At 34.9% G+C, this 72,089-nt stretch overlaps 3 protein-coding genes across 3 annotated transcripts; 1 reads left to right on the plus strand and 2 right to left on the minus strand.

Annotated features, from left to right (window-relative positions):
• Positions 1-8,411: 8,411 nt before the first annotated feature.
• On the minus strand, positions 8,412-11,324 carry LOC133797637 (axial regulator YABBY 1). The gene is made up of 7 exons (XM_062235612.1): positions 10,885-11,324; positions 10,606-10,761; positions 10,396-10,516; positions 9,494-9,542; positions 9,123-9,198; positions 8,832-8,903; positions 8,412-8,708 (listed from the first exon to the last, which is right to left on the minus strand). The coding sequence occupies exons 1-7, from the start codon at positions 10,978-10,980 to the stop codon at positions 8,631-8,633; spliced, it is 648 nt and encodes a 215-aa protein (XP_062091596.1). The 5' UTR covers positions 10,981-11,324; the 3' UTR covers positions 8,412-8,630.
• A 20,488-nt stretch (positions 11,325-31,812) lies between these two features.
• On the minus strand, positions 31,813-36,903 carry LOC133797638 (Golgi SNAP receptor complex member 1-2). Its single transcript, XM_062235613.1, has 6 exons — positions 36,551-36,903; positions 35,780-35,976; positions 34,865-34,954; positions 34,688-34,759; positions 32,203-32,332; positions 31,813-32,094 (listed from the first exon to the last, which is right to left on the minus strand). The coding sequence occupies exons 1-6, from the start codon at positions 36,681-36,683 to the stop codon at positions 31,997-31,999; spliced, it is 720 nt and encodes a 239-aa protein (XP_062091597.1). The 5' UTR covers positions 36,684-36,903; the 3' UTR covers positions 31,813-31,996.
• Positions 36,904-67,314: 30,411 nt separating this feature from the next.
• On the plus strand, positions 67,315-68,603 carry LOC133797639 (auxin-responsive protein SAUR36-like). Its single transcript, XM_062235614.1, has one exon. It carries the CDS (start codon positions 67,893-67,895, stop codon positions 68,394-68,396), a length of 504 nt encoding a protein of 167 aa, XP_062091598.1. The 5' UTR covers positions 67,315-67,892; the 3' UTR covers positions 68,397-68,603.
• Positions 68,604-72,089: the final 3,486 nt, after the last annotated feature.

Below are 72,089 nucleotides of genomic sequence, written 5' to 3' on the forward strand. Positions count from 1 at the left end.
TACAGAGCTTATAGCCCTGATCAGACGAGTGAATATCACTTGAGGTTCTAGTAAACCATACTGAGTGACTGACAACCAAGTCACTAGGGGCCCAGTGTCCATTTCCCGCAATGGCTCTACATGGATAGCCCTTGGCTAGATAAATGCTTGTTTATATTCATCGAACTTAAGGTCGGTCCTGCATTAATGCTCTTTGAGTCATTCAATGCAGAGGGTCGATTAGGTCCAATCGACATAGCTTGCACTACACACTAGGGTTGTCATGACTAGTGAGTTAGCACAATGTGACCAGTGCCCAGTACCACTGCCGAACCTGACTAGTGAGTCACGGCTTCACAGTTGATACTCACACCTTTGCCAAATCTGACTAATTAGTCAGTGTGTGACCAGTGCCCAACATCACTGCCGAACCTGACTAGTGAGTCACGGCTTCACAGTTGATACTAGCACCTTTGCCAAATCTGACTAATTAGTCAGTGCGTGACCAGTGCTTAGCACCACTGCCGAACCTGACTAGTGAGTCACGGCTTCACAGTTGGTACTAGCACCTTTGCCAAATCTGACTAATTAGTCAGTACCATGCACAAGTAAGCAATGCTATCAATGTGTATCATATGCCAATTATCCAAGAATAGGGCATTCAGCATGCTTACTAAACAATTGCTAGCATAATTATGATCATGCACAAACTCAGAGACTCAAGCCCTGATCAATCTCATATTCATCAATCATGGCATGCCCTAATCACATGTTTCTCGTGCATCACATGCATCACACTTAATCATCCAACATGCCTCAGTAATAATCATATGCAAATGGGCAAGATTGCCAAGCATTCATTATGCTATCAATGTTTACATTTAAACATCCAACATGCATCAATCATAGCCACGCATGTCACATATGGGGTGCAGTTTTCTTACCTTGGGTCCAAGCACAGGTTACCAACAAACGAGCCACAAGAACGATCCTGATTCCAAGCCTCTAGTGATAACCTAGTCACAACCATAATATAAAACCTCATCAAAATGAGCAAATAAATACTTCCAAACCCAACCCAAGCCTCCGAGACATCGAATCCCACTCAACTAGGTAGTAGGATCGATCCCAGGCCCTTAGAGCTAAGTTTCCATCACAAAAACACACTTTTGGGCAATTTTTCCCTTAAGGGTCGCGGCCCTACATGGCCGTGCCGCGGCCCGCCCCCCTGGCAGAGCCTCCCCAATCTTCTTCAAGCTAGGGCCGCGGCGCCCAAGAACAGGGCCGCGGCCCAACCTCGCATCAGCCACTTTTCTTTGTTTTTTCTATTTTAAAACCTTCCAAAAACCCATCCAAACATTTCCAAATAATCAAATCAAAGTTCCCAAACTCCCCAATGGTCCAGAACCACCAAAACCCAAGGCTTAAACAAACTAAAAACTCAACGATTCACAAAATCCAATTCAAGCTTAAAAACTTTCAAAAACTTAAAACTTAAACTTGAATTACCTCCAATTGAGTTGTTTCCAACTAAATCCTCCGGTTAATAAGCTTCTAATTCTCCTTAGGATTGCTATGCCTAGATCCTTGCTTGATTCCGAATCCTAGAACTTAAGTTATCTTCGAAAATGCGATCGGGAGACGAAAAGGGAACTTTTAGGGAGAGAGAACGTACAGAATGTTCTTTTTATTTTCTTAAAAGGTTACTTCAAGCTTAAGTAGCTTCCAATAAAACCTAATGCTTGGGGTCCCGAAAACACCCCTGGGGACATTTGTTGGTTTTTATTGATCAAATCAGAGATTATGCGCAGCGGAACAACAATCAAATTGTCGGATTAATCCCATAAGATTTCTAGATCTACTTCTTCACACTCATATATATATTGAATCAAGGACAAGAATAGAAACATTACCTCAGGTCCTTCCTTGCTGCTATCTTTTCGTATGGCTGAATCCTTGAGATCTCACACCAAGATCTTCCAAAATGTTCTCAGTCACCCAAAGAACGAGTGTGGGCTCGCTATACAAATAATAGGCAATAACTATTTATCAGATATTCTCAACACATGAGACCTGATAAAGTTTGGACCTAGGTTTTGTGAAGAACAATGACCTTTGATTTTGTCACTGATCTTTTTCTCTGAGAGAATCCTAGATATTTTTCTATCCCTGAAAAACTTACGTTCTGTGAAAACTGATATCCAATATTTAATAATATCAAATATATTAAAATATTTGTTATTTTAAACAAATTCAAAATAACTGATCAGTTATCAGATTTTTGTTTAAATAATAATATTTAAATCAAATCAAAATATCTCATTATTTATTTAATATTTAAATAACTAAAATTGTGGAATCAAAAGACCAAGTCTATCTCTTATGCATGTAGCACAGTGCATGTGCACTGTGCCACACGTGTACCACATGCATTTGCATGCATGTGATTTTTCCCAATTTTTATTATTATTTAAATACCAAAAATCCCAAAAATAAATTAATTCAAAATTAATTATATTTTTGTTAAATCAAATAATTAATTAATTCTTAATTAATTAATTACACATAATTAAACAATAATTATGTTTGATACATAGAAAAATATTTTACTTATCACATAAGTCCTTTTTGCCCATTTTTGTATTTGCCTTTGACAGTGATTGTTTGAGCCATTCTGGGGACCATAGACCTATAACATTAAGCTCCAATAAATTGAAACTAAATAATTAAACTCTTTAATTATAATAGTTAATTTATTAATTCTGATATTACTCCACTATAAATTCAGAATTGCACTCTTTATGTTATAGATATACTTTTACAGAAATCTTTTTCTTAAGTCGTCCATTGATATAACCATCTTACAATAGTTCAACCCTCTAATTAATTAGTTCATAAATTAGAATGGGAGAATTACCATTTAACCTTTCTAATTTATTTCTTATTCCTTAAGTACCATTAATTCACTAGTGAATAATTAATCTATAATCTAATTATAGATTTGAGCTCAAAATCATTCAGTTCTAGAATTAACCCTTAAGGGAACTAATATACGATCCGTTAGGAAAGATTAGATTCCGTGTTGTTGATACATGTTCCCAGCCATCCATGATATTAAATCTCCAAAACAAAAGTCATTAGCCTCATTCTTTGAAGAGACCTTAACGAGTGAATCAAAAGATTTAATAAACATGAACAGGAGTTCATGAACACTCAGGATTTAGGTTGATCTATAAATGATCATCAGTTATGATATGAATTACAAATCGTTATTGTTAAATGGTTTTTGGATAAAGACTTTAATTCACATCGATCCATGTCATATATAATCATATTATATAAAGCACCTTTACCGAGATGTCTTACCACATCAATAATCCGAATCTAGATTATTTGTATCATTATGATACTCAGTAAACCGTACTTACAACTCCAATTAAAGAATTCCATAACTTTAATTTGTCGTTGTTGACCATTTTTTATTCATTCATGTGATCTTAATTCTCTCGTACTAATACAAGATCACATCCTCAATAATGAATATGGAATTTTTCTGATATTTACAAAATTATTCAAACAATAATTTAACAATCTAAATATGACAATAATAATAAACCATTGTATTTATTTATTCACAGAAAAAACAAATGTCTTTACATGCTTTTAGGACACACTCCTAACAATCTCCCACTTGTACTTAAAGCAAGTGAGGCATTTCTCTTAATCCCATATTACGTACATGACCCTCGAATTGCTTTGCTGGAAGCGTCTTCGTGAATGGGTCCGCCAGGTTGTGTTCTGATGCGATTTTCAGAATGGTCACATCTCCTCTATGTACGATTTCTCTGACTAAGTGGTATTTGCGCTCTATATGCTTTCCCCTCTTGTGGCTTCTTGGTTCTTTAGAATTGGCCACTGCTCCACTGTTATCACAGTATAGAACAAGTGGTTTCTCCACTTCTGGAACTACTTCCAAATCTGTGTAGAACTTTTTCAGCCAAACTGCTTCCTTAGCTGCTTCACAAGCTGCTATGTATTCAGCTTCCATGGTTGAATCAGCTATACTGGATTGCTTAATGCTTCTCCAGACAACTGCTCCACCACCAAGAGTGAATACTGACCCAGAAGTAGATTTTCTACTATCCTTGTCAGATTGAAAATCTGAGTCAGTGTATCCAGTAGGTTCGAGGTCACTACCCGAATATACTAGCATATAGTCTCTCGTTCTCCTGAGATACTTGAGAATATGTTTCACCGCAATCCAGTGTTCTAAACCTGGATTTGATTGATAACGACTGACAATTCCTACTGCATAACATATGTCAGGTCTAGTACATAACATTGCATACATTAGGCTCCCTACAGCTGATGCATAGGGATACTTTCTCATGTCCTCTTGCTCTTGTAGTGTCTTTGGACACTGATCTTTGCAAAGAGAAATTCCATGTCTGGTTGGTAATTGACCCTTTTTGGAATTCTCCATAGAGAATCTTTCAAGCACTTTATCTATATAATTTGCTTGTGAAAGTGCTAGGAGCTTGTTCTTTCTATCTCTTAGAATTTTAATGCCTAGAACATAGCTCGCTTCTCCCAAATCTTTCATTTGGAATTTGTCAGCCAACCATTTCTTTACATTTGATAATGTCTCTACATCATTCCCAATGAGTAGGATATCATCAACGTAAAGAACTAAGAAAACCATAATTTTTCCTTTGATGTATTTATAAACACATGCTTCGTCAACATTTTGTTCGAAACCATATGTTTTAATAGTTTCATCAAATGTTAAGTTCCAAGATCTTGATGCTTGTTTCAATCCATATATGGATTTCAACAATTTGCATACCTTTTTATCTTGATCCTTCTTTATGAACCCTTCTGGTTGTTCCATATAAATGGTTTCATCAAGGTGGCCATTCAGAAAAGCTGTCTTGACGTCCATTTGCCATATCTCATAATTATAAATGGCAGCTATGGATAAGAGTATGCGAATGGACTTAAGCATGGCCACAGGAGAAAATGTTTCTTCATAGTCCACACCCTCTCTTTGTGTGTAGCCTTTGGCCACAAGCCTTGCTTTATAGGTTTCTACCTTTCCATCTGCACCCCTTTTCTTCTTGTAGATCCATTTGCATCCAATGGCATTAACATTGTCAGGCAGATCTACAAGTTCCCAGATTGCATTGGAATACATTGATTCCATTTCTTGACTCATGGCTTCTTGCCACTTATCAACATCAGGGTCTTCCATTGCTTCTTTAAAAGTCAATGGATCGTCCTTTTCAGTATCTGATACAAGAACGTGTGCCTCATGTTCGTAGCGAATAGGTTGTCTCACAAACCTCCCACTACGACGTTGCACTGGTTTTTCCTTTTCAGGAATTGTGGTTTCTTTGGTTGTTTTATCATTAACTGTTGAAGAGGATGGATATGAAATATTATCTGTCATTAGTTCCTGTAAAACTACTTTGCTCCGAGATTTAAAATCATTCATATAGTCCTGTTCTAAAAATGTTGCATTTGTCGAAACAAATACCTTTTGATCACTTGGGCTATAGAAATATCCACCTCTTGTTTCTGGAGCATAGCCCACGAATATACACACTTCAGACCTAGAATCCAGTTTTCCAGATTTAGGTCTTAGCACATGAGCTAACAAGGATCAGATAAAGACTAAAATCTGTTACAACAGATTAGTTACAAGGTTGTTAAAATAACTAATTAATACAACTATGATTATAACTCTAAAAATCTACTATGAATAATTTGGTTCTATTAAGAAATTTATGACATTTATTCTTACATCTTTATATATTTTATTTGTTCTCAGTAAATTATCAACTCATTATTATTTTTTTATTCTAATGAAGATAAAGAAATAGACATCCACTTTAGTTTCTTGTGATTGTGAAGATATGTGACGATGGCCAAAGGTGCAGATAAAGCTGCTATCTTTATACGATAAAAGTACCTGACGTATAAATGCTTCTTTCTTCTCATCCAACCGAACCGAATAAATTTATAAGTAAGGTTTAGTTTATTGACTCTTTCACTTCATGATCTTCTCTTCTATACGTAAAAGCAAGAGATTTAAAAGGCTTCAACATCATAATGAATTAATACTTATATGGTTCTTCTAACTTCAAGTCGTTTATTAACTATATATTTGTATACATATGTACAATTACTTAATTACTTAATTATCCTATCACTGCAACACTACTGTTTAGTGAAAAAAAATCTGCTGTCTCAAATTTCTTGTCCCCTCCATGCCCCATAAATTATTTTAAGACACTTTTTTTATTTATAATGTTAATATAGTTGAGAAAAGAAAAAATTGTAAATAATTTAATTATATATTAAATAAATTAATGAAGTGTCTTAAAATAATTGGTGGGACATAAAATTTGGGTACATGTGATTTTTTTTCCTGTTTAGTTAGTTCCTTTATCCCTTTCAAGGTTTCATGAAACACGTGTCCAGCTGAAGTTGCCCCATATCTCTTCTATATAATAAGTGTGTAGATAATAAATTTTTTTTGTTAACAGTTTTTTTTAACAGAATATTCTTATATTTAACAGTAGATTATAAATATGACTTAAACTTAAATAAATAAATAACTAAACAAATTAAAATATGATATTTTTTAGATATTTTACATTGATAATTATTTAAAAATAATAAATCATATATTTTATAACTTAAATAAAATTTAATTAAACTTAAACTTAATACTATATTAAACATATAATATATAATCTTTTGTTGTCACTGCCAAATACAAAAACTAAAACAAACATAAACTTAAATAAAAATTAATTAATTAATTAATTAAAATATGATATTTTAAAGATATTTTATGATAATTTAAATAATTAAATCATATTTATTTAAAATAATAAATGCATACATATCATTTTTTATCTTATAAATTTGTGTGATATTTTGTTTTTTATCAAGTGATTAGAACTCTTTTTCTTCACCAAATGTATTGTGAGATACATTAGAAACTAAAAATATAGTTGATGCAAGTATACTACTGTCTACAGTACTATGACTTTTTCTATTTTTATTATTAATTTCTTTTTAAATATTATTGTATTTTATATATATGTCATGTAGCCTTATAAATATATATTTATGTCAACGTTATGTTTAAATATTATATATATATAAAGAAAGATTATTGATATAAATATTTATATATACTATAGAACTATAATTCATTCTATGATATATATTTTTTTAAAACAATGAAGAAGTTTTTATTAAAATCATAAACAATGTTTATAACTTTAAAACTAAACACACCGATCATTTGAAGCCTTTTAAATTTGATATATATGTATATATATCGTTATTAGTTTTATGTAAAATTTGATATATATATAAATATATATTTATATTCAGATCATTTGTTAAGGTCGTTTATAGCATTTTTACACTACTCTTAATTTATACATTTGTATGAATGAACAAAATTTATTTATCAAACTCGTATGAAAATGAGCAACGTAAGCCAAATAACAAAAATAATTTTATCTAAAATTTGCATGTTTTTTCTTAAAAAAAGTTTGGAAAAATCATTAATAGACCTTGCCATTAAGATATGTACACGGATTATCTTACCTCTTTCCTAATTAATACTTCAAGGGTATATTTAAAAGGTAATAGCTATCTAATTTTCTTAAAAAACACAGCCATTCCTTCCTTTGTGTTGGGTAAATAAAGCTCACACAACGATGACTAGCTAGCTATTAGTATGTACCATATATGATTCTATGGGTACGTGTAGTAGTGAGGCAGTGATCTGAATTTTGAAAACTAAAAATGATTTGTGTTTGCTCTTTATATTTGTCTAAAGTAAATAATAAAATAAATAACCACTTTTGATAGTTATTTGTGGATTTTATTTATTTAATTATTTATTTTTAGAGCCCAGAGCTTGCCTTGAAATTATCCGTTTACGTATGACTAATCCAAGAAAAATAGAAAATAGAAACTCTGATTCACAGTTCTGAAATCTAACTTAATTGTTTTGAATCACTGACACACTAATCGAATAACTATTTTTTAAAAACTCACTTTGAAAAATACCAAATTTTCAATAAACCCCACGTATTGTATTAATTTCAAGGGTAGATCTCGATCCTAAAAAAGTATATCGATGAGGAATTGCATTTACTTTTAAACTTAATTTTTTTATTGGTAGACATTAATTATAGCATATATATATATATTGCATTATTTTAGATATATATGGGTGTGGGGCATGCATGTGCATGGCTAAACATGCAATAATAAGATCAACTAGGTAGGTGGTATCGATATATATATACAAATGTTATCATCTGATTTATGGACTTACAACTAGATAAATACATACATATATATACTATATAATAAGGTGATAATAAGTAGTGAAAATTAAATGGTAAAAAAAGGTGTGCCTCAAACATATTGCTGATCATTAATGTAACAGTGTTGTAACTAGTACTGAAATTACCGGTTAATATTAATTATAACATAGCAAGCAAAGACAATAGTTGTAATCAGTACAAGTTCCTAACAGTACTACTAGTACTTTATAGTTAATAAATAGCATAAGAAAGCCCTAAGGTTTGATTTGAAACTTAAAGAAATGCACATGATTAGTAGGGAGAGACGCCAACATTGGCAGCTGGAGCAGTACTGAAAAATCCATCTTTCATAAGCATGTCGTCAGCATCCTGAAAAATCTCCATACTTGTTCATATCAAACAACACTCATCTAAATATATATTTACGTTTTGATTATATAGTTACATAAAAAAAATATATATATATGTACTACTTTAGGGTTTTCTAAGTACCTGGCGTATAACTGGTTTCTTCACGGGTTGATCAGGCATTAGTCCGAGGTGGATGTGAGGATAATGGGCCCACTGTTTCAATCAAACAAGAATATAAATAATCCAGCTATATATAGAGAGACTGATTCAACACATACAAGAATGAAAAACGATCCTTTGAAAACAAAATGCAAATGTGTTTCATAAAAAATGTTTATATTGATAAGTATGCATGCATATATAAATATATATATATATCTACAATATCATAGCCATTAAAGTATATTATAATTAAGGATTCTGGTGTCTCACATTCTTTGCAGCAGCACTAAAGGCCTCTCTGTGGCTTATATCTGGATTTCCAGCTTTGATACGTTGGATCTCATCCCTGCAGAATTATATTCTCAGATGTCTCATATATATCTATATATATATATATTTATCAATATACATGATATGATCACGTATTGTATTAGATTCTCAGATTTCTAGCATATTCGTATTGCATGACCCTTTCTTTTATCTCTGATGAACAAATAACTTTCGAGAGCAATAGCAATAATAATATTGTTAAGCAAGTTAAAACCCTTTAGTTCTTGTTCTCATTATTTGTTGAAATAAATAGAGGAGATCGATCGAGTTAGCTTTGTAATTATATATATATTATTAGTTACTGTACTTACTTAATGAAGCGGTTGTAAGCAGATGGTACTCTCTGTCTCTTCTCCGGAGCTGAAGATGGAACATGTATACATGTGTTATATATATATATACATCACAAAAAGCAATCAAATATAGACACAAATTTTGTGGTTAATTATATATAATTTGCTATAGTACATCGTTTTTTTTCCTCATCTTTAGCTACCAATGAATTCAACATGATATTTTCGAAGTATATATATATATAGAGTTAATTAAGCAGCCATTTCCAGGGGTAAGTATAACTAAGTATATTCTCTAATAGAAAGTTATTCTAGTTTTTTCTTATATAGATAGCTTTTCCAGAGGGGTAGATTGTTTTCAACCTTAAATATCTTTTGACATTAATAACAATAATCATGAAACCGAGAGAGACTTGCAGAGTTTAAGCGGGTGCTTGTAACGGTATGCATGCGATGCAACAAACTTAACAACAACAACAAAAATTAGAAAAATGTATATAAGGGTATAAATGTGATAAAGGATTCTCTTTTGCTTTTGACAGTTGACATAGGTTGACCAAAGAAATAATCAAACATCGGATTTTAAGGTAGAGCTTGGTCTTGTGTGTTCAACGTTTTCCAACTTTAATTTTTCTTCTGTGGAACTTAAAGGAAATAGGCTAGGCTAGCTATAGCCTCTACATACGGTCAGACAGGCTATTATGACCTAACAAGAATGCCATTTTGTTTAGTGACCAAACAATGGAAGGAACGACATCAAGCATTGACGCGGCCAGAGTACCATAAAAATATTAATAACTAAATAAAAAAATATATATATAAATATTACCATGAAATCAAAGTGTATTATATATATATATAGTTAAGAAGACCCAAAATAAAAATAATAATTAATATTGTAAAGTAAAATTAGATCTCACGTCTGTTAACAACCGGAGGCTTAGGGATCTCTTCCGTTCTTCCGCGGATTGGCATAACCAAATCGTTAGGGTTTGGCTGATTGATCAGATGATTATTCAGTGGAGGGCTCCGGATATCCTCCTGTGTAATTTATATATTTATATATATGACTCACTTTGAATCTGAAAGTACATACACAAATCAAGGAAACCCTAATAATAAATCATTACCAGAAGATGTTGAGGAGCTAAGAAAGCATGGCCGAAATGGAGCTGATTTGGCGCAGCAGGCAGAAGCGGTCCACGCATGTTGACCGAGAGAAGGTTGCTGCAGTGACCACATCGGACCGTGACAATCTTGAAGAGACTGTCCGAAGGAACACTAACCTAAAAAAAAAAATCCCAGAAGAAAACGGTCATGTAAATTAGGAGATAGAGGAGAATGGTATATATATATATATAAATATGGTAAGAAAGGGAGAGTTGAATGAGTAGGGCATATGTTTTTACGGCGAGGACAGTGTCGCAGAAATTGCAATAAACGTAACAGAGCTGGTCGGAAGGGGAGAGGTGGTCCGGTGAAAAGGCAGCGGACGAGGCCGACATTTTTTTGTTGATTCTGCTCTTTCTATCTCTCTCTCTCTCTCTCTCTCTCTTTCTCTTTTATCTTTCTATCTATTCTTAATTTCTATCTCTGTTTTCTTGCTTTTCTCTCTTTCTTTCTCTCTCTCTCCTTTTCTCTCACTTTGTTGGTGTTTGATTTGATTTGACTGATGGGATTGACTGATCTATCAGTATTGGGATTTTGATGATGGACTCTTTAAAAAAACTTCTTTTGGATCTCATCTCATCTTCTTCTTGATCCTTGAGCTATAATACCTGGCTAATATGGTAACATAGTTAAGAGACTGATGAGAAGAAGTAAAGTGGAGGACAGACTCAGAAAATGCAATAAACTAATAATAATATTCATGTTTGTTTTTTATGGCCTATACCCCTCACCTCATGTACATTATGGTAATTCTCGCACCCAGTTAATACACAAGTCTTTTACTTTCATTTGTATATATATATAACTAATTAACTTACATAAAGGAAAATAAAGTTTTAGATTTGAAGGGTTGAGCTTGAGGTTACTTATATCATAAAGGAAAGAAAGTAGTAATGTATGGTGGGAATTGATGATGCTGTATTAGTAGCTAGAATATCCATGTGGTGTGTGTGCGTGGGAGAGAGAGTGAGGGAAAGGGACGTGTGCATGGGAGTGATTAGCTTTGGCTCATTCACCTGTTGTTTTCACACTTAAGAGCCTTCCGTTTCCTCGGTTCTATACAATTCCATTTACTGATGCAGATCCCTTCATACCTATACCATCAAATCACAATACATATATAGATTTGCCTATACTATTTGTCATTTTAAGTTGCCCCAAGGTACTACTACTACGTACTTTATCTTCATCGATTATAAAAGTACTCCTTTAAACCCAGTTCATATTATAAACTTCGATACATTAATTCATCAAATACCTTATTAATCAACTATATACGAGTACTACACTGTACTGATCAAGAGAGGCTCTAGGTGAGGATCAAGTAATTTTATTAATATTCAAAGGTCAAATAATTAAAGATGACAAGGAAGCATAAAATGGACCGCTCTCTGTCTCCGCGCGCGCGCATCCTTAGAGGGAATTCAGCACCAAATTATTATCGCAATAATAACACAATCACACAAAAGGCATTAGGGCTTTTACAATACCGATTTGACCACTCATTTCTCTCACTCTCTCTCTCATATATATATACAGAGATACGTAGTTGTCAGTGACAACAGATGAAGACAGGAATCCCTGCAATATTATTTACTTTCATTTGTCCTTTACTTGTGCCCTCTATTCTATTCTATTGTGTATATCTATCTATCTATCTATCTATCTATATATCCATATCGGATCAAAAAGATAAAATCATTTTTTTCATCCTAAACAATTTCTTTGTGGTTTCGCTCAGTTTGGTTTGCTAGCTTACTCTATACCCGTATAAGCTACTGTCTCCTCCAAACAACATTTCAAGGTTTTGGCTTTTTTAGATACAGATTTTTTTTTCCTAACTCTATGATGATGATAAGAGTTATATAGATAGTGATATATTGAGAACTATCACAATCGACTCTAACTATCTCTTGGGTTATTCTCTCCATGCATTTATATTACGGAGAAAGAGAATTGCTTTTGAATGTGTGAGATCTGTTCCGGAAACCATATATTTTTCAAGAAACTTCCATAAAAAATCACTCTATATTTAAATAACTTTCATACAAATCATAATATATTTTTTTTACTTTGGAGCCAATTATAAATAAAAATAAATTGTAAAAAATATATGCTATATATGTTGCCGTAAAAGGTTAAGATAAATAAAATATTTATTTAAAATTATTTCTGCAACAAGTCACTTCAAATAAAGAAAAGCCATATATATAATGATAATTTGCATAAAATACAAAACATGATTTGGGTGGTGCCCACGTACTAGTTGGATAGATGAGTGTATTTAGTAAATGAATTCTTTTTTATTTAAAAAACACAAAACATGATTTTTTCAGTGAAATATAATATATGTACAAATATAAAGGATATTGTATTTGATATATATATGTGATTGAGAATTTTATATAATAATAATAATATTATTATTTGGGTTACTTCTGATCATTTTGGCTCCGTAAGAGACATCCTACTTGGTGTAACATGCCGGCCTTGATGGCATGTTACAAGCTAGGATGGCGCTCGGTCAGATGCGCACGCGAGGGTGCAGGCTGGTGGGCATGCTGATGCCTAGTTTGTACGGCAGTGGCATTTTTGTAAATATCTTCAATATTGCTCGGAAATGGACGGAACTTGGTAGGTTCCATATTGAAGGGTCAATGAACGCAATGGTACGATTGGATTTGGGAGATTCGAAGAATTGGCGAGCTGGAAGCCAAATATGTCTCCCAAGCAAAAATCATATATATTCCTAGTAGAAGGCTAAAAGCTCAGAAGGCTCTTAGTAGGGGGAGCACCTGGTGTCAGCTCTCCACCACCCCCTGGCGCAGGTGCGTCAAGTGAGCTACTACTAGTTGGGAGGACTAGTAGGGCGGGCATTGAAGACCACGAGGGGACTCATATGTCTCCATGAGTAGGAGTACTCATGGACATTACCGGGCCGCCCCGGTAGTGCGTCGAAGTGTGCTGCCAGAGGTTTAAGGGTACGGTTCCCTTGGCTTGCCGGGATGCCGCTTGCATGGAACGTGGCCCAAACCTTCAAGAGATGTCGTGGCGCGCCATGGCCATGAATATCTACACGAGATGGCACGGGAAGTCATTTGTGGGACTTGTTAGCATGCAAGCATTGGAGGGTGCACTATGCTTGAGCAGGACAGAGATCCAGTGTGTGCTACTAGTCTGGCAGCCAGTCTCGAGGGCCTGCCAACATGCAAGATGGTATGGTGCCTTGAGGATTGGATCATGGACGTATGGGTGTCCTTGGTCTGTGACGTGAGCTAATCGGATAGTATCGAATGGGGCATGATGAGAGGTGTTGGCACGTCAGCTTGGTGTTGGCTCTTGGCCACACATGCTACCTTGACTTGCGAATGTCTGGGTGAGCATCGGTGTTGGGATTTGCCTTGCCATAGTGAGAACCTATGGACAGTGTGAGTGTCTTGGCTAGATAGCCTTGATGCCTGATTGCACTCATAGATGCTTGAGAGCATGACTCAGCGAGAGTTGTTCGAGAGACGGAAGTGTGCAGCGGCACACGGTCGCGCGAAAAATGTGCCCATTGTTATTCGAATGGTTGGAAGGCTGTCCTTGGCTCAGAGGAGTCAAGGTGTCGCACGGGCATTTTCGCTGTCAAAATGTTAGCCCGTGACAGTTGGTATCAGAGCCAGGTTCATCTCAAGTTGGGGTGAGCCTGGTTGGCCCATCCTAGAAAGGATGTAGGCGTGTTGAAGGACCATAAGGGTCTGGATGCTTGGACAGATGTCGTTGAGCCTTTTAGTCACCTAGAAAGGATAAGTAAGCTGAGACGGGATGACACTTGGTTGCTCTTCTTCGTGGGAATACTGGACATCCTAGAGAGGGGGCAACTTATGGTTGCTTCGAATCAAAGTTCAGAGATGCTAGAAAGACAACAACCACGTGCAATTGTGGGGAGGTGCTACAAAAGAGTTGGAGCTCATTGACACGAGACAAGGTTTGATCGAGAGGTCAAGGTTTTATGCTTAGTTCACTAGTTCAGGTTTGCCTGAGTGACAGTGTAAGTCGCGTGGAGCGCTGTTGTTGAAAAAGAAACTTGTACGCAAGAGTGTGGGAGCATGACGGTGGTCGTCAAACGCTTGTCAGTCACGACAGAAGTCGAGAGTTGATAGCTTTGGGGAACTAGATAAAGATGAACATGGAATGCTTCAGTTGCTACTTGTGTGCCAAATGGCATCACAGGGAGACCAAGGTGGCCGTGGCCGCGATCGTCAGAGGGCAGTCGTACTTGGAGGTGTCTACATGTTATCTTGTTTCGCCCAAGAAGGGAGGCGCCGAGACAATTGAGTGGGACGTGTTGGCTCACAGAGATGTTAGCTTGTGTGAGCAACACTAAGGCATTGTAAGATATGCTATGTTGTGGAATATATGCATCAAAGGCCAGCAGGGCCGAGTAGACCGCACGCAGTGGTCAGAATAGTACTAGAGTTTCGAGAGCGCTGGAGGGCCACGTCAAGGAAACTTAGTGCCACAAGAAGGCTTAAGGAGGCAGAGATGGTGCTTGAGTTTAAATGTGGGCCGGAGGGCCTTGCTATTGGGACTTAGTGACCATAGAAGCCGAGAGAAGCTGCCCGGAGGGGCGAGATGCTAGTATGGAGCAGATGGATAGCTATGTGGACAGTGCGTGCATAGGGGAATCGACATTGGTGCTACACGAAGTAGTTGACTCGAGAGTCACATCCTACGGGGGGAACTTCTATATTTGTTGGGTGCATGAAAACTTGGGGTGGTCAGACGCTCTTGCGTGTGGGCAAGTTGTCGAGGACGCCAACAGTTGAAGTGGGGGAGAGACCTTCACGGTTCAAACATCCAAATAGCAGACCAATGTTCCATTACGAAAGCATCGAGATGAGTTATCATGGAGATCGTTAGTTGTTCAGAATGTAAAAGTCAAGGAGACTCAGAGACAAAGACAGAGCCAGTTACCTAGGGTGAAAGTCGTCAAGACTCAGGTACTAAGGTAACATCAGTGCAACTTTTTCCTAGGGTGAAAGTCAACAGGACTCAGGTACTAAGGCAACATAGAGATGTCAAGGGGCGAAGAGTCAGAATGACCGAGACATTAGTACAACATCATCTTCAAAAGTGATAAATGGAACGAGGGACCGCATGAGAAAAGCGGTTAGCTTGCGAGCTATACCTTGAGAGGTACACCTCGAGTAGAGAAGTTATTCCCAAGTTGAAGTGGGGGAGCCCACTAATTCATATGTTCGAAGGGTCAGGGTACTTGTTCAGTTTTGGTGTGTGAATCTAGAGAGAAACACAACAACAGATGGGTTGTACAGTGCGAAGACATGCATGACTGATGCGAGTAGGTCAGATGACCAATGGAAACTGCAGATAGATAGTATGCATGGGCGTAGGCTGAGACCAAAGATTGGGCAGGTTTTGCAGCATGTTATGGGACATGCTTAGTGTTTTATGGGGACACGTGTTTATGGGAACACAAGCCGAATGATTCAGAGAACATATGCCGAAGGGAGATAGCAGATTGGGACAACTTCAGACCTCAAGGGTGAGGTAAAGTGCAGTCAAGTTGGTCAAGATTCAACAGGCCGTCTAGAGTTAGGCAAGGTTGATTTGGGGGCAGAACTTGAGGCACGATGCTGAGAGTCAGCATGAGCACAAGCCAGAAGGCAATGCAGTGGTTTCGAATGATGTCAGATCATTGACCACATTGTAGCAGTTATGGTTATGGTCAGGAGTGGCCATTTCGCGTCAAGCCATGGGTATGCAGTAAGGCCGGAGGGCCAAAAGTCTGAGAGACTACTTCGCGAAGTCTATGTGCAAGGATGCACTAGATACTGCATAAAGGCTACAGTTGGCATGAGTGCCACGTTGAAGAGATACATGCCTTCAATGGAAGGATGTTTCGTAGGTGCCGTTGGGAACGGTTGGTTTGCGAACCTCACCCTGAGGGGGGTGCTCCTTAATTTCCTCCTTGTCAATAAGAGAGTAGGCATTAGAAGATTGGCGGGAAAGCAACAATAAAAAGATGTGTTGGCTTTGGGGTCAGTGTTCCAAGGGCTACTTGGTTGACTGGAGGGACATCGTGATGGACTCAGAGGAGTTCATGTATGCAAGGAGTATTCGAGTGCAGCGGCACTACTTCATGGGAGAATTCTGAATAGCGACGGTGGCATGGGGTCCTTGATCGAGTCCAAGGGTGGACGTGGGAGATCATCACCAAGTTAGTGGTTCTACAGTGGTAGAGGGACTAGTGCAGACTCAAGATTCGGAAGAAGCATGGAGTGAGCTTAGGAGTCGAGGCAGGAAGATTAGCCAGCGGTCTGTCGATGAGGGCATCGACAATTGAAGTGTGGGAGAGTGTAACATGCCGGCCTTGATGGCATGTTACAAGCTAGGATGGCGCTCGGTCAGATGCGCACGCGAGGGTGCAGGCTGGTGGGCATGCTGATGCCTAGTTTGTACGGCAGTGGCATTTTCGTAAATATCTTCAATATTGCCCAGAAATGGACGGGACTTGGTAGGTTCCATATTGAAGGGTCAATGAACGCAATTGTATGATTGGATTTGGGAGATTCGGAGAATTGGTGAGCTGGAAGCCAAATATGTCTCCCAAGCAAAAATCATATATGTTCCTGGTAGAAGGCTAAAAGCTCAGAAGGCTCTTAGTAGGGGGAGCACCTAGTGTCAGCTCTCCACCACTCCCTGGCGCAGGTGCGTCAAGTGAGCTACTACTAGTTGGGAGGACTAGTAGGGCGGGCATATGAGGACCACGAGGGGACTCATATGTCTCCATGAGTAGGAGTACTCATGGACATTACCGGGCCGCCCCGGTAGTGCGTCGAAGTGTGCTGCCAGAGGTTTAAGGGTACAGTTCCCTTGGCTTGCCGGGATGCCGCTTGCATGGAACGTGGCCCAAATCTTCAAGAGATGTCGTGGCGCGCCATGGCCATGAATATCTACACAAGATGGCACGGGAAGTCATTCGTGGGACTTGTTAGCATGTAAGCATTGGAGGGTGCACTATGCTTGAGCAGGACAGAGGTCCAGTGTGTGCTACTAGTCTGGCAGCCAGTCTCAAGGGCCTGCCAATATGCAAGATGGTATGGTGCCTTGAGGATTGGACCATGGACGTATGGGAGTCCTTGGTCTGTGACGTGAGCTAATCGGATAGTATCGAATGGGGCATGATGAGAGGTGTTGGCACGTCAGCTTGGTGTTGGCTCTTGGCCACACATGCTACCTTGACTTGCGAATGTCTGGGTGAGCATCGGTGTTGGGATTTGCCTTGCCATAGTGAGAACCTATGGACAGTGTGAGTGTCTTGGCTAGATAGCCTTGATGCCTGATTGCACTCATAGATGCTTGAGAGCATGACTCAACGAGAGTTGTTCGAGAAACGGAAGTGTGCAGAGGCACACGGTCGTGCGAAAAATGTGCCCATCGTTATTCGAATGGTTGGAAGGCTGACCTTGGCTCAGAGGAGTCAAGGTGCCGCACGGGCATTTCCGCTGTCAAAATGTCAGCCCGTGACACCTGGCCTCCCCCCTACTCCCTTTCTATACACGTAAATATGAGAAAAAGTAGATCAGTTTTTATATTTATTGGTAAAAAAGAAATGATAAAAAATATGGTGAATTTTCCAAAAAAAAATTAAAATTAAAACATAGGAATCCAATCAAATGTAAAAAATAAATTAACATTTTTTTATACAAAACTCTCTCACATTTTCTCCTCATTTCCTTTCTCTCTCACTTTTATCTCTCTTCATTTTATCATTTCTCAATCTCTCATTTCCTACTTGGTTCTTTTTTCTCAGCCTTCCGCCAGAGATACTACCTCCACCATTCGCCGAAGAATACCTCCTTTCGTGCACCCCTCATCTCCTCCATGAGGATGATCCAGTGGATTCATTGCAACACCCCCCAGCGATGATGCAGCTCCACCGCCCTTTAGTTCTTCTTCTTCTTCTGGTTTTAATGTTATCTTTTGGTTGTTCTTATTGCTTTTCTTATTTTTCACATTTGATACTTTAGATATATTTTTTTTCATCTAGCCTAACTATAACCGGTAACCATCACGATTTGTTTAGATTTTTTTGTTCAAATTTGATTGTTTTTTCAAACCCATTTAAGTAACTAAGTACTATGTCGACTATTTCTTTTTATTAATATTTAATTTTTTTCCAGACTTTGCTGTAACTAGTTACAATAACGATCAATTTAAATTCTTTTTTTGTTTAGATTTGATTTTCTTTCCATGTCTAGATAAGTAACCAGTTACCATTATAATTTTTTTTCAAACCAAGCTGTAACCAGTTACGATTATATGATCATTTTAGATTTTTTGTTTGGATCCTATTTGTTTTTAGGTCTGGCTAGGTAACTGATTACCATCGCAACTAGTTCTTTTTTTCATATATTTTTTTTAAAACATAATTGTAACTAGTTACCTTCACGATCATTTTAGTTTTTTTTTTCATATTTGTTTTTTTTCCTCCAAATATCACTAAGTAAACAGTTACAATTCAGCTAGTATTTTGATAATAGTACATTGCTAAAAAATCAAAATTATTTTTATAGTTGTAATCAGTTACTACAACACCACTTAAAAAATAAAGTGATTTTAATAGATATAATCAGTTACCACACATCATTAAAAAAATTGACAGTGCCAAATGCTCACTACCACAAAAAAAAAATTATTCTGATAGTGGTAAACGGTTACAGTAGAGAAAATGTCGATTGAAGAAGATAAAAAATAGAATAAAACAAAACGTTTTTCAATGTCTAAAAAAAAGATAAATTAAAGATAATACCTACAATTACTGACATACCTTCACAAAAATTCATAATTAGCCAAAATAATCTTATATAATTAAATATGATAAAACTAATAAATTATTACACAAATATGGGAAAACAAATCCCATAAAAAATTAAGAAAATCTAAAATATCATATAAAATGCACACAAAAAAATGCCATATTTATCAAAGTTTAGAACATTTTCCCTTATTTCATGTAAATTCTTATTTTTTAATGGTTGGAAGTGCATGTAGCTTTTGACATATCATTCATGTTCTTGATACAGCCTATATATATAAATAAATATATATATTATATATTCGTGGTAGCTAAGGACAACATATATAGATGGGGATCTTACCTAGCCGGACACAAATTGATAGTTGATGCTACTTTATTAAGTGTACACCCTGCCATGACAGAAAGGTTTCTCATTAGAAACACCATTACACAAACCATGACTCCACTAATCAATTGTCCAAGAACTTTTCTAAAATATAAAATAAAATTGAAAAGATAGAGAGACCCCATTGCCTGCGAGGTTAGAAAAATATCTTTATACATAGAAGCCACGTTTTATTATAAGGAGTACCTAATAAAATAATGCATGTTGTTAACCTGCTTCCTATTCTTACTAGAATCCAAGAGAGTGCAAATATTGGGAAATCTATGGTACAACACTACAAAATGATGTTTCGGTACAACACTCTTTCTTCTTTTATTTTATGGATACATGAGTGTCTTAACTCTAGTTTTTTTTTTTAAATTTTTTTTATAAAAGCATTCATTGTAATTATAGTGAATATCTTTGGAGTTTTTAAATTTTTTAAAATAATTTACCATTCCAAAAACAAAGTTTAAACAATTTATTATACACTTATTTTTTTTTTATACACATATGTAAAAATAATTATTTTGAACTTTAATTGTTTTTGGCACTATATAATTTATTTGAAATTTTTCTAAAATTTATTAAAAAAATCGGTATAATTACAATAACACCATCATGACAAATAATAATAAGGATCTCAAGACTCTATATGTCCATATAAAAAATGTACTTTACCGATACACCACAGACACTGCTGAATATATATATATAAAGTATATTATCGTTATTTAAAACATTCTACAATTTTTCAAAAAATTCTAAATAATTTGTAGTGTCGAATACAAAGTTCAAACATGTTGTTGCACGAGGAACTATTTTTTTTATACGCATGAAAAAAAATATATTTAAACCTTGTTTTTGGTACTGTAAATTATTCAGAATTTTCTGAAAATTTGTAGATACTCTAAATACAGGATGTAAACACTTCTTTTTGTGAGTTGCAGCACCAAAAAAATTCCCTTTATATATACATAAATATATATATATCTATTCTCTCTCTAGTGATGGAACACATCAGTAAAAGCATGTCAAATAATGTGTTATATATATATATATATATATGTATGTTGAGCCGGCAGTACAGTCCATAAAAAAGTGGATCACAGCGCAAATGTGTTTTTGTTATGATCCCTTTAACTAGTCATTATAATAGCTTGGTTGACGATATAAGAGAAAAACAAGAAAATAAAATTACTTAGTTATTAAAAAGAGCTTGAGTAAGAAATTAATTAATTGAGAAAATTATGTACTATTCAACATAAATATGTACGAAATGTTTAATAAAATGGCGTGAGTAATTTGCTAACGTGTCGTGGTATTTTTTTTTTATATATTTGTATTGATTAATGGATGTACGTATATATAAAACTGAATTTTACGAAGTGTGGCCAACTTTGATCGATATGCATCTGCCGCCATGCTAATGGCCGCCCTCGCCCTGGGGTCTCTCCACAGCGCTACTTATTCTAATGGGTGCGCCTCGGATGCTTCTCATTGCTTTTTTCCACTACTTATCCGAAGTTGCTTGCTACCTTCCACCAATACTTATATATATCTTTTTCTTTTAATATTTTATATATATATATATGGAGCGACTACAATGTATCTCTTTTTTGCAACACCGATACATTCTTTTTCTATTTCGGCACTTGAATAGTTATAATCTTAAATTTTTTTATATGATGGTGTATATTATAGCTATCTAGAACATCCTACAAATTTTCAATAAATTTTGAATAAATTATGGTACTGAAATATGGTCTAAACTGTCTGTTGCACGCGTGCCTGTTTTTTTTGTGTACGCGTGTAAAATTTGACAGTTTGAACTCTGTTTTTGACTTCGTAAATTATGCAGAATTTCTTGAAAATTTGCAGGATATTCTAAATACCTACAATGCACACCATCATATAAAAAAAATTGGGATTATATCTATCCAGGTACCGAAAATAGAAAAAATGATGCACTGGTGTTGCAAAAAAAAAGATGTGTTGTAGTCGTTCCCTATATATATATATTTTGAGTGATGATATATGCATTAAAATTATGGACCAAAATATTATATAAATTGAGATAACAGTTTATTTTAACCAATTACAATTATTTCAGATGAGACCCACTATTTCATTAAGATGAGATCCACTATTTCAATGGTTGATTTAATATTTTGATGCAGATATCATTGCTATTTATATTGTAAGTGGGTGTTAGTTAATAATTGAAGTTGAATCTTTATTTTGTGTAGATTTGACTTATATTTTCGTTAGTCTGTTAAGGCAAAATGGCCTATTAAATAATTTTTTTCTTAGCATGTTTTAACAGTCACGTGATTGGTTGTTGTTGGTTAAGTTGGTTCAGTCAACAAAACCGTTTTCTGTACAGCTTTTATTTCATTTCTTGTAATTAGTTATATCAGTTAGTATACTGATATTGCTATAAATAGACAAGTTGTATAGGCGTTCATTAACCAAGTTTTTCATTTTTTGATAATTCTTGTAAAAACTGAGAGAGAGAAATCTGTGTACTGCTGTGAGGAGTTTCTAAAGAGATTCTGTAATCAAGTTTGAAAGAAGGATCAATAAGAAAGGCTGCCCGTGGACTAGTCTAGTGTCAAGAGATTATTGGCACTAGGAAACCACGTAAATCTCTGTGTACTATTTTTCTTTCAGTTCTTAATCGTGTTCTTTTATATTTCAGTTTATATGTTCTAGTTCTTGTATGCAAGTTTCATTTTTCAGATCCTAATTGTGTTTCAATTTGTTTTGTGGTGTAATTTCTGTTCTTGATCCCAACAAATTGGTGCGGTGAGCGTGGATCAATCATGGCTTCTGCAAAATATGAAGTTGAGAAATTCACTGGCCAAAACGATTTTGGATTATGGCGGCTGAAGATGCGAGCTCTCCTGGTTCAACAAGGGCTTGATGATGCTCTTAAAGGAGAGGCTAGTCTTGACAAAACCTTGGAAGAAAAGGATAAGAAAGTACTGCTTGAGAAGGCACACAGTGCAATTATTCTAAGTCTTGGAGACAAGGTTCTTCGTCAAGTATCAAAGGAGAAGTCAGCTGCTGGTGTTTGGACAAAGCTAGAGGGTTTGTACATGACCAAATCTTTGGTAAACCGACTCTATCTCAAACAAGCTTTATATTCTTTTAAGATGAAAGATGATAAATCTGTAGAAGAACAACTAGATGTGTTTAATAAACTGATTCTTGATTTAGAGAACATTGATGTTACTATTGATGATGAAGATCAGGCCTTGTTATTATTATGTTCTTTACTAAAGGCTTACTTTCATTTTAAAGAAACACTTCTGTTTGGAAGAGAATCTTTGTCTCTTGATGAAGTACAGGCTGCTTTGAACTCGAAAGAGCTAAATGAAAGGAAAGAACCTAAGTCATCTACCAGTGGAGAAGGCTTGATAGTTCGAGGAAGAAATACAGGAAGAGATAACAGGCATGACAGGAAGAGATCTAAGTCTCAGAACAGAAATAATGGAGGAAATCGAAACAACAATAATAACAGAAATGGTGAAGGAAATGTGCCAAACATTAGATGTTATCATTGTAGAAAGGAGGGTCATACAAGAAGATTTTGTCCAGAAAGGCAAAAAGGAGGTTCAAGTCATGACAGGAACAATGACTCTGGAAACGCAGCAATTGTTCAAGACAGCTATGAGTCTGCTGAGGTCTTAATGGTGTCAAATAACATCTCTGAATGTGAGTGGATAATGGATTCTGGTTGCTCCTTCCATATGACTCCCAACAGGTCCTGGTTCGAAGAGTTTGATGATCAAGATTGTGGTACAGTACTTCTTGGAAACAATCAAGCATGTAAGATAACTGGGATTGGTTCTGTGAGATTTAGATTTCATGATGGCACTGAGAAGATTCTTACTCAGGTCAGACATGTTCCTGAGCTTAAGAGAAACCTTATTTCTCTTGGAGAATTAGACAAGAAAGGCTATGTGTTTAAGGGTGAAAATGGAATGTTGAAGGTAATAAAAGGTTCCATGGTTGTTATGAGGGGAATAAAGAAGAATGGTTTGTATTCTCTTGAAGGTGACATAGTAATCGGTTCTGCCGCAACAGTTTCAGAAAAGAAATTTTCAAAGACCGAGTTATGGCACATGAGGTTGGGTCATGTTAGTGAAAAGGGTCTTATTGAGTTAGAGAAGCAAGAGTTACTGTGTGGAGACAAAGTGGAGAAGCTAAGGTTTTGTGAACACTGTGTGTATGGTAAAGCTTGCAGAGTAAAATTCAATATAGGTCAGCAAAGAACAAAAGGTACTCTTGATTATGTTCATGCTGACCTTTGGGGGCCCTCTAGAACCCCATCTCATTCAGGAGCAAGGTACTTCTTGACCATTGTGGATGATTTCTCAAGGAAACTTTGGGTGTTTATTCAGAAAACTAAAGATGAATCTTTTGAAAACTTTAAAAACTGGAGGACGCTTATTGAAAACCAGACAGAAAGAAAGCTTAAAAGGTTTCGAACAGACAATGGTTTGGAATTTTGCTCAGATCAGTTCACTGAATTTTGCACAAGAAATGGCATAGCTAGGCATAAGACAGTACCTCGGACTCCCCAGCAAAATGGTCTAGCTGAGAGGTTTAATAGAACCATATTGGAGAGAGTAAGATGTATGCTATTGAGTGCAAAATTACCAAAAGTTTTCTGGGCAGAGGCAGTCACTACTGCTGTGTATCTGATAAATAGATGCCCCTCAACAGCTCTTAACATGAAGACCCCTGAGGAAGTTTGGTCTGGCCATCCTCCAAGTTTAGAAAAACTAATAGTTTTTGGATGTATTGCCTATGCACACATTAGGCAGGACAAATTAGAACCTAGAGCAATAAAATGCATGTTCTTGGGTTATCCAGAAGGAGTAAAAGCATACAAACTATGGTGCCTTGAACCTGGTCATAAAAGGTGCATCATAAGTCGTGATGTTGTGTTCAATGAGACTGAGATGGCTTACAATATTAAGGATGCTGGAAAGAACTCTGATTCCAATTCAGAAAAAATCAGTTTTGAGGTGGAGTCAAATGACAAAACTCAAGGAAATAAAGCTAGTACAAGCTGGTTATTAGAAGAAGATGAAGCTGAGGATGAACACCAAAAGGAAGACAGTTATATGCTAACTCGAGACAGAACTAAAAGGCAGATCAAACCACCAGAAAGGTATGGATATGCAGATTTAATAGCTTTCTCATTAGTAGCTGCAAGTAAAGTTTTAGAAGATGAACCTAAGAGTTACAAAGCTGCTGTAACTAGCAATGAAAAAGCTAAATGGCTTAAGGCCATGAATGAAGAGATAAAATCTTTGCATGACAATCATACATGGGATCTGATCAGAAGGCCAAATGGTTCAAGAGTTGTTAGTTGCAAATGGATTTTTAAGAAAAAAGAAGGTATTCCAGGTGTTGAGTCAGCTAGGTTCAAGGCAAGACTTGTGGCTCGAGGTTTCACTCAGAAAGAGGGGGTCGACTTCAACGATGTGTTCTCTCCTGTTGTAAAACACAGGTCTATACGAATTCTTCTAGCTATGGTAGCTGAACTTGATCTTGAATTAGAACAAATGGATGTGAAAACCGCATTCCTATATGGTGAACTTGATGAAACAATACTCATGTCACAACCTGAAGGATTTAAGGTCAGTGGTAAAGAAGATTTTGTTTGTAAGATGAATAAATCTTTATATGGTTTGAAACAATCTCCTAGACAATGGAATAGGAGGTTTGATGATTTCATGGCTCAGATAAAATTTCAGAGAAGTAAGTATGATAATTGTGTGTATTTCAAATTTCTTTCTGAAGATGTATTTGTGATACTACTGTTATATGTAGATGATATTTTGCTAACCAGTAACAGTAGGTATGAGATAAAAAGGGTGAAATCAGAACTCAGCAAGGAATTCGAAATGAAGGACTTGGGTGCTGCCAAAAGAATTTTGGGTATTGAGATTAAAAGAGACAGAAATAAGAAGCTATTATACTTGTCTCAAGAAGTATATCTAAAGAAGATTCTAAACAGGTTTGGTATGTCAAACTCAAAGCCTGTTATTACTCCTTTATCTCAACAATTTAAAATGAGTTTAGACCAAGCACCTAGAACACATGATGAACAAGTTTACATGGATGGAATCCCTTATGCTAATGTAGTGGGATCTCTTATGTATGCTATGGTTTGTACACGTCCTGACATTGCATATTCAGTAAGTCTTGTAAGCAGATTTATGGCTAACCCTGGGAAAGCTCACTGGCAAGCTTTAAAGTGGATTCTGAGGTATATCAGAGGTTCTCTTGGAAGAGTTTTAGTTTATGGTGGAGCTAGGGAAAGAAATAGAACAGCTGCTATTGAAGGTTTCGTGGATTCAGATTATGCAGGGTGCTTAGATACACGGAAGTCTCTTACGGGATATGTCTTCACAGCTTTTGGAACTGCTATAAGCTGGAAAGCAAGTCTGCAAAAAGTAGTGGCTCTATCAACCACTGAAGCAGAGTACATTGCTCTTACTGAAGCTGTAAAAGAAGCTTTATGGTTGGAAGGAATTGCTCGAGAATTAAGACTACAAGAACAGGTCATCACAGTCCATTGTGACAACCAAAGTGCAATTCACTTGTCTAAAAATCAAGTCTACCATGAAAGAACTAAGCATGTAGATATAAAACTTCATTTTGTTAGAGAAGTGATTAACAGAGGCTCAGTTCTGATAGAGAAGGTGTCTACTGATCATAATCCCTCAGATATGATCACTAAAGTCTTACCAAGCAGTAAGTTTTATCACTGCTTGGACTTGATTCAATTAATTGGTGACTAGGCCCTACGGGGCTCAAAGTGCAGCCTGAATTATTTGGAGTATGTTACTGAACCAAGGTGGAGATTTGTTGGTTAAGTTGGTTCAGTCAACAAAACCGTTTTCTGTACAGCTTTTATTTCATTTCTTGTAATTAGTTATATCAGTTAGTATACTGATATTGCTATAAATAGACAAGTTGTATAGGCGTTCATTAACCAAGTTTTTCATTTTTTGATAATTCTTGTAAAAACTAAGAGAGAGAAATCTGTTTACTGCTGTGAGGAGTTTCTAAAGAGATTCTGTAATCAAATTTGAAAGAAGGATCAATAAGAAAGGCTGCCCGTGGACTAGTCTAGTGTCAAGAGATTATTGGCACTAGGAAACCACGTAAATCTCTGTGTACTATTTTTCTTTCAGTTCTTAATCGTGTTCTTTTATATTTCAGTTTATATGTTCTAGTTCTTGTATGCAAGTTTCATTTTTCAGATCCTAATTGTGTTTCAATTTGTTTTGTGGTGTAATTTCTGTTCTTGATCCCAACAGTTGTTTTGACCATTACCCTTATAAATAATACGGTGCTTCAATTCTTATCGAAACTAATTAACCATTCAGACATTATTTTTCTACTTTTTTCTATTGTGTGTTTTTAGGTTTAATTTAACAGTGTTTTAGGTTGAAGAGCAGAAGCCCAAGTTGATGAATGTTGATTATTAAAGCTAATAACAATGGAAATGCTGAATTGAGCTGAGCGGACTCGAGAGATATCGCATGATCTGAAGGGATTGAGTTAGGCAGAGATGTTCAATGAAAGGATATTAGAAAGAAAAAAATCTAGGGTTTTATATATCTTTTTCTGTATTTTTTACTATCCACTAGTCTGATTTGTTGTTCTTGGAAAAGCTTATATATGTACTAATTGGTGTAAAATTTGATTCTATTCTTGGTGAATTTTTCTCATGTAGACTAGCTAGGTCTCATAAAATTGGTAAAGCCAAACCATGTAAAAAATCCGTATATATGTACTTTTTACTGTTCAAGAGCTGATCATTGATGTACGGTGTGCAATCTAAGCATCACATTGACTAGTTAAACCAATTTCATATAATAAATACACGTCTTCAAATTCACACCAAATAATAATTTGATACAGGTGATCGGTAATTACGTTTTCACACAGCTTAGTAAATTTTGGAACCAGGGAAATTTCCATATTAAAATGCCTCCATGATTGATCAGGTTGTGTTGATATATATATATATATATATTTTGACAGTTTACAAATTAAAAAAGCCATGAAAAGCATTTTCAATAACATTACAGGTGTGGTTAGGTAACATTTAAAAAAATAGTTTATTTATTTAATTAATTAAAAATTTGACAATTAAATATAAAATGTATTTGGTAATTCTATTTTTATTTATTATTTTTTAAAATTTTAATTAAAATTTTGAAAATAGAATTTTTTTTATTTTCAAATTTTTTTTAAAAGGTTTTTGACTTTTTATTTTTATTTTTTTTCTTCTTTTCTTCGAATTAACACATCATATTGTTAAACAAAATATAAAAATAAAATTTATCAAACACGTTTATTATATTTTATTTTTAAAAATAAAAAACAAAAATAATTACCAAACATATTTTTATTTTCTAAAAATAAAATTATATTTCTATTTTTGTGTTTAAAAAATTCAAAAACAAAAATTTTACAAAACACAACCATAATTATTCATCATCTTCCTTCTTGCTGATTATCTCTCTCTATCTATACCGTTATAATGTACACTCTTATAAACAAAACAAAAAAAGAGTTATAATTTGTAGAAAATAGATTATATATTCTACTTAAAAAAAATCATATATATATAATGAGAAAGATTAGGTACATATATATACGGCATGGTGGGTCGGTCATCCTATTGATTAGGAGAGATACGATTCTTTTAGAGTCATTCAATTCAATCTCCTTCCTTTCCTTCTTCAACTCCATCCCCATCAAAAGAAGCTAAAACTTGCACTCCAATATTTACGACTAAATTAGATAATTCACTTTATATTTCTAAAAGTAGAAAAAACCTAGCTACCATTCTATTTCAGTTTCATAAACAAGCATCGTTATAATAATAAAAAAAAAACACATGTATATCATTGGTCGTGATAAAATTTAAAGAAACAATTAATAAGAAAAACCCTTATTCCTTTTAATTATTATTGTTAACTTATTAGACAATTTTATCCTACATTATTTTAAATTACAAAGCTTAATTCCTCATTATCTTATTAATTAAAGCTTGTTATAAGCCACTGAGACTGTTAATGGTGAGGGGAAAGAATAGTGGATATCTCTTAGACTTTCTTATTTCTAATTTTTTGTGTGTACCAAGTGTGCTATATATGTAAATATATATATATTAAATATTAAATAGATCTAAAAAGATAGATAAATTAAGTATAGAACTTATAAAAGCAGATTAAAAACCATACACTTTTATTGTGAATTTTTTTATTATACTTTTATTTAATTAAAGTTAAAGTTTGAGACATAAATGTTTTTTTTTTCTAATACAGAGACATCATATATTGTTGAAATAATACTTTTGTTTTTATTATAAAGTTTGACTTATAATTTTAGCTATGAATTAAATTTTGAGGAAAGATTCTTTAATCTTTAATAACAAATGGGTAGATTGTCTAATTTAGTCAAATCTTGGTACGTTTATAGCATATTCAACTAAAAAAATCATGTGAAATTTAAATTTAGCGCAAGTATCCCTCTATAGTCAAAATCTTAATTTCATAATTAAGAAACTCTATATATCTCGAGTGATCATCAATGTTGTAACAAATATTAATAGCTTGTATTATTTGACCTCCTAAAGGGTTCAATCAAAATGAATACGTATACGTACGTATGATATTTAACGTGAATATTTGGCAATATGAATTTATTATGGATGAAATGGTGATCAACTTTTGGGGAAATTTAGGTGTTTTATTGGAATTGAAGTAGCTAGAATAAGTAAGATGATGGGCATTGTATTTTCTCAAAAGAAATACATTGTGGACTTAAATTGGGAAAGAGTAAAGGGACTACTCGTACGTAGATATTATGGCATTTATTATAAATGTTTTTAGTGTTTAATTGCATGCTCAAATTTAATAGTATTTATCTAGACGCAACCCAACGTACATAATTTTAATTGAGATTTATTTTTTAAGAAGAATAATTAAAGAGGTTTAGACGTATTTACATTATTGCATAAATATATTTTGAGCATTGCTACAAAATACTTTAAGATGTCCAACACCTAGGAGATAACATGTTATTATTGGTGTGATTTAGTATGAGATTTAATTAAAAATATGTGGCACCAAATATTAATTTAAAATAATAACAGAATAGGGTGTTGGATATCTAGGTGACCTCTTTATCATTTCTTATTATATCTTTTGAGTATAACTCGATTGAAGACAAAAGATCTGATAGAAAATTTATGTAAGAAATTTATGAATATTTAGTTATACGCAACGCAAGAAGCATTAAATAGTGAGTCATAACGATACGGGAGTTAATATGGTTCAATTGCGATGGTAAATCTGGCAGCGTCATAGTCTCTTGTCTTGAATTACATTAAAGATCTTTCTCTTTTTTTTTTGGATGAAACTTGATCATAGATTCAAAGAGGCTGAAGTTTGGCATAACTACTGATCATAAAAGATTATGTTTTTTATTTCTCAGTTGAGAGGATATACAAGCTTATGCTAATCAATACTATCAGTCATTCGTGTGTTATTTGATAATCCAATAATTTTCTGGGTCAGATCGATAGCTGTCACACAAAAAAAGAAATAAAATTCAACTAAATTTGGCGATTGTTGGTCACAAACACTAGGTAGAAAGAGCACGTGAGATTGTCCTATACGTTACGTTCTATTATATGTAAAACATTTAGATTTGTAATAAGCTACAACTATTTGCAGCATGTTAGTGTACTAAGACCGTACCTGACAATGACTAAAGATCACCCCTAACCCTAATAACCCTATGAAAAATGTGTTTCTCTTATAGTCGAGGCATTGACCACACTCAAAACCTTCTCTCACCCTTTTTAAATTCTGTTATCAATGCATCTCAGCTGAATTCTGACCAAATTTTTGCACAATCCCGTGAATGCTTAGACCCCTTCCCACCCTTTACTTTATTTTTTACAGGGCTCGGTTGGTTTTTTCAACCTATCAATCAAATATACTTCCTTATCTTGTTTTTTCCAACGTCGTCGTTTCAAGTATAGGCAAGGCAAGCTATTAGTGTGCGTTGACAACAAAGTCTAACATAGTATTATGTGTTTCAGTTTCACTTCCCATCATTAATTAATTAAAAGGGTCTTTAAAAGAAAGGCCTTCACTCTCTTTCATCTGTTAAGGGGTAGAAGTCCAACAAAGACGACAATTAATGAACAGGTGGCAACTACATTGAGAGATGACTTGGCTTGGCATGTGAAAACAGAGTAAGATGAAGTGGTGTTAGTACCGTGAGAGCAGTAGTAGTAGTAGGGTAAGAGTGGTGTGTGTGTGTGTGCATGGAGTACGGGTTACTGTCGCACTGAATTAAGCTATATCTATCTACAACTACAAGCTATGGATGGGGGGTTTCTCTCTCTCTTTTCCATGTAGCAAAACAAGACAATCAAAGTTAAAGATCGATTTTCTTGTTTTCTTATGTACAGAACACAGCCACGTGTACTGACTCACCTTCAATGGCATGTAGTACCCTTTCTCTCTCTTCCTTTTTGCTCCTGCATCATTTACAGTCTTTTCCAAAAGCCTTTTCTTTACATATATCGCTGCAGAGTGTGGCCATGCGGCCTGCTTGGTGGGTTCAGACAGCTTCTCTATCTCGAGCTATGCACTCACCAAGATTGATTTTAACTCGACCCTTTGTTTTCAACCGTTCAACAAGGTGAAAGATGCTCACATAACTCAATAATTCAGCCGTACTTGACACATAAAAAAAATATAGATAAAATAAATTGTTGTGACCAATATTAATGCTTTATATCTCTACTTTTCTTTTGTGTTGCTCTGACCCTTTTTTGTCCAATGATTACGATTACACTTCAAAGCTTACCAACAGAGCTTGGAGCAATGCATGTAGAGAAAGACATTAAGAGCTCTCTGGAAATGAAAACCACAAGAATTTGAATTAATAATTCATGGGCAATGGCATCACCAACAGGTGCTGCCAACTTCTTCGAAACAGTCAAATTTAATTTGTCATAACAAATAGAAGCAAAATTCTGTAACAAGGCGTCATCACCATGTATAATTTTCTGTTATTAATAATAAATCACATCTCTTAACTATTTTGAAAGCCAATAGATGATAAGAAAAAGGGTACAAGCCGCAATTACTGCAGACAGAATAAGAGTGTCTCTTGATCGTCGTCTTCTGATTGAACCTACAAAACAAAAACAGAAAAAAGTTAATGAACAACTTTAGTAAATCATAAAATCATATCAATCGATCAAAATGGTTGGTTTTGTGGTTGTTGCTTCATATTAGGTACCAAGCAGGCCACGAATAACAGGAAACTTGTCACTTAGAAGTTTCACTTTCCCTTGAACATCTCCAAATAAAGCCCTTTGAGAGCCCAAGACTGCTCTTGTTGTTTGAGCCTGACTAATCACATCATCAATCTGCATTGAAGTGAACCAAAAGGCTTAATAAAAACACAGATAATCTCAAACTTCCACTGAAATGCACGTACTAAGTAAAAAATTAGCAGATAAAATTGAGAATGTTAGGTAACTGAGTGGGATAAAAACTTAATTAATAACTAAAAATTAGATAATGAATTACTGACATGATAATGACTTTTAACTACTAAAAGTTATAATAACTGGTGATAAATTTGATATTTTTTTGAAAATTTCACTTATACGTTTCTGACGACTAGCAGCTCCCTTTTTTTAATTGCTTCTCCATCGACTCTTATCATTTAAGGACAGCCCTACAATTACAGGCTACATAGACCGTTCGCCCAATAAGAAGCCTCCCGTTATTTCTATTCATCAACTTGTCTTTAACTTGGAGGTTACAGGCATTTGACCACTGTTGATATGAGCTTCAGAAGAATGGCTCCCTCTAAACCACTAGCCAAATATTACTCTTCGTGTTCGTCATTTTTTACAGTTCTGAAGCAGTTGAGCAGATCTATGAAAATCCCAACAAATATTTGAAGTCCTCTCATCAATGTGAAACAAAAAACAGAGAGCCAATTGCAGCAGACCCAATCCATACGGAAAATCTACTCAAAGCCACTCTGTTGTTGATTCAATCTCCATTAAAAATTGGTTCCATCTCTACAAAATTTCACTTTCATCCTCTTGAAACTAACGATTCTCCAAAATACTCAGAACTTCACCAAGTGTGCCTTATCATGCTCCATAAGCATTTATAATTCTCATTACACATGTTATTGCTCCCTATACTGTTATCTTATTCTATTGCTCAAGCCTTCATAATCATTCCTCTTGCTCCCAAAACTGTTAATTGTTGTGTTCCACATAATTTATTCCTCCTGCTGCAGTATCTGCAACTCCTAAAGCTCAAACATCCACAATCAACTAAACTAAAAAATAAAGTTGAAAAATTGTACTTCAAGGAAATTTTAGGGGATGTTTCCCATTGAAGACACAAGATGGAGACAATAGGATCTTCAGGTTAAAAAAGTTCCATAAGAGGAACCTCAGTTCCCTCCTCTTATCTTTGGTCCAACTGATTAACTATCTAAACTTGTTCTTCCTACTACTCCAACTTGAAGCTCAGTTAAATTTCTTCCTAAATTTTCTTAAGTATTACTTCCCTTAAAATGAGCATCTTCTAAGCAGACTATCTGGTAGATCTCATACTTAAGATCCAAAAATCTCTCTGGTAATGAAGAATTAAAGTTGATTTTTTTTCCTACTGATCTATCACCTCAAACTACTTATGATGCAATCTGCTAGTCTTCTTATGTTTCACCAAGTGTGTGTTGCCGTTCATTCTATTACCAAAGCTGCAATTCCTCATGCTCTCCAGGCTGTTATTTATCATATTGCCCAGAACTTATTTCTCCTGCTCCAGTATCTGTAACTCCTGAAGTTCAACCGAAGTACTTTGAGAAAATTTTGAAGGTTTAATCCCATCAAAGCAAAGGATGAGGTCTTCAGGAGAAAAAGGTTCCTCATCCTCTTCCTTTTCTTGTCTGAATCTTTGCTCCAATTGATTAAATATCGCTTGTGATTCCTGCTACTCAAACTTGAAGGAAAATGGAATTTCTTGCTAAATGTTGTTACGGAAGAATAACCTGACTTAAAATAAGTATCTTCTGATCTGATACTCATCACCTAAGAACCAAGAGTCTCTCTAGTTAAGAAGGATGCAACTTGAAATCAAATTATCTGCTAATAATTTAAGGAATCTTAATTATGGCCCATCAGGTGAAACCTGACAAACTCTTCAAAAAGTTGGTCAATCAGGTCAAATCAGGTGAGAGCATGAAACCCTGAATTCAGGCGAATATTTGGCCCTTCAGATGAAAACCTGAAAAGCTCTTTCCATTGTTAGTTCTTCCCATACCCAATAAGCTCCTTTGATAATTTATCCTATAGGTGAAAACCCAGGACGCTCATAAGCTCCATTGCCAAACCCCTTAAGCTTTCATGTTGCTGCTGTTTATGAGCCCTATATGGTTCCCTTTGAGCCATTAGCTGAAATTTACCCTCTTCAGTCTTATTTTTTTGGATTCACAGACACCTCGTCTTCCCAAAATATGATGACATTAGCCCCCCCACCAAACAAAAAAAAACAGCATACTAAAAGGACTTGGACTCTTACATAGGGTGTTGGGACCATGCTTAGTAGTTAGCAGTCTTAGATCATTATGAAGATTTTCTTTTCATAAGAAAAGGAGGCCCCAACAGACATAATTCATGATTAACATGCATAGTATATAAGAAATTCAGGCACAAAACATTTCATAATGGCTACGATATAGTATTTTAGCTTACGTGAGATATACTTCCATGGATGGCAGCTCTCTCCCTTAGTAACTGCATCCTTGGTGACATACTCCCAGATGCCTGCGTGAAGGCACATTAAAACAGTTTGAATTAGTGAATAACAAAAAGAAATGCGAACTACAACAAAAAAATATGTAGCTATAAGACTATTTAGAGGTCTCTCACCTTAAACTCACTGATGTCCTCCCTGACTGAAGTCAGAAGCTCTGCATGTTCCCTCAATGAGTTTATGTTCCCCTTGATTCGTCTAAATTCCTAAAGAGACATGCATGTAAATGAACATATTCCACAGGTCATATTTAGTAGAAATGAGACTGTAGCTCATTACAGAAATAATTAGGTAAAGATCTACTGGGTAAGAATTGGAATGTGCCCCTGCTGTGCATTTCTTGTTCATTTACAAAAAAAGAGTTCAGGGGGGGAAATAACAAATTGGTAACTTAAAAAAATTGAGAACTTAATCTATAAAACTACAGCAATAGTCCGATGTGTTTCCTATGTAACCTACTGTTTACCTCAGAAGAAGGTAACTTTCTATAAGACATGTTACTTTAGGAAATTAAATAACTACTGATTGCTGACTCACTCATTTCAAAAATCTAAAATTTTATGTTAAATATAAAGTCTAATACAAAGTGGAATACAAATGGTTCCTATTAAAGCATCAATTCATAAAAAATAGAGTTAGTAGCAGACTAGAAGTAATAATTCAAGCAACAACTACCTCGTTTTATAATAAAAGGTTGAATTTAAAAAACACAGGGAGAATGTAATGTTTCAGTAAGTCGTAACTTGTCTGAAAATCCCAGATAGACTAGTAATATAGTAGATTATTGTGATCATGCTGGTAAATAGCTTTTGATGATATCTCAACAACAAGAAGTTGAGAAATCAATGAGTACCATTAGCAATTACTAAAAGTACGCACATGGAAATGAATTGTGATGTATTAATTCTCCACTTCATGCAAAACAATGGTGAATCACGTGAGATTTCACTTACAAGTTATTCTTTTGCAGAATACAGTCCTCAAATATGTAAATCAAAAGAAGGAATGAAAATATTATCTAAAAAAAGAACCTGGGTAAACTCATGAAGTATGTCTCTGTGCCTTGCTAGTTTTTGATTTACAGAAGTAGCTGGTGCAGCAGAAGCTGCACATCGGCTCATTGAATCATTTATATCCAACAGCTTCTCAAGCAGAGATTGAATTTCCATTTCCATAGACTTCCATGACCTGCTAGACCCAACAGTTGGTGATCCGGTATCCACATAACCTGATTTCAAAAGGCCTCTTATTAGTTATCACTATAGAAAACAGTCTGACCCATCTATGATTTATTTGTTCCCAAACGACACAAACATAATTCTGAGGAAACCCAGAAAAAGGTACCCCAAAAATGGAAATAGTCATATACTGCTATAATACTATGAGACTAACTAACCCAATCCTCATTTTAACCAATAAAAGAGAAAAAAATGTCTCTATAAAATCTAAACTACTGGAAGGCTATTTCCATCATTCTCAAAATTATCATTTTAAACATCTCTCTCTCACACACACACACACAAAATGCAAACCAAATCACTACAATCATATCGTTTTTTGTGGAAAATTCCCGCTATGTCAATCCAAGTAAGTGGTTTTGTCTTATTCTTTTCTCAATTTTGCTGCTTGGTCAATTCAATTTTCCATATCTAGCATCATAAGCAACAAATCAAAGCCACACTCAAGGATTTTCGCATTGAAAACCATAACCAATCAAATCTACCCCAAATCCTAACAATTCACAGATTTCACCGAGAAATGCAACACAGAAAAACAAAAAACAGAGAATGAAAAATGCGAACCTCCTTGGTTGAACCTAGCCCCGAGTTTTCCGTACGAAGATAACTTGACGTCGAGATCGCCTTCGATCTTCCGGGCCTCCTTTCTCAGCTCCTCCCAGCCCGACTCCTGCATCTCCAGACTCTGATCCGTCATCTGGATCACCTTCGAATCCGGATCCAATCTGCTCCCTTTATACGGTTGTTCTGATATGATCCAACGGTTCGTATTGGTTCAGTTATTTACAGTTGAAGCTTTTCTCTCACTACGTTCATTCACTGCTTGGGGTCTTCTTCTTCTTCTTGACTCTGCTTTCACTTCTGGTGGAGCTGCTTGATGCCAGTGGTTCAATCTGGTCCGATCATCAGCCAGACTGTTTCAATCAGAGACTTTTGATTTTGATGATGGCGTTTTCAGATATACGACATGTCGTCTGCTCGATAAATTGTCATGTCGTTTTCCGTTGTCCTGAGCATATTCGCAGTTGGGTCCTTCACCTTTAATGCCTTTGTCATTTAAGTCCTTAGCTCCTAAAACAGTTACATTTAATTCCTATGGTTAATAATTCGAATTCCCATTATTTTTTAGAAGACCCGTTCCACGTGAGCTGTTTAATTAATTCACACGAATTATTAAAATAAAAGAGTACATTTTTTTTACCTTACAATTTTACTATTCAAATTAAATATTATTAATTCAACTATAAAAGTAAGTATAAATTAATGAATTGTTAAAAATGACTTGTTGGCATCACTGATTTGAGTCCTAAACTTTAGACTTGTTGGCATTTTCGTCTTGAATGTTTTATTTTTTAACACTTAATCCTCAAGCTCTTGAAAATATTGCAAATAGATCCTTTTGCCTATTACTATCTCAATTTGAAATTAAACAAGTCTTGTAGTAGTCACATGTTCCTACTATTAAGGGTATTTGTAAGAACATTGCTCTTTTACTCCATTTTAAATTTCTTGTTTTTTTTGGGAGCCAAAGTTATTGACAATTAATGATATTCTACCCATATCTGTTGTAGTATCCAAACTTTTTATTACTTTGTTAGTTATGTTTCTTAGTGTAGTTTAATCAAAGTATTATGGTTTGGGCACTAAATGGAATTTAGTCAAACCCTTGCGCTGCTTAAAGAGAAAATTGGGCTCTCAAGAGTTAGGATTTCGAGAAAAACATTATAAAATGAGTTATTCTAACAAAGAAAATGATGTTCTTGAGAAGGAGAACTTGCTAACACAATTGATCATTAATATATTTGTTCTTTCCTGGGAGTGTCAAATTGGGTCACGACACGATGACACAACACGGAAATAAATGAGTTTGGATGACACGTTTAATAATCGTGTTCGTGTTTGAGTTTGAGTTTTTGATACGTTTAATAATTGTGTCGTGTTCGTGTTTACCTTAATTGTGTCGTGTCATAATCGTATTGACTCATTTAATAATCGCGTCGTGTCATAATCGTGTCACACACGATAACACAAATGATTTTCATAGGTTTTATGATTTTTTTCATAAGTAATGATTAATCGTGTTATCGTGTCGTGTCGTGTTCGTGTCATGTTGAACCGTTAAATAATCGTATCATGTTCGTATTTTTGACACGTTTAATAATCGTGTCGTATTTATGTTTACCTTAATCGTATCGTGTCATAATCTTGTCGACGCGAATCTGACACATTTACACAAATTGTCAGCCCTATTCTTTCCTATGTGCAAAAATATGATTTGCGTTTTCTTTTACATTCTTATGCATCGAATATTTATCTAAAGGATACATGTAGCCAATATTATATTATGTTTTGATTTTCATTCTGTCTATTTGAGGTTTTTCAATTGGTTTATTTATATTTTTCTATTTTTAATGCATTGGAATGTTTTATCACTATTTTTATCAATCAGATTTTTAGAATTTGTCGTTGATTGAAGAAATTTTAGATAGAGATCTCTAAGATACATAACTTAGGATTTTGTAGAGTGTTGGGAGGCTTAAGAAATCCTTTGTAGTTATTCTAAAGAGCTAATGTGATTAATTAATCCTTATCATCATAATTTTAGATAAAGATCCAAAATTGAGTTTTAAGGGTATTTCTTAACTTATCATCAAAAGAAAAAGTTAAAATATTTTCAAGGTGTTTGCCTAATTAAATAAGAAACGTAATTGTTAAGAAATTATTAGATACTAAAGCATAATTATGTGAAATCGGATCATTAGAATTTTATATCTTTTACATTTATTTAACTACATATGTTTTGTTTATTTGATTTTTCTACGTTGATTTAAAATATTTTATCTCTTATTTGATGTTTCTTAGATAATTTTAGAGTTATTTATTTTATTAGTATTATTATGACAAAAAAACCAATACTTATTGATAAAATCGTTAATTACATCAATTAAAATATAATGCGTTATAACATTCTGCCAAATAAACACATAATTAGCTGTAAGTACAAACTTAATTAGTATATGAGCAACATTGTTATAACAATACAAGACATGTACTAGAGTTGATCCTTGAATGGTAGATAATGAGCTCCTAATATCACCGTAGAAAAAACCTCATTGTGGAGAGTATAAAATTAATCACCGATTTAGCATTACTTTCTGTAGTAGATACTTGTAAACCATGATGAGCTATCCAATATAGACTCACACTAAGCGCCAGAGCCTCTACGTCATTAGCACTAATAACATATATTAGTATAAATAATTAACAATCCTTGTATTAAAACTTATTTTAACTCAGATTGGATAGACTCAACTTCAGTCACGAGCAAGATTTTGTTATTTGGCTGTTTGACCAACCCATCCCCTTTCCAAATCTATTTTCGTATCTTCTTTTTGGTGGTTTTGTTGCTTGCTCCATGAGTGGGGAAGCAAAAGGTTTTACAATGGTGAAAATGCCAATCTTCTTACTTTCATTCGTCAAATAACTGAAGAAGTTTCAAAAAATTTAGTTCATGCAACTTCCATTGATCTTATTCACATTCATCATTCCACGCTTACTAAGGTGGATGCTTCTATGACCTGGAAATATTAAAGCATTTGTTCACTCCTCATTCAAATATAGATTAGTAACTACAACAGCGGTGGTGCTCTGTGATGGCAGATGTGAGAGCCTTAAGTTTTTGTCCAAAAACTTAAGGCTCTCTTGCCTCTTCATGTTGAAACTCAAGCAATTGCAGTTGGGTTACTTTTAATCTCCACCCTTCAAGTCGAAAGTTTTTGAATTCTCTTGGGATGCAAATCTTGGTAAATTTTCTTAGCTGCACTAGTTCCAAGATATTAACACTACTACATAAAAATAAAAAGTTTTGCATTGAGCTATAGTACTACGTCATAATCCTTAACGTTATAACAAGGGTTATTACGTTTAACATCGGTCAACATAATAAGAGTTATTATGTCGAGCATCACTTGATGTATTTGCTCCATAAAATGGAAAGAAAATATATATACCCAAATGTTAAAATCAAATTTATACTTTGACGATACAAATCAAACCCAACACCTACACCCAGAAATTAAAATCCTCTATGTTTGGCTAAACTTGTTGAATCGTTGAGCTCATGAATGACACCAACCACTGCCATTCGTTCATGGCTGGAGTTTGTTTGTTCATGCTTTGTTTGTGGCTGGAGGTGTTGTTTGTTCGTGCTCCAAATGACAACCTTTTTTTGTTGGCGGCCCTCCTGAACAATTGTTGAACATGCAAAGAGAGAGAGAGAGTCAACTAGCGAATGAAGAGAAATTGAAAAACATGGGCGACTAATTAAAAGTGATGGGTGAGAGTTAGGTTTGCTGTGCACTCAAATAATGGGTTGAGCTTTTATGTTTCATTTCAGCATACTATGTCATATAAAATATGACATTGATGTCAAACATTGCTACGTGACACCTACTGTTATATTATTTTATAATATAATGTAAAATTATATTATATTATAATATAATGTTTTAGATTAAATAAATGTGACAAAGTGTGTCACATATTGTAACATATAATAGAGAGTTACAATATTTAGATATATGAGATATATCCAAATAATGTAACATATTTGGTGTTACAAATTTGTAACTTCCAAATATTACCCTTTATTGTGTAAAATTGTTGCTACACAATATTGAGATGAATTTCATAAAACCATATGTGATATGGCTGTTAGAGATATGATTTTAACCCCAATAATGTGTTTTGGGAGTTACAAAATCATTTGGGAGGGTTTGGAACCGTTTGGAAAAACAACACAATTTTTTGTGCTGAAATTGGTCAGTGGTCGCGGCCTGTGGGACAGAGACCAGTGGCCGCGGCCACCATTGTCTCTGGCCGCGGCCATAGGCCAAAAAACTGACCAATTTTCAGTTTTTTCAATATTTGTTGAACTGCTCAAAAAACTCAAATAACTCTCAAATCTCTTTTTTAATTCCATATTAATCCAATTAAACATTGGTAACAGCCATGGGGTTGGGGGAATTTGAAATTCAAATGGTGTTTCTAAACTCTATAAATAGGAGCCTATAGCTCACTTGTAAGACACAACTTTTCTATCCACTAGAGCACTTGGCTAGAAACACATTGAGGCTTGATAATTCCAGAAAGGTTTTCCAATATCTGAGAGATATCCCTTAGTGCTTGAGTTAGGGGGAAATAAGCTTTTGGACAAAGGTTTTAAACCTTGTTCAAGTTGGTGATCCCCAATCCTCTTCACTTAGGTTGTGTAAGTGAGAGTTTGATTGTGTTCCTGTTCTTCTTTTTATTCTATTGCTTTTCTTCTTATTCTCTTGTTCTATTTACTTGTATATTTTGTTTAAGAGTTGTAATCTTTTCATTTGGTCTAAACACTTTATTTTACTTGTAATCTTTTGCTTAGAGTTGTATTCTCACTATTCTTTTCTTCATCATCATCTTTTCCCTTTCTTTAGTTTATTTGTATTTTTCAGTTATAGAATTGTAACCTTATTTAATCAATTTATATTTACTTGTAATATTATTGCATAGAGTTGTAATATTATAATAATTTCCATTGAGGCAAAACAATATTTTCCTAACACCTACAATGATGAATGTTTCCACGCGCACTATTAATGTAATGTCCCGGATTCCCTAATATGGTTTAACGGCGTGAATAGTAGGCCGGGAGGGTCATACTTGCTTAATTATGTTATTAATTGATAAGATGCATGTATATGTTGATTATATTATAATATGATGTGAAATGCATGCATGTGAGTCCATATTTTTAATTACAGGGGTGTGATGGTAATTTGGCCCGTTGAGGGTAAATTGCTTACTTGGATGCATGTTGGTGATATATGTTGAGACCACATTATAATGTGGGTTTGTTTGAGCCATTCGGCATGAAACGATCATGGTATGTTGAATATCGGTTTGGTCATAACAGGCTTAAGCTCGGGGCTCGGGGCTCGGGGTGAGTCTCGAGGTGTTTTAATGATTAGAATGTTACCGGGCATTAGAGGGTAACGGGATGTGAATTATTGGTGTTTGAGAATATTGAGATTAGCGGGAATTGGGAAGCGTTAATTATGATTAACGGGATAGGTGGAAAGTACCAATTTTACCCTTGAAGTGGTTTTAGAAGCTTTAAAAGACCTAGGGGTATTTTAGTCATTTGAGTTTGGATTTATATGGCTTTAGATGGCTGTAGAAAGAACAAAACAAAACAGAGCAAGAACTTCCTTTCCCGTATATCACTTTCTCTCTTTTCTTCTTTGGAGATTTTGAGCTCAAAGGGTGGAATCAAGCTAGGAAATCAAGGGGCTGAGGTTGTAGACTTGGTTCAGTCATTGGAGGAGGTCTAAGCTCGGATTTGAGGTGAGTTTTAGCCATTGGTTTTTGGTTATACTCTGTTTTAGTTTTGAGTTTTCAGCTTGTGATCATTTGGTGGATAGCTGAAATTAAAGGGAGTTAGGTTGAAGTTTAGCTTGGGTTTTGATGAGGGAGAGTTATGGGTGATGTTTAGAGGTTAAATTGAGTGTTAAGTTTGTGTTTTGGGTTGGTTTGAAGGGCTGGTTCCAAGGGAAAACGCAGGAGGAGGTTTGCTGGTGCGTGCTGAATTTTGGGCTATTTTGCGTATTGAGCTGCGGCACGGCATAGGTGAGCCGCGGCCCAAGGAGCCTGTCAAGGTTATGCCGCCTCTGTTTGGGGGCGCGCCGCGGCGCAACTGGGGAGGGTCGCGGCCCAACAAGGCAATTTTGGTCAGATTAGTGTTTTTAGCTTGGGGATTCAAGCCTAAGGCATCGGGGTTGAACCTACTACCCGGTTGAGTAGTGTTTGAGGTCCCAGATGTTAGGTTTTGGTTTGGGAACCTTTTATTATTCATTTTATTGATGGAATCCCATAACTGGTTATGACCATGTAACCGCTAAATGACCAAAAGATTGATCGTTCTCAGGGGTCGTTCTTTTATTCATTCTAGCTCGAACCAGAGGTAAGAAAACTGCATCCCACACGTGACATGCATGGTTATTCATGAGGCATGTGGTTGAATGAATATGGACATGAATTGATTGTGGAATACTTAGCATATGTTGCTCACTTGTGCATGGTACTGACTTATTAGTCAGATTTGGCAAAGGTGCTAGCATCAACTGTGAAGTTGTGACTTATAAGTCAGGTTCGGCAGTGGTACTGGGCACTGGTCACGTTGCGCTGACTTATTAGTCAGAACGGCCTTAGCGTGTTAACGCAAGCCAACAAAGATTAGATCTAATCGACTACCTGCATTGAATTACTCAAAGAGCATTAATGCCAGACCGACCTCGAGGGTCGATGAATGAAATAAGCGCTTGGAGGCTAGTGGCTTCCCTAGCAGCCACTCTCCCACTTGAAACAGTGACATGCTTGTCAGTCACTCAGTATGGTTTACCAGAACCTGTTGAAGACTAGTGGCTTACCTAGCAGCCACTCTTCCAATTGAATTAGTGACTTGCTTGTTAGTCACTCAGTATGGTTTATCAGGACCTCCAGTGATATTCACTCATTTGTTTGAAAGCTTTATGCTCAGTGTGATTATAATGATAGTCATTTGATGATGTTTACATATAACGTTATGTTCTCTTGCTAGGCTTTGGTTCATGGGTGCTATGTGGTGCAGGTAAAGGAAAAGAAAAGCTCACCTAGCCTTGAGTGGAGAGCTTAGGTGGTGATGTGTACATATGCGGCCGCTTGACCACCACGGCCAATGAGTTCTCAGAGGAACTAGGGGGTTTACCCTATTTTTGCCGCTTAGGTCGGCGAAATTGTAAATTTAAAACAGTAATGACCATTTTGTACTGAGAACAGCTTGTAAATGTTTTGATTAGCTCTGCAGAGCAGTTTGTAATGAAAATATCCATTTCCTTTTTATTAGTTTTATATCTTAACCTGTTAATTACACTTAGAACACATTTTTGACCAAAGGACTCGAGTAGCGAGTCAAATTTCCGGTCCACCATTCACCGTAACTGTTCTGGGGTAACCAGAGCGTTACAATTAATGTATGTTATTATATCTCATATTTGTATTACCGTAACATTTCATTCTGTTGGATTCTTAGAGCATGTAATAATTCATTGATTATTTGCCTCCCACACTCTTAAAGTAATATTTTTTGTTGGTTTTCTTTTTGGGTAGTCGTTTTTGTGACTACCATCTTTCATTATGAAATACATTTATTTTGTGGCATATTTACTAACTTATAATCGGAAGCGAGATAAATCAATAGTGAAATGAATAGAAATAAAATATAGAACAATAGAAATCAATACTTGTAATGTGTTGTTTACTAAAACTAATTGAAAAGTAAATCACAATCATATTATCTTGTTTACATAATTAGAAAACGTAATTGGAATGCTTACCTTAACTAATTTAGAAAAAAAAATCTTGATTTGAAATTCTATTTAACAACTTAATATATGCCTAGATTTTAAATATTTTTTATCATTTTAAATATGTCCAATATTTTCTACAATTTTAAATATATTAGATTTTATTTAGAATAATTATGGTGTTGTTTGGTAATACTTAAAAAAATAATTTTTTATTTATTTAATTAAAAATTTGACAATTAAACATAAAACAATATTTGGTAACTCTATTTTTATTTATTATTTTTTAAATTTTAATTAAAATTCATTAAATTTTGAAAATAGAATTTTTTCACTTTCAAAATTTTTTTAAACCGTTTTTTTTTTCTCTTCTTCAAATCAACACATCATTTTGTATTGTTAAACAAAAGAAAAATTAAAATTATCAAACACATTTATTATTTTTTTAAAATAAAGAAACAAATATAAAATAATATTTCTATTTTTGTATTTAAAAAATTCAATTTTGTCTTATTTGATATTTTTCTCCACTTTATTTAGTTACTTTTTTTTTTTTTTTTATATTGGAACAATGGGAATTTTTGTTCTTCTTTTTCTTTCCAAACAATCTCATGTTTTACAAATTAAGAAAAACACTTGACTACTTGGAAACCTAGAATAAACTACTTTATTTTTATATTTATTTTGTAGAATGCCTCCGACAGAATTTTCCGTAGGTTGTCATAAGGAACATGGATAAACCAAGAACGAAGCTAGTTATACTTTTTGCTCCCCCTTAATTTTACTTTTCCTTTATCCAAAAGAACATTTTTTAACCAAAAAAATCAACCCAAAAATCTTATTAATATTATATATATATATATTTACAAATAACTTCTCAAAATTTATATTTTCAATAAAAAAAAAATTATGTATACAATTTATAAATAATACCCCAACAAAAAATATTTAACAAAAAGTCTTAATAGAAATTTATCCTTTAATCATGGTGGGCAACCTACCTGGTTGGTGATACATAGGATTGTCAATGGGGCGTGTCGCCTTAACTTACTTAATAAATAGGGCAAAGTTGACCCGCCTCGTTTAATGTGTAACGTCCTACGTTTTCGGGTACCTTTAAACGATTCGGGTTGAGATTTTTTCCCCCGGGTTAAAAATATTATTTTAAATAATATTATATTTTGTTTGTAAGTATTCCATGAGTTATTGCTAGTCAAAATATGAATTTTGTGATTTTAAAAGTGAAGATAAGACTTTCGGTCCTAGACCAACACAAAAACCCTGATTGGGTAAAAATCTCGGAAAATAAAATGAAAAATCATGGAAATTATATTTTAGGCATAAAATACATTCATAAAAGTTAAAGTTTGGTCAAAAATAGTAAACCTAAAAGAAAATGGAAATTTTAGGGCATTTTGTGTTAAATGCCTAATTTTGCCGAAATGGGGAATTTTATTCCATGAATGGACCTTAGGTTAAATTTTATTATGTGATTAATTAAATTAAATGTGAGAGACATTTAATTTAATTAATTAATGTTAAGTTTGGTGGTTAAAACTTAATAAGAGTGAAAAATGTGTCAAAAGCCAATTTGGACTTTTCTTCTTATGAAACATTTATTAACCTTTATAAAATAAAAAAAAATGAAATGATCACATATATATAGCAAAGGGTGGCCGGCCATGTGGTATTTTAGAGTTGTGTGAACCCAATTTTATAAAGATAAAATCCTATTTAATTAAGAAGTCAAGTGGGCAAGTGGGTAGAAAAACACTCAAGTATTTTGTGATATTTTGAAGAGTTTTGTGAGCAATTCTAACCCTAAGAACCGACCACTCTCCCTCTCTCATTCACTATCATCTTTTTTGAAAACTCTCTCAAAGTTTTCTCTCAATATTCAACCTCAAGAACACCAAGGAAACTTGGAGGCTAAGTCTTGGTCTAGGAAGTATTTTCCCTAAGGTAAAGTTTCACTAATCTAGGCTTTTGTAAAGTTTTAAGTATAGAGTTTCAAATAGCTAATTAACTATGTTGTTGGGGGAACTTGGTTAGGGTTTTCGAAAGGTTTTGAAGGAGTCAAAGCTAATAGGAAGGTCCAAACCTTAAGCAAGAACACAAAAAAGGTAAAAAGTTTACTTTTGATGATTTTGTTGTAGGGTTTTTAGTTTTAAGCATTATTTTGTATATTTAATGCTTAAAGTTTCTTGTTGGTGATGTAATAAGGTTATGGTAGTTGTTTAATAATTTTTATGATGCATGTGTATTGATTTTTAAAAATGGGAACCAAAACCCCCAAGGGTTTTGTAGGATACCCTAAAACAAAACATGTTTTGAGCTGTGACTTCCAAGGGGTCAAGCAGCCACTGTATATTGTTTTTGTAAAATTTAATTGTACTGTGATGTTGTTGAGATTGAGCACATAAAATTGTGCTTTTGAAACACTAAAAAATGTTTAGAAATGAGTAAGTTATGCTATTTCAAAGTTTAGGTAAAAAAAACTGTTTTTTTTCGTATTCTTATTTTCGGAACCAAGTTTGGACAGCCACTGTATAGGGCAAATGAATCCATTTTTTTCTAAAATTTTGTGGACATATTTCTGGCATAACCTATTATTCCACTGTAAAATTTGGTAAGAAAATATTGAACGGTTTGAAAGTTATTAACTGTCAAAGTTTGGAAAAAATAAGGACTTGAAAATAATGTCATTTTTACCTCATTGTTGGAAAATGATTTTACCAATAAAAAATGCTCATTTTGACATAAGATTTTACAAAGACCTAAATGGCATAACAAAAATGGAATTGGGAAATTTTGGTAACAATTGGGTAAGTAAATTTCAAGTTAAGAACTAACGAAATATGTAGTTAAAAATGTGAAAAATAGATTTTTCACACTTAGTGTAAAAATGAGATTTTGGAACATAAGGTAAAAAGTAAAATTTTGCTTATTTCAATATATAAATTGGTAAGTCTTGAAATCATATTTTCACTAAAATTACGCCTTTGAGTTTAAATGAATTATTGTTATTAAAGAGTATTTATTCTTTCTAAAAATAAGAGATTTAATTTATTAATAGTTAATAAATTAAAAGAAGGTTTAAAACCCGGTATTTTGAGAAAATAATTAAATGAATTATTTTTCTAGTAAGTAAAAATTGATTAATTGATTTTGGAAAATTAATTAGTTCAAGATGGGAAATTTTTAACGGTTTTCCTAATTAAGACAAATTAGGCAATTTTCTTAAAACGGTTTTTAGATATTAAAACCTTAAGAAAAATAAAAGGGAAAAATTAAGAGTTTATTTTCTTTAAAAATAATTAAGGAATTTATTAGTATTTTTTGGATATAATACCGGCTCAATCTTACATATTTTAACCGACTAGTCGAAAGTGCGGGTTAATAGCGATATCTTGAAAGAATAAGATTTTTAGCGGATTGTGGGAAAATACCATTGTGATACCCGAGCCTAGGTATCGAGACCTTAGGATAGGCCTCCCCGAGACTTAGGGTTTAGTCTCGAATATTTTGTATGACTTTCCTTAATAGGTTTAAAACCAAACAAGGATTTTAAATCCTTACAAATGACTTTTATTAAAATGACCAAACTGCCCAAAATAATAATAATGAATTATGAGTGCCATAATTAATCCGAGTATACTGTATGGATAACTACAGTATTGGCTAAGCGTAACTGGACTGAACGTTGGAGGGTGAAAACTTGCTAAGCGCTAAGGACTCCAAGTAAGTCAACTTATATTGTATGGCTGCAACATGAAATGATTATTGTCTTGTATGTTAGTATAAGGATACATGCACATATATAGGATGTCATAGAAAGTTGCTTAGAGACGTTAGTCTAGTGAGTACTGATTTAGAAAATATGAACGGTAGATGTCCGTCATATCCTAGACGGTTGATCCCCGTCACACTGCTTGATTTTATTTATGTCCGGTTCATTACCGCGACGAGTGGCCATGAGAAGAGGATAAGCTGGTTAAACCTAGGGGCGCCAAGATAAATGGGACCTAGGGGCCCTCATGCTTACTTAATCATTGGACGGTTAGAATCCGAGCAAGTGCTCTGATAAGTTATTCCCGGATAGCAGCCGTGATATTGGCCATTCAGTGAGAGTGCCTAGAGATACTAGGGGTTGCCAAGATTGAGTGAGGCTGAACACCCTAGGGGCAACTGCTCACCAGCACCACTGATTAACATAGAAGTCTCCGTAAAACCGTGTAAATTGGATTACACTCTTGAATAAGTAGCGATGCCCTAGGTAACACAATAGTTACCCTTGATGAGAATATTTATTGGCTAGATCTTAGTGTGGGGACTCGGTTCTCTTTTACAGATTAGCAATTATGTTGGAGGGCGCGTTACACATGAATTGTTGGAAATTGTCGAGCGTTGGTCTCGAATTATATGGTGATATAATATATCTGCTTGCTCTGGGATTTTCTGAGTGCAGGGATATATTTGTTGATAAGATATAGTTGTGATATAATATATCTGCTTGTTCTGGGATTTTTCTGAGTGCGGGATTTTTATCTAGTTATGAATTAATTTATCCTTGGTTATCAGGCATGACCATAAGTTTGCCAGGACGCTTTAGCGTTCTTGAAATTGATTGTGTAGGGTCCGGAACCCTAATTCTCTACATGCTTTGTTTGAAAGTTGATCTTACTAAGCGTTTTCGCTTACCTAGTTGTTTCATGTTGTAGGTAAGGGCAAGGGCAAGGCAGAGCAGTGAGCGCTGGAGTCTTCCTTGCAAATGTACATGTGGACCGACCTTTTGGGAAGCCGTTTTATTTTGGAAATGTTGTGTAATTTTCCTAAACTAGGCTCACTCTACTCTTTATAAAACATGTTTGTAACTAAATGTTAAGTATGGTCATACGGCTTTTTAAAATTTTTTTTTTTTCTATGGGTTTTTGAGACATTTTGTTAAATGAAAACATTTATATTTCCGCATTAGCGAGTCTTGAAAATCTGGGTTGTTACATAATGAATGGGGTAGAGTGGGCAAAACTCATTGGGGCAATAGGTAGCTTGCCCCAATTCGTCAAACCGCTCCTTTTTTTGCCCTGCCCTATTTATTATGGGGACACCTACCCCATTAAGATCGGGTCACTGCAATAACCCCCTGTCGTGCTATGTCGCCATCCCTAGTGACATGATATAAAGATTTATTTTATAAGTAACCTAGAATGACAATAGTAACTTAACGATACCATTTTAGCATATATTCATAATTCAAATTGCAAATGAGGAAAAAAAAGAACAAATTGAATATCATTTAAAACTAGAAAAAAAAAAACTTAAGTGTGACATTATTAGCACATCCATATGGTACGTAATTTAGTTATATATTTTTATAACTTTTCCTACAAGATCTTAATTATTAATCAATTTTTTGCTAAAATTTTTTATGTTATAAAGTTAATTTATTTTTAATTGTTTTTCTATAAAAATGAACTGAAATGACTGCTATTATACAAATGTCAAAATTTTAAAACACATTAGAAAAATACTGGATCATCCAAATCGGTCGTTAAAATACCCTCCAGTATATTTCAATATTTTTCTGAAATCTCGTACATATCAATAATATGCTGTGATAAATAGTATTTATGAAATGAACACCAAAATATGTCGTTAGTGCTGTTACTCAACTGCATAATGGGCCACAAAGTACAAAAAATTTGCTGCAACTTAGAAGAAGACAATGAAAAATTAAGAGCATTTTCTTGGTTGTACGATTGGGCTCCTCCGAAGTACTGAACTTGCCATTAATGGAGCTTTGGATTCGGGAAGAAAGGAAAGAAATGCCAAATAATTTTACTTAATTTTATAAAAAATAAAATCAAGACACAAATAAACAAAATAATATAGCATGATGATATATCAATGATAAATAAGTTATATACGTACTAATTGGTAATTAAGTTAGTGAGTTGGACACCGTGCTAAATAAATAAGTTATCATTTTGGTGGCAAAAATAATTTACATTCTCTATCTACTATTCCGATCAACTTTAATCGGTACAATCAAAGATATTGTATATATGTTAATATCTCCAAAGAAATTACAACTAACATATTTTCTGAAATAATTCTTTGATTTTAATTTTCTTAAATGCTTCAAGCTACATAGATTAAAATTCAGGGTATAATAATTATTATCAAGTAATTTAGTGGATATATGACTTAGCAATATGATATAAAAGTATTGTATATTTTATATATATTAATTGTGAACATTTCTAGAAATTGGTACTTATATTTTCCAAGAAGTTTCCCTAGCCAAATAATAATAATAAGAGACCTATAATTGATTTTATTTACAAATTTAACCTCAAGAATTTTAATTACAAAAATAACATTTTTATACTGCATATAAAAATAATATAGACCTCGTATAAGAATTTCCAACACTAAAATAATCATTTAATCCTCTCTATTCACCATAACTTTTTTTTTTTAAAAAATATGACCACACTCTTGATCATTTTGGCTCAAAGTGATATCATCGCGACCTATTCTTTAATGTGATCATTTTGATATGTTGGAAGCATATGTTTTCTCGCCGTCACTGGAATCAAAAGTAACCATTTTGGTGCTTATAAATATCGATTAGATACTGATTAGTTACATTTTTACAAAACAAAAAAACTTTATTTTAGTTAATTAACTTTAAGCTTATTTTCAAAATTTGGTTAATTGGTTTATGTTATGTATGAAATGTAAATTTTTAGGAGTAACTCCAAGTTTATGTTATGAAAAAATAACCAATTAGTATTATTTTCTAATAAGTTATTCATGGTAACTTGGAATTATAGTAACTTTTTATACTATATAATGACAAATTAGTTTCTAAAATAGACTTAAATGTAATGTAAAAGTATCTTAAATAATAAGACATGCAAATTACATGAGTGACTAAAAAAGTTTATTAAAAGTTAACATGTAGTATACTGAATTAATGTTTATTAATAAACTATACGGTAACTTATTGTAACACCTTGGATAACCCAAGACTGTCACATTGTGTACTTTAAATAGTGTTTAACTCGCTAAATGAGTCATTAGATTATAAACATGCATTTATGTGTTATTAATAGGCTAGGGTGAAAATATCGGTCAAAAGGAATGTATATATTTTATTTAAAACATTAAACTCTACATGGGCCCATAAAAGTATTTACAATCCAAAATGGTCATTACAGTATAAAAGTTACAATCTGCCGACCTAAGCGCCAAAAATAGGGTTGAACCCTAGTTCCCCTGAGAAACACATTGGCCGTGGTGGTCAAGCGGTCGCATATGTACACATCGCCACCTAAGCTCTCCACTCAAGGTTATGTGAGATTTTCTTTTCCTTTACATGCACCACATAACACCCGTGAGCCAAGGCTCAACAAGAAAACTTATTACTGCATGTATACAAGATAATAAATCATTCTAGGGGTTGCAACCTTAATCAAATGATGACTAATAAGTCATTCTGGGTAGATGACTAATAAGTCTCACTCTGGATAGATGAATAATAAGTCACTCAATTGATAGATGACTAATAAGTCATACTCTGGATAGATGACTAATAAGTCACTCTCTGGATAGATGACTAATAAGTCATACTCTAAATAGATGACTAATAAGTCACTCTCTGGGTAAAAGACTAATAAATCATACTCTGGATAGATGATTAATAAGTCACTCTCTGGGGTCTCGCGCCCCCAAGCCATGTGACATTTTAGTCACCTGAGCCTTTTGGCCCTGGCTCAAAGTAACTAGCCATTAGACTAGACAAACGCTTTAGTTTTCTTCGACCAATAGGTCAGTCAAGAATTAAATGCTCATGTTGATTAGATCTAATCATTTTGGCCTGCGTTAAACACATTAATGTCGCTCTTGACTCATAAGCCAATACCATACGACCAGTTCTTAGTACTACTGTTGATCATGACTGATAAGTCAAGACTTCACGACCAGTACTAACACTAATGTCGTTTCTGACTAATAAGTCAATGTCATTCACAAGTAGGCAAAGCTGCCAAGAATTTATAATGCAATCAATGTCCATATATAGAGTACTCAACATGTCTCAATAATAACCATGCATGTCACACACTGAGTGCAATTTTCTTACCTCTGATTCGAGCGTGAAATAATAAAAGAACGACCCTTGAGAACGATCTGTCCTTAGGCCCATTAGCGGTCACCTAATCATAATCAAATATGAAATCCCATCAATAAAATGAGTAATAAAAGGTTTCTGGACCAAGACCTAGCCTCCGGGACGTCAAATCCTACTAAACCGGGTAGTAGGAACGATTTCGAGGCCTTAGGTTTGAGTTCACACGATTAAAAATCAAATCTGGCCAAAAATGCCCTTAAGCATCGCAGCCCCACACTAGATGTAATGACCCAAAATTACTAATATGGCTTAAGGGCCTTGATTAGTGTGCCGAGAGGGCATAATTGGTTTATGTGCGAGTTTGTTGATTTAATGCATGATTATATGATAAGCATGCTTGTATGATTATATTAATGTAAGTATTGTTAAATGTTATGTCTGTGAGAACCACATTATTATGTGGGTAAGTCTGCAGCATGCGACTTGAGGAGATCTTAGGGAGCCAGTTAGCGGGAAAGTCACAATGGGGCTTAATATTTGACTTGGGGCAAGTCAAGGGGTATTCCAGGAATTAGATGATTATTTGAGTTATCGGGTTGTGGAAATAAATATATGGAGATATATTTTAGATTAGGAAGCTTAGGCGGAAATATTGGGGAATTTTACCATTTTGCCCTCGGGGACGTTTCCAGCACCCCGAGCCTCGGGATTGATTTAATTAACCAAGGTTAGACTTAACAAAACAAAAACCAGTGGACACAAAAGAGATAAACCGACCCTTTAATAGTTCTTCTCCTCTTCTCTCTTCTCTCTCAAGAAAGCTATAGGGAACTAAGGTGAATTCAGCTGGAAATCTTGTGATTTGAGCTGAAGTTTGAGGAATTAGCTCAGCTCTAACCAAGGAGCACTCAGCCAAGCCCAAGGTAAGAATTGCGTTTTGTTTTTGGGTGTTAGAATTCTGAGTTTTGGCTGAATGTTAAGGGTGTTTATGGTTTGAATATTTAAGGATTGAATTGGAGCTAGGAAGTTTGGGTTTTGGCTCATAAGTTGTCAAGGAGGTGGTTCACCAAAGAAGGTAAATTTCAATTCGTAATTTAGAGGTTAAAATTTGAGTTTACATGATTGGTTTTTGTGTTTTGAGCTGTTGGGTTTTAGAAATCAAAATGAGATTTTAATGGGATTTTAAGCTGGATTTCTGTTGGGTTATGCTGTTAGAATCATGTTAAAAGTCTTGTGATTAATGGGTTTTGGAATTAGGGTGCTTTGGGATGGTTTTGAATAAGGTTAGGGTATTGTAAATGGTGGGTTTTCTGGGCACGAAGGGTTGGGCCGTGACTCTGTTCTAGAGCGCTGCGGGCCTATGAAGCAAAGGAGCCAGGGAGGCTCGGCCGAAGGGGAGCGCCGCGGCGCCACAGGGCAGTGTAACGCCCTACATCCTTAGAGTCGTTACTAAGTGAGTTTAAAAATGTGCTTTCATCTCGCTAATCGAGGTATTAAATCAAACAGTGTAATTAAGCTATAAACAGAGGAAAAACCTTAGAAATATTAATTTCCATAGAAAATCATGAAAGGTTTACACTTGGGATCCCAAAATATAGTTTAGAAATGTTTACAACATATTAATTAAACCAAGTCGACTAAACGACAAAATCAGAGTTTATTTACAAGCATCTCCCAAAATCCTCTGGTCGTGGTGGCCAGGCTGGCCAAGCATGTACACGCCGCCTCACACTTGCTGTACTCATGGTTGGTTGATCACCTCTGTACCCTTTACCTGCACCACAGAGCATCTGTGAGCCGAAGCCCAGCAAGAGAACCCACAACACAGATAACATATGCAACACATATATCGAATATATAAACATGCCATCAATGGCTAAGCACGTACGGTCTAGCCATCCCAGGCATTTACCAAGCCCTGGGTTCGCGGACCATGCCGTGAGGATATCCCAGGTATCCTTCTGGGGACTCACCCTGGCAACTCGCACTTCACGTGCTCAGCGCTGCTCCCGGCCCCTTGCCGTTCTCGGCCTTGCACTCAACCTGCCCAACGCCGTTCCCGGCCCTTCACCGTTCTCGGTCTACACCGTTCCCGGCTCAAGCCGACCATTCACATCATAATTCACAAAGCATAACAAGCAAGCATAGAATTCTTGCATAATCAGATAAAGGGCTACGCCCCGCAGTTCTAACATATTGGGCTTGGCCCTACATACCAATCCATTCAATCACACTGGGCTCAGTCTTGCATATCAGTTCGTTCAAACACATTGGGCTCGGCCCTGCACACAAGCTCTATGGGAACAAGGGTTCTCTTACCTGAGTTCCGAGCTTTCTGAGTACCGATGTCCCGAGCACAGCCCTCTAACTTGAGCCTCGCTGAAACCCTAGTCACAACACATTAACAATATCCAATCATCAAGTTCTAGTCCAACGAATAACTTCAAACCATAACTCTAACCTCCGGGACCTTGAATTCTACCAATTCGGGTGATTAAATCCATCCCGAGCCTTACCCCTTGAGTTCCCAAGACTAAAACACCCTTAAAAATGTATACTGGCACTAAGGGTCGCGGCCCCACCCTCAAGAGATGCGGCTAGCCTCAAAACAGAGGCTAGCACACCCCTGCAACACACACGGGCCGCAGCGCGCATGAACTCTCGGCCATCCTCAGCCGCACGCGCACACGGGCCGCGGCGCGCCCTTCCTAGGGCCGCGGCCCTCCTCATCGAACCCAGAATTCTTCATCAGTTTTCTACATTTTCTTCAAGCCAATCCTCACCAAAACTCACCTATCTAACCCAAATATTTAACACATACACTCCAGCTTAGTAATAACTCAGTAACAACATCAAAATCCATCAAAGTCTACTACAAAAATCCAATTAGAACCCCAAGAACAAGTTAAATTCTACCCACATACAAAGCTTGAAAACACAGCTGAAACTTAAGCATAACTACCATGAAAAATCTTACCTCTTGCTGAGTTAAACCCCTGAAGTTGAACCTTAATTCCCCCAAGCTCCTAGCTCCCTAAAACCCAGCTGAACTCCTTAGACCTTCAAGTTGAGTCCCTTAGTTTTTCCTTGTGTTTATTTTAGAGAGTGAAAGAGTGAGGAAGATGAGAGCTATCTCAGCTAAGAGAGAAAGTATAAGTCGGTTCCCACAAGGCTCTAATTAATTCCTCTTTTTGTTTTATTTAACTTAAGTCTAAAGGGTTACCTCAAGGCTCGGATACCAAAACGTCCCCGAGGGCAAAATGGTAAATTTCCCCAATATTCTCGCCTAGACATTCTATCCTCAAATATATCTCCGAATATTTATTCCCATGTCCCGATAATCCCATAACACCTAGTACCCAAATTACCCCTCGACTCGCCCCGAGTCGAAATCTCAACCCCGTTGTGACTCTCTGGCTAACCGCTCACCAGGACTGTCTCGGATTGGGCTGCACAGACATTTCACATATATATAACATATATCACATTCATGCCCCTAATATCCAGATGGGGCCCTCATGCACATTTAACTCATTAAACATGCATCACTATCATATATCCACATTAATTCACCCATTAACACATTAAAGCATAATAAATCATTTATTGCCTTCCAGGCACACTAATCAAGGCCCTAAGCCCGATTAGCAAATTCGGGTCGTTACAAGTAATCTAGCGATGGGTGACCTCCTGGGAAGTTTTCCCAGGAAGTGTGCGAGTGAGGACAAAGCACGCTGGAAAGACTTGTCTTGGTTTGTAGGGCCAGTCGTCATTCCAGAAAGCAGCCATAGTGATGTGGGGCGTCACATAATGGTATCAGAGCCTTGACCCAGCCAGAAGTGTGGCCGGCGGGGACGTCGGGCCCGTAAGGGGGGGTGATTGTGACAGTCAAAATCCCGTGATCCGTAAGGGGAAAGACCGGGTAAGCTGTGAATCCTACACTGCCTGGGGAAGGTCAAGTGTAATGATTCTAAGACTGTGTAGGTATGGAACTACACAGTTGAAGAAGGCTTAAATGGATTGATGGGTACTACCTATATCAAGAAGATGCATCTTCTTTTCGGTAGCCCATCACTTGAGAACTCCATGGTTAAGCGTGCTTGGCCTGGAGTAATCTAGGGATGGGTGACCTCCTAGGAAGTTTTCCCAGGAAGTGTGCGCGCTGGAAAGACTTGTCTTGGTTTGTAGGGCCAGTCGTCATTCCAGAAAGCAGCCATAGTGATGTGGGGTGTCACAAGGGCGGGTCGCGGCTAGGTTTCTGGGGTCGGAGCCCTTAGGTGCATTTTTTATATTTTGGGGATTTTAAGCGCGGGAACCTAACCTAGGGTGCTCGGGATTGATTCCACCACCGTGTTTGGTGGAATTCGATGACCCGGAAACCTTTATGTGAATACTAATGGAATCCATTACCTTGGTTGTGACTAGGTGTTAAGTTAGGGCTTGGGAAGCGGATCGTGCTCGAGAGTCGTCGCTCGTACTCGATGAACGTGGAAATTAAAGGTAAGAAAACTGCACCTGGTTGTGTATTTGTAACGGGACTAAGTGTTCCCTAATATGTATACTTTGAAAGGATCGTATTACGCCATGTAAACAGTAAACCACGGCCTAAGAGTGCCCAAGGTTACACTAGCGCACAGGGCGCGGCTCGGCCACTGGTAGCCGAGGACAGCTTATTATGCACTGAGCTCGGTTTAAGCGGGCTGGAGTTAGTGGGGTAAACAGAGGGTGTGGCCTAAGGTGTCAGCCCTGATAGTCGTGTAATTTGATTGTTATTAATGCTTGGTTGCATCTTTGATTCTGAATACATGCTATGTTGTTAATATGAGTGCTAAGTGTTCGATCATGCTTATAAGACTATTCATCTGTTATTGTTGTTTGTGATGCATATTATGTTTTCTTGCTGGGCCTTGGCTCACGGGTGCTACGTGGTGCAGGTAAAGGCAAGGGCAAACTTGATCAGCCCTGACTTGGAGAGCTCTGTGAGCTAAATGTACATGACCAGCTGCTCAGCCGCCACGGTTGAGGGGAAGACAGGAACAGGGGAACCAGAAATGTCTATTTTACCTTAGAATGGCTAGTAGTTGTTTAAACCTTGGAAATTTTGTAAACTGACTTTCGAACGCTGTTCCTTCTTGGGATCCCATGTATAAAATGTTTTGTTATATAAAATGTACATGTTTGAGACCAAAACCTTTTAACCCTAGTTCACTAGTGGTTTTAGTATCACGTTTTGACTAAATGACTTGATTAGCAAGTCCTGCATCTTTATAAACACACAATGTAGCGGTCTTGGCTACCCAGGGCGCTAAACTAGACCTGAGCCGCGGCCTACCTCCAAACAGGGGTCGAATCCATTCTCTACCTGTGTCTAGCATCGCGGCGCGCCCACCCTACACCGTGGCTGTAACGACCCAAATTTACTAATGAGGCTTAAGGGCCTTGATTAGTGTGTCGGGAGGGCATAATTGGAATATATGTGATTTAATGATATAAAGCATGTTGTATGGCTATTTGAATATCTGAGATGCATGACTATGTGTATTAGTATGCATGTAGGCCCTAATTAGGGTATAAATGGTATAATTGTAATTTTGGCCCATTGAGGGCATAACTGTATATAAATGCGATAATTGTTGAGACCACATTATTATGTGGATATATCTGTGATCTGTGATTCGAGACGATCCTAGTGAGCAGATTAGCGGAAAAGTCGCTGCGGGGATTTATACCCGGCTCGGGGCGAGCCTGGGAGTATAAATGAGAATTTAGAGAATATATTGAGGTTAATTTTGATAATGAGGAATATAATTGGAGATTATTTAGGTGTCGGGAATTAAGCGGAAAATATTAGAGACATTCGAGGAATTAGCGGGAATTTGGGGTAAAATGACCAAAACGCCCTAGTTGCACTTAAAGGTTTAAAATTAAAAGGGAGGGCATTAAGGTCATTTGGCTTGCAAGAGATAAGTATGCTGAGGCTTTATACTTAGTGGGAATTGTAGAAAAAGGTAGAAGGCTGAGGAAAGAAAGAAAAGAAGGAAAAGAAAGAAAAAGGAAAGGAAGGAAAACAGAGCAGTTTTCTTAGGTTCGGTTGGTGATTCTCTCACCCTTTCTCTTCAATTTTCTTGGAGCAAAACTCATAAAGGAGCTAGGCTAGGCTGAGCAACAAGAGTATTGAGCTAAACTTGAAAGGTTGGCAAAGGATTAGCAAGAACACATCAATATTTGAGGTAAGCCTTTAGAGTTTTCAGTTTCTGGTTTGGTTAGTTTAAACTATGTTGTCTAAGCTGAGCTGATGGGAACTTTAGGGGAATTCAAGCCAAGGGATTGAGGAAGAGCAAGATAAGGAGGTCTAGAGGCAACTTAAGGTCGAATTTCCATCAAAGGTATAAAATTCTGAGCTTTAAACTTTGAAGGTTTGATTATCTTTGCTGAGTTTCTGAAGACTATGAGCAACTATGGTGAATTTTGAGATTAGGGATGCATGTGATTGGGTTTTGAGTATTTGGGATTCTTGGGATGAGTGGAGTGTGTTAATAAGCTTGTTTTTAAGTTTGGTGAAGGTTTGGAGAAATTTTGGTTAAGTTTGGCTCGGGGAAATCGCAGGAAGGGAAAATGTGGTGTTGGTTGTCTATGACTAGCGCTACAGCGCTAGCCTTTGGGCGCTATACCGCTAGGCCATGCTTTCTAGGGGATTTTGGTTCTACTTGTAGCGTTGTAGCGTCCTCCTTAGAGCGTTGTAGCGTCCTCCTTAGAGCGCTGTAGCGCTGGCCTGTTTCCAGAAAGGGATTTTAGGGTTATTTACAAGGGATTTTGACCAAGGGTTCGGGGTTCGATTCCACCACCCTGTTTGGTGGAATTAGGACTTCCCGAGGGCTCGAGATTGGTCCCGAGGCTAGGTTATGGACTTGAGGGTTAGTGATAACTTTGGCCTATGATTTTGATTAGGTTCGCGCTAAGGCTCGGGAAGGATTGTGCTTGAGGATTTCATTGAGCAGAGCTAGCAAATTCAAAGGTAAGAAAACTGCACCCGGTTATATGTTTGTGATGGGACTAAGAGCTCCCGATATCTGTATAATGTCAATGATGGTATTATGCCATGTGACATGTGATATCGGCCTAAGGGTGCCGTCCACAATATTTGCACACAGGGCGCGGCTTGGCCACTGGTAGCCGAGGACAGCTTATAATATTCACTGAGCTCGGTTTAAGCAGGCCGGAGTCAGTGGGATAATGGAGGGTGCGGCCTGAGGGCGCTAACCCTAGTTATCACTTGTGAATTGGTGTATGATATGAGTTGATATGTTAATATGCTGAATACTTGGTTATTCTGAATGTTTATATGATTGAGAACATGTGTTATGCAATATGAGATATTGGATTGTCTGTTGATTGCTTGTGCTCTGTTTTTGTGTTTTCTTGCTAAGCCTTGGCTCACGGGTGCTACGTGGTGCAGGTAAAGGCAAAGGCAAGCTAGACCAGTCCTGAGATGGAGAGCTGCGGGGCTGAATGTACATAGCCAGTTGTTCGGTCACCTTGGCCGAGGAGTGGATCAGGACAGGGATCGCTGAACTGTCTATTTTGCCTTAGTATGGCTAATATTGTATTTAGATCGTGAATCTTTTGTAGATGGTTTTAAACCTATTATTTTGGGATCCCGTGTAAACAGGAATTGTTATTTATAAGAAATGCGACTTTTAAGACCAAAATCTTTTAACCCTAGTACCATTATAGTTTCAGTAACACGATTTTAACTAAATGACTTGATTAGCAAGTCTAGCACTTTTATAAACACACAGTGTAATGGTCTTGGCTATCCAGGGCGTTACAGTGGCCCTAACTTCTTAGACAGCAGGCCTCCTCCTTCATCAAGCCTGGGCTGCGGTGCCTAAGAACAGGGATGCGGCCTAACCACGAACCCAGCTGAAACATTCGTTTTCTCCCATTTAAAATCCTCCAAAAATCTATCCAAACATATCCAAATCCCAAAATCAAAGTTCCCAAACATCCCAATGATCCAAAACCTTCAAAACCCGAGGCTTAAACAACTCAAAAATTCATCAACACAAAAAATCCAATTCAAAACTTAGAATCTCAAAAACTCAAAACTTAAAACTTGGATTACCTCTGATTGAGTCTTTTCTCGCTAAATCCTCCAGTTAAAAAGCTTCTAATCTTTCTTAGAATTGCTATAACTCGATCATCGCTTGAATCTGAGTCCTAAAACTCAAGGTTCCTTCGAAAATGCGACGAACAGTAAAAAGGGATAACGGGAGAAAGATAAAAAGAAAAAGTATTTGAACGTATTTCCTTCTGACAGGTTGCTTAAAGCTTAAGTAACCTCAAGTAAATCCTAATGCTCGGGATCCCAAAAACCCCCCCGGGGGTAAAATAGTCAAAATTATAAGAATTTCCTCATGATCTCACTAACTCCCAATATATCATCAAATAATCATTCTCATTATCCAATATCCAGATAATTGACCCCGTTATGAAAAAATCGTTAACTTGCATTCTAGGATCGTCTCATGCCGAATAGGTAAAACACATCAACATAATAATATGGTCTCACCCATATATCACATACATGCACATAAATATACAATTATGCCCTTAACGGGCAAAAATTACGAAAATGTCATTCTAATAAGAAGTGGGCCTACATGCATGAAATTAACATCATATAATAATATAACTCACATAATCATGCATATAATCACATACTTTCATATTAAATCAATTATGACCCTCCTGACCCCCTAATCCAAACACTAAGCCACATTAGAGAATTTGGGTCGTTACACTTATTATACTATATGACAACTCATTAGTGTTTGAAATAAGCTTGAAGGTTACCTACATGTATCTCAAATAATAAGATACCATAATATAACCTAAAAATACCTAATTGATATATGAAGATGTCTACAAATAAGTTTTGGAGGTAACCATAATGTACTGAAATAATATAATCTAAAAATAAAACTTTTAATAAAAAAGCGACCAATTGGTAACTTATCACCATTATACGTAACCAAAATGTTACTTTTGAAAACCTAGAAAAACGAGAAATTTGGTATTTTGAGAATGTTTCAAAGTCAGGTATATTATTTCTAGAATCATGTATTTTTTGATGATGTGACAATGCATTTTTGTAAATAGAATTTTGTAGGAGATTTTTGTAATTATTTTATATTATATGTATATAATTGTAAATATTCATAATAATAACAATATATTATTGGGGCACCCCCAAAAGGAGTGGTATGATGTACTTGATTTATGTTTTTAGTACTTGGGTGATATTTAGAGTAATTGTTTTTTAAATAAAGGTATATATTGTAGTTATTTAGAGTTTTCTCTAGATTTCTAAGAAATTCTAAATAATTTATTATGTCAAAAATCATATTCAAATATGCTACTTTTCACGCGCATAAAAAAAAAATCATGTTTGCAAAAAAAATTTACTCTTTCTTTCGACATTGTAAATTATTCGAAATTTCTTGAAAAATTATAGGATGCTCTAAATAACTACAATATACACAGTTATAAAAAAAATTGTGTCGAAAATCACCAAAATATCGAAAACAGAAGGGAGTACACATGGCACAATAAATTAATTTTGAAGTTTAATTTATATTTTGTGCCTTTGGTTCGCTGAGATTTACATCTCTTCTATATAAAAAGTATGTAGATAACGAAATTTTTTAGTTTTAACGGTTTTTTATTTTTTTCGGTTAACTTTAACGGAACATTTATATTTAACATAATATTTTTATATTTAACGGTAGATTGTAAACATGACTTAAACTTAAAAAAAAAATTTAAAAATTAAAATAGGATATTTTTTTAGATATTTTACAATGATAATTATTTAAACATAATAAATCTATATATTTTATAACTTAAATAAAATTTAATTAAACTTAATATTATATTAAACATATAATATATAATATTTTGTTATCACTGTCAAATTCAAAAATTGGAACAAACATAAATTTAAAAAAAATTAATTTTTTTTAAATATTATTGTATTTTATATATATGTCATGTAAATATATATCTATGTCAACATTTATGTTTAGATATCATATATGTAGAGATTATTGATATAAATATTTATATATACTATAGAATTATATATATTTAAAAAAAATTAACTAATTTTTATTAAAATTATAAACAATACTTATAATTTTAAAAATAAACAAATATGCATTTCATATTTCTTCCACCTAGTATAATAATAAGTATTTGTGTGAGTTGGTGGTGAACTCAACTAGTTTGTACTTTGTACTTCCAAATCTCTCTTGGCTTATTTTATATTATGCTTATACAGGTCACATGAAAGTACTATATATCAATTAAACAAAAACAACGTGTTTTTGTTTTTGAAAGAAAAACAAAACCTAATAAACTTTATGGAACAGATAATTACTCATATCTCGAACTAATTCCGTACAGATAAAATCAACCACAACATTAACATAACCATATATATATATATATATAAATTGGGAAGAATATAATATAAAATTAAAAGCACATCGTAACTCAAGAAAATTGCTTCCATAACACTTGATTATATATCTTTTTTTTTCCTTACGCGAACTTGTCCACTTCATTTCATTTGGTACCCGTATATATCAAAAGGTTGTTAATGAATAAGATATTCAAAAATAAAAATAAATCATAAATGGTAATTTAAGAAAGTCAAACTTGACAGCTTACTAGATGTATCCTACGTGTATATATATAAAAATTTTAGAAAGTTTAAAGAGGGAGCTAATAAACTTATAATTAATCGAATAATTAAGCAGAACAAAGTCTTCTTCTATACAAATTTTAATGACTTATAGTTGAAGAAGGTACAGCTAATAAGTTTTGTTCGTACCTAAAGATACATAATGTTTATTAATAATAATAATAATAATGTAAATATGTATGACTACATATATAACATCATAATATATATATTTTAGAACTAATTTGAAAAAAAACAAGTATGAAGTACCTTTCCCAACCGAACCTAAACTATATAAATATATATTACATGTATTATTCAAAAGACTCCTTCTAGATAAGGTTATCGATGATGTCATAATAATAGAAAAAGAAAAAATAATAATAAACTTCAAATAATTTTATCACAACGTGGATCACCAAGGTGCTGACCTTGATGGGAAGCAAGTGGTAGAATTAGAATTTTGAATAATATTCACATTTTTCTCCACCAGATATTTATATACACATATTTTATGTGGTGATATTTATATATCTAACATAGCAGAGAATAAACTAATCAAAGGGATGAATTGACAAAAAATAAATAAATCATTAAGTTAGCGTCGAACAGTCAATATAGCAATTTTTGTACCTCTTCATCATAAATTAATTAAAGGTTACAATATTGTCCGTACACTGTACGTTTTTATATTTATCATCAACTAGTCTCTAATGTATTATATAGTTTATGTCAACTATGTCCAATTGTTATCTATATACAATTAAAATCAAGTATTGATAATTTGACATATATTTTAGAGCTTAGACACTATTTAGGATAATTTAATTTAAAATCTATGCAAGTAAGAGCACATAAATTAATTCATAACCTAAAAAATAAAAGCGATAACGAAAAAAGCATTAGTATAAGACACCTTAAGATGTTCAACATTTTTATTATAATTAAAGCTTTGTTGGACTCTTAGCTTATTAAAAAAACGTTTCAATAAACTACTCTTATTAGCTTAAGCTCTTTATAAATCCAACCATACTATTAAAATAGTTTTTAAGGCTTAATAATATATATATTGGTAAAAATAGTTTTTCCAATTTAATATATTATGTTATAGAGTTAAGTATCATAAAGTACTCTATATAAGAATAATCCAACAGCTAAACAATTGAACTACACAAGTATAAAGTAGGAATTAAAGGTGAAACTGAAGAATAAAGATTTGTTTAGTCATTTTGATTATGATAGCTATTTAATTCCTGTATTTCTTTTGTATATATATCAATATATGTATATGTGTGCGACAATTAAAAACAAAAGAAATGAAGTTGTCGTTGGAGCAAAATGAGAGGGAGAACAAGATAACTATACGACAAGACAATTACTTCCCTGTCTTAACACAACAGCATGGACTAATCAATCATCAAACCCTTGTCTTTTTCCTGAGTCCCACACTCCAACCCCAAAAATTAATACCAACTAATCAATTTCCCACTTTGGAAAACTACACTTTATATAATATTAATATATTGTCTGACCTTTCTCCTACTCTCATTGCTATTAATTTAAATTTATATACATGCATACACATACATATAATATGTATATTCCTCTCTTATTAGTTCAACACTTGCTTCAAAAATCAAAAGTTATACTTTTCTCTGAGAGAATAGTATATATAATTAAACAAGTTGTCATGTCAATGTCTTATCAAGTCCTAATCTCCTATTAATTTTCTTTGGCTACACACAACATTCTTACTTTAATTTCTAATTAATTACGAAAATTTTGGTGGTGATATTAAATTATTTTACTTATTTTCCCTGAAGAATCATTGATAAACTTCTATGGCTCTGATTTTCTAATCTATTTTAGTTTTTTCCACCTTAGAATACCTACCCTAGCAATGTGAATTTTGAAAGTAGAAGAATTTAAATTTGTTTTGAGTAGTTGATTTGTTTTGGAAAGTTTGGATAAATTTAAAATAGAGTAATATTAAATTTTTATGTACAAAAAAATTTACTTTACTCTTAAAATATACGTGAGGCTCGTACATATTATTAACTTTTAACTTCTTAAAATTTAGACTAAACATAAAAAGATATTTAGATTCTCATTCACTCTTTTGCTTTACTCCGTAGCAAACACCCTTCAATGTTTCTTCTTATAAAACAAAAAAACATGTTTCAAAGGCAAGTAAATGAGGATCTTCTTTTTCAATATTCGAACAAGAAAGAAAGAAAGACTTTCCGTTTTCAAATTTTTACTTTGTTTTTCTACTTTTGTTGCGAAGTGCATTTTCCCTATCGAAAAGAACAAATAAGGGAATCGAAAGAGACGCACAGACTCATTTCCTCCACGTAAGCGGGACATTCCGGGCCGGCCATCCCCAAGGCCCAGCCCACTTGGATCAAGAATATCGGCCAAATGGGCCCATTACCTTGACAAGTAAACGGATGACCTTCATCATCAGCCACTTGTGGGTCCCACTCCTTCGGTACAGGTACGGCTCCGTACATGTACGGTCCACGAAGATTTTTATTTTCTTCCGCCACGTACTTAATTGCCAAACTACATACGAATTTTTATTTTATTTTTGTATTTATACAGTTTCAAATAGTATTTTCGTATTTGGTTCAAAGTGTAGAAAAAACGTGGTCAATTTTTTTTTGTTGAAAATAATTCGTGCCAGGGAAAAAAAAAATAGGGAATAGAGTTCAATGGAACACTCAATCGATTAATGACAAATATTTTTATAATTTCGTGATCGCAATACAATTATTTATAAATTTATTTATTATTTTTTCAATAGTGACTCTATATTCCATCATTGATTTATTATGAATTGACAAACAATACTTTAGTTTTTGTGTTTGGGAATAATTGCGAATTATTATTTTTTGTGGACTCAAAATTAGAAAACAAACTGAAAAAATCTTCGGGGTTGAGTTGATGAGAGAGTCGTGGTGGAACATCTTTAAGCACGATAATAATATTATCATAAGATTCGAATTGGCAATACTTATTTATTCTACAATTTTTTTAATGATTTTCCAAGTTGTGTGTAAGAATTTCTTTTTTTTTTTTCGATTCCCACACACACAAAAGAAAAGCATAATTATAGATAACTAACGTGGGGAACTACTATGAGTTAGTTAAAGAAAAGACTTGAAAATCTGTTGTGGGACAACCCCAACAAAATCTAGTCTTTTAAGCAACATGTAGGGTTCAAATGAACCCAATCATGCATTTTTTCACAGTACACAAGAAATAAGATGGAGAAATGGTTATTACAAAACCACATCTTCAAAGTCATGTTTACATTTGAAATGACATAATTTTTTAAAAATAATTAAAGGACCAAATTTTTACACCCATTAGGTTAACAATCACTGACGTATCATAATATCATATATATTACAACATATATATATATCTCCGAGATTATGGGCACTCAACTGGGATATAGGTAATCAGGTTGTGACAGTTTTAATTAAAAAAAAAAAAAAAACAGAAGATGCCACATGTTCGCCACGTGCCTAGCATAAGATCAGGTGCAAGATATGAAATAGAGCCCTGAAACACCATAGCAGTTACCAGTTATGAGCCTGAGGAGACTGAGTCAGTCCTTTGTCTTTATTGCCCTTGAAAAATATATATTATTTGTCTTAATTATCTCGAAGTATCTCTTTTAATTTTCTATTATAAGGACAAAGTACCACTATTTAAAGGGATACGTACGTGTCCCATCTCTAACAATTTCTTCGAACCATCATCGTAAAGCCCGATATTGCACCTTCTTTCTTTCGGCCGAGGCCACGCTATCATTATCCGAAAACTCGTTTAGATTTGCCACAGACAAATCAGAAACGACTACCTGAATTATCGCTGGTCAACACCCAACAATCCGTCTCAAAATCAAACGGTGTATATATCGAATTATCTTCACTGTAGAACAGTCTCAAACCAATAGGCTTGAGGCTCATCATCTGACCGTTCCTTCTGCTGACCATTGACTTTTTCCTCTCTACTCCTTCGTCTCTCTCTTTCTATTTAAGCACTCGCGTGGCCGACCAATCTCGAAAGATTTCCACTTGCTCTCTTTCTCTTTCGCCTATTCGCCCAATTTGACTCTTCGAATTCTTATCTTCGTTTCGGCTTTGTATTCTTGGGTCGATTCACCAAAACTCCTTTATATATATATATAAGTTATAACCAATTAACAAATCTAAAGAAAATAATTACTTTCTCTAAACTCTTTCACCAACTATTCTCCAACACCCAGAAACTACTTTCGCCACCACTCTCCGGCGAAGGCAAGAGAAAGAGAGTAGCATAGCAACCACTGTTTTACATCTTTTGGATGAAGTTAAGCTACTGCAACCATTGGAGTCAGCTTGAAGACGAGTAATATGTCAAATATACCAGCTTTTCTCTCTGAAGGCTGCTTAACTCTCTTCCGCTTAACCATGTCCGAGGCTGATCCTTGGCCATTTTCTTGAAACCCCAGTCAGTTCCAGCAAAGCTCGTTACTTTGTCCAGCCTAAAATAACCCGGAAAAAAATAGATTGTAAAACCAAAATAAGAACACCCATCTCTTCCTTTCAAGCCTTCACTGTTTTTTTTTTCACTATCGAAAGAAATATTATGAGGAAGATACGCGGCTTCAAGCTCGGGAAACGTCTTTTCCGGGTCACGAGATGGGTTCTCCGGAAAACCCAGATTCGAAACGGATACCGCCGGTTGAGCCAGGCGTCGTCAGCTCATAAGTCCAAGCCCATTTCGAAACTCATCAGTTGGGGTCGTCGCCTGACGAAAGGAGCTAAATCGCTGTGTTGCTCCAAACCCGGGTCGGGTTATGTCCAGCTGGGTCACGAGCCGTTTTTGAAGAAGCAGCCGGAGGTTCCGAAGGGTCATCTGGCGGTTTACGTTGGCCAAGAAGACGGGGACTTTCGCAGGGTGTTGGTTCCTGTGATTTACTTTAACCATCCTCTGTTTAGTGAGCTATTGAGAGAGGCAGAGGAACAGTACGGGTTTCAACACGACGGTGGAATCACCATCCCTTGTCGGATCTCTGAGTTCGAACAAGTCAAGACCCGAATCGCCGCCGGGTCTGGTGGCCGGAAGCATGCGTGGAAGCGCCATTATTGATCGTGTTTGACTCATTGTCCGCGATGATGAATGATGATAGTTACCATTAGATTGATGATGATGAAAATGATGTTTATAATTTTTGAATAGCTAGTGGATTTTCTTTTTGATATATTTATTTTAACTTTTACCTTTTTGATACTTGCTCTATTGGATTTTTAGTTTGTAAATAGTAAAAGGACAATAAAAGCTGTGTTTTCACTGGTCGATTATGATAGTCATTATGTTTAAAGATAATAAAACAGTGATGTAATTAGCTGTTTTTGGTTTGACGAGGACGATGATTATCTTTAATATGTTAAATCATTCATAATCGTGACTTTTTTTCTTGATTTTTGATTTGGCTTTGGTGTGGGAGTGATTCAATTTTCAAGACATTATCATAAGAATCCTCTAGTTGTGGTTTCTAGATAGACATGTTTTTTCATCTCTGATTTTTAAAGGCTAAGAAAGCTTTGCCTTGTCCATAAAGAACCAACAAGATAAATCACACCATTTGAGAAATTGTTTTCACACTTTATTATTATGATTAAATTGTCTGTGCTAACATTTCAACAAGTTTTGAAATTTTGAATTGCACTTTTTCTAGTTCAGATTTCCAAGGAATTATTGCTTTTCATTCATATTTATTTTTGTAAATAATCAAGATGTTTATTGTATTTCCTTTTAAATTTATAGGAAAATTGATTGACAAATTAAAAGGAGAAGAAAATCAAGGACATTTAATAATTTAAAGTGTACAGAATTTATAATAATGATTAATGGAACCAAAAGAAGAAAAAAAAAGAGATGGGTTTGCCATGTTTTGTTTTGGCACCACAAAAGTCCTAATCATCCATGGCGGTGGTGATAGTGGAGAATATGAAAATCGATTGGGTTTTTGGTGGAATTTCTCATCTCCACAACCCCACTTAATGTGGGAAGAAAGGAACCTTGATAATAATAATAATAATATTGTCAAAAATCAAGAATTTATTGTTTTCTTTACATTTTTTTATTCATATTTATAATTTTGTGATTGTGAATATAGAGGTCACTGTAGTAAATAGTGGTCCATTAATTTTTAAATCAAATTCAAGATCTGTACAAAATATTTCAGTTGTCCCATTTTGGATCTTCTACATGTGCTCACCCAAATTGATCAAGTAGGTGAGAGTATTGACAATGCAAATTGCCAAACCTAATAAATAAGGTAATATGTTAATCTTTTTTTAGTATCATAATAGGTAATAAAAGTTGCAATATTGAGCAGGGGCTGAAAGATTCCTCAAATTCTTCCAAAAACAAATATAAATATGATGCATCTAAATATATAATAAAGAATCCAAATATATATTTATATTTTAGTATTCATACGTGGTTCAAGTTTCAACTACCAAAGGTTAAAATATAAATACCGGTCAAGATTTTCACTAGTAGGTCAACAATATATATTATTATATTGTCATTTAGACCTCGAATTACTATAATTAGTAATTATTATTATTTACTTTAGTACATTAATTTTATCAATTTGTACAATATTTTAGTGACATCTTTACTTGTAATTGACAAGAAATGCTCAAAAAAATGAGAGAGAAATATTTTTGTAGTATCTAAAATGATAAAGTTAAATTCAAACTAATTTGAAATGTAAAAGAATAAACCTAGTTTGAAATGTAAATAAATAAAACAAAATAATATAGCATATAAGCACAAATACTACTCTTAAAACAAATGAGAGACTCTTATATATGCGTATAAATTGTTGCACAATAATACTTCTTTCTTCAAATAAAATCTTCAGTGTGTACAATATTGGGGCGAAATAGAATGAGTAACTCTCGAAAGATGGTCGCATGCAGGATGATCATTTCACATTGTAATAGTTATGAGTACTGTTATTGTTCACTACTAAATAAAAGATTCATTACGTCAAAAAATACAAGACTTATTATTATGTTGGTTTAGGATCAACATAACTTATTATAACAGTCCAAGAATATGATATGATTAGGCATGTCAATGGGGCGGGATAAACCCACTCCGCCCTGATAAGTTACTCGGAGCGGGTTGGGTCGACCTACCCGGACTAAATTGGGGCGGGTTTGCTTTGACTCGTTAAACTTTTTTTTTTTAACGAAAGTTTGAATTATAATTAAATTAGATTAAAAGTAAGAAATAAGATTCTAAATAGTATTATAGTATACATTGTATGACCCATTTCAATAAAAAAATAAGTTTCGAAATATATATTAACTCATTTGTAAAATCACAGTACCTAGATATTTGTAATTAATTTTTCTTGACTAAAGAGATCAAGAGAAAAAATAATACTAATATAAAAGGTTACCTGAAATACATATAAAGACATCTCAATATTGCAAAATCAATACTAAGACATCCTATAAATAATAATGTTAAGAAAAATATATAATAGTTGCATATATCTCAAAATAATCTTTTTTAATATTGGTTTGAGTATAGAAAAAAAAATTTCGGGCGGGGCAGTCCAGTTTAATATTGGGATGAGATAGGTGAAAGGAGATACTTAGGTCCTGAAACAGTTCAGAGGACCAATGAGGCCATTGAGAATATTAGAGCTAGAATGCTTACTTCTCAAAGTAGACAGAAGAGCTATGCAGATCCCAAACGCGTGAACGTGGAGTTCCAGGTAGGAGACTATGTCTTCCTTAGAGTCTCGCCATGGAAAGGGGTGAGAAGGTTTGGGAAGAAAGGCAAGCTGAGTCCCAGATATGTAGGTCCATTTGAGATCCTGGAGATGATTGGTCAGGTGGCTTACAGGTTGTGTAACGACCCAAAATCGCTAATAAGACTTAAGCGGGCCTTGGTCAGTGTGTTAGGAGGGCATTAATGGAATAATTGTGATTTAAATGAGTAATTATATGTTTAGTAATGTTTATATAATAATTGGTGATATTATGTGTTAATGTGATATGAAATAAATATGTGATATATGTGAGAACCACATTATTATGTGGACAGGTTCGCAGAGCACGACTCAAGACGATTCTAGGGTCAGATAGCGGGAAAAGTCACAACGGGACTTAAGATATGACTTTGGATAAGTCGGGGTATTTTTAGATAGCGGGTAGCGATTTGGACTATCGGATCATGAAAATAAATATATGGAAATATATTTGAGGTTAAGATGTCTAGGCGGGAATATTGGGGGATTTTACCATTTTGGCCTCGGGGGCGATTCCGGCACCCCGAGCCTCAGGATTAACTTAATGAGTGAGATAGACATAAGGAAGCCTTTAGAAAATACAAACCGACTAAAACTTTTACCTCAACTCTCTCTCGCTCTCAAGGAAAACAAAGGGAAGGAAAAACACAGAGAACTTAAGGGGAACAAGCTGGAATTTCTGAGATTTGTGGTGAGGATTTGGAGGTTTAGCTCAGGAGTAAATCAAGAACTAAAACAGGGATTAAGGTAAGCATCTAATCTTCTTTTCTGTGGTTGAATTATGAGTTCTAGTTGGGTTTTGATCAAGTTTTGAAGCAAACATGGTTTTGATGTCTTAAGGCAGAATTAAGGAGGAAACTTGGAGATTTAGCTTGGCTTTGGCTTGGTGAGGTGATTCAACAGAAGAGGTAAGTTTTAACTCATGGTTTAGAGGTTTTAGATTGGGTTTGAATGGCTGGTTTTAATGTTTATAGCTCTTGAGTTTCAGAAATTGAAAAGAGAAG

This window comes from Humulus lupulus, chromosome 8, assembly GCF_963169125.1.
Source record: "Humulus lupulus chromosome 8, drHumLupu1.1, whole genome shotgun sequence".
Taxonomy (NCBI): domain Eukaryota; kingdom Viridiplantae; phylum Streptophyta; class Magnoliopsida; order Rosales; family Cannabaceae; genus Humulus; species Humulus lupulus.

Coding starts and splice junctions, on each gene's coding strand:
- LOC133797637 (XM_062235612.1), bottom strand. CDS start 10,980: ATGTCGGCCTCGTCCGCTGCCTTTTCACCGGACCACCTCTCCCCTTCC. Junction 10,762..10,884: donor TCTGCGACACTGTCCTCGCC/GTAAAAACATAT, acceptor TTTTTTTTTTAG/GTTAGTGTTCCTTCGGACAG. Junction 9,543..10,395: donor GCCTCCGGTTGTTAACAGAC/GTGAGATCTAAT, acceptor TTCCATCTTCAG/CTCCGGAGAAGAGACAGAGA.
- LOC133797638 (XM_062235613.1), bottom strand. CDS start 36,683: ATGACGGATCAGAGTCTGGAGATGCAGGAGTCGGGCTGGGAGGAGCTG. Junction 34,760..34,864: donor AGGACATCAGTGAGTTTAAG/GTGAGAGACCTC, acceptor GCCTTCACGCAG/GCATCTGGGAGTATGTCACC. Junction 32,333..34,687: donor TCCATGGAAGTATATCTCAC/GTAAGCTAAAAT, acceptor ACTTCAATGCAG/ATTGATGATGTGATTAGTCA.
- LOC133797639 (XM_062235614.1), top strand. CDS start 67,893: ATGAGGAAGATACGCGGCTTCAAGCTCGGGAAACGTCTTTTCCGGGTC.